At 44.4% G+C, this 63,218-nt stretch overlaps 1 protein-coding gene across 1 annotated transcript; it reads right to left on the reverse strand.

Moving 5' to 3' along the window:
* Window positions 1–6,606: 6,606 nt before the first annotated feature.
* Window positions 6,607–59,353, reverse strand: LOC134947862 (cytochrome P450 2G1-like). The gene is made up of 9 exons (XM_063935707.1): window positions 59,129–59,353; window positions 33,749–33,911; window positions 30,251–30,400; window positions 17,185–17,345; window positions 12,663–12,839; window positions 11,735–11,876; window positions 8,945–9,132; window positions 8,721–8,862; window positions 6,607–6,808 (listed from the first exon to the last, which is right to left on the reverse strand). The coding sequence occupies exons 1-9, from the start codon at window positions 59,297–59,299 to the stop codon at window positions 6,627–6,629; spliced, it is 1,476 nt and encodes a 491-aa protein (XP_063791777.1). The 5' UTR covers window positions 59,300–59,353; the 3' UTR covers window positions 6,607–6,626.
* Between the last annotated feature and the right edge of the window lie 3,865 nt (window positions 59,354–63,218).

Consider the following 63,218-nt stretch of genomic DNA (forward strand, 5'->3'; position numbering starts at 1 on the left):
ATCCGTTCTCTGCTATATCCGTTCTCTGCCTGAAAAAAACGATACACAGCAGTCACACAGTGTGACTCAGTCTGTGTGCACTCAGCTCAGCCCAGTGTGCTGCACATCAATGTATAAAAGCTTATAATAATTGTGGGGGAGACTGGGGAGCACTGCAGGTTGTTATAGCAGGAGCCAGGAGTACATAATATTATATTAATTTAAAATTAAACAGTGCATACTTTTGCTGCAGGAGTGCCACTGCCAGTGTGACTAGTGGTGACCAGTGCCTGACCACCAGTATAGTAGTATATTGTTGTATACTATCTCTTTATCAACCAGTCTATATTAGCAGCAGACACAGTACAGTGCGGTAGTTCACGGCTGTGGCTACCTCTGTGTCGGCAGTCGGCACTCGGCAGGCAGTCCGTCCATCCATAATTGTATAATTATATACCACCTAACCGTGGTATTTTTTTTTCTTTCTTTATACCGTCGTCATAGTCATACTAGTTGTTACGAGTATACTACTATCTCTTTATCAACCAGTGTACAGTGCGGTAGTTCACGGCTGTGGCTACCTCTGTGTCGGCAGTCGGCAGGCAGTCCGTCCATCCATAATTGTATTATTATAATATATACCACCTAACCGTGGTTTTTTTTTCATTCTTTATACCGTCATAGTGTCATACTAGTTGTTACGAGTATACTACTATCTCTTTATCAACCAGTGTACAGTGCGGTAGTTCACGGCTGTGGCTACCTCTGTGTCGGCAGTCGGCAGGCAGTCCGTCCATCCATAATTGTATTATAATATATACCACCTAACCGTGGTTTTTTTTTCATTCTTTATACCGTCATAGTGTCATACTAGTTGTTACGAGTATACTACTATCTCTTTATCAACCAGTGTACAGTGCGGTAGTTCACGGCTGTGGCTACCTCTGTGTCGGCAGTCGGCAGGCAGTCCGTCCATCCATAATTGTATTATAATATATACCACCTAACCGTGGTTTTTTTTTCATTCTTTATACCGTCATAGTCAGTCATACTAGTTGTTACGAGTATACTACTATCTCTTTATCAACCAGTGTACAGTGCGGTAGTTCACGGCTGTGGCTACCTCTGTGTCGGCACTCGGCAGGCAGTCCGTCCATCCATAATTGTATTATAATATATACCACCTAACCGTGGTTTTTTTTTCATTCTTTATACCGTCATAGTGTCATACTAGTTGTTACGAGTATACTACTATCTCTTTATCAACCAGTGTACAGTGCGGTAGTTCACGGCTGTGGCTACCTCTGTGTCGGCAGTCGGCAGGCAGTCCGTCCATCCATAATTGTATTATAATATATACCACCTAACCGTGGTTTTTTTTTCATTCTTTATACCGTCATAGTGTCATACTAGTTGTTACGAGTATACTACTATCTCTTTATCAACCAGTGTACAGTGCGGTAGTTCACGGCTGTGGCTACCTCTGTGTCGGCAGTCGGCAGGCAGTCCGTCCATCCATAATTGTATTATAATATATACCACCTAACCGTGGTTTTTTTTTCATTCTTTATACCGTCATAGTCAGTCATACTAGTTGTTACGAGTATACTACTATCTCTTTATCAACCAGTGTACAGTGCGGTAGTTCACGGCTGTGGCTACCTCTGTGTCGGAACTCGGCAGGCAGTCCGTCCATCCATAATAGTATTACAATATATACCACCTAACCGTGGTTTTTTTTTTCATTCTTTATACCGTCATAGTCAGTCATACTAGTTGTTACGAGTATACTACTATCTCTTTATCAACCAGTGTACAGTGCGGTAGTTCACGGCTGTGGCTACCTCTGTGTCGGAACTCGGCAGGCAGTCCGTCCATCCATAATTGTATTACAATATATACCACCTAACCGTGGTTTTTTTTTCATTCTTTATACCGTCATAGTGTCATACTAGTTGTTACGAGTATACTACTATCTCTTTATCAACCAGTGTACAGTGCGGTAGTTCACGGCTGTGGCTACCTCTGTGTCGGCACTCGGCAGGCAGTCCGTCCATCCATAATTGTATTACAATATATACCACCTAACCGTGGTTTTTTTATACCACCTAACCGTGGCAGTCCGTCCATAATTGTATACTAGTATCCAATCCATCCATCTCCATTGTTTACCTGAGGTGCCTTTTAGTTCTGCCTATAAAATATGGAGAACAAAAAAGTTGAGGTTCCAAAATTAGGGAAAGATCAAGATCCACTTCCACCTCGTGCTGAAGCTGCTGCCACTAGTCATGGCCGAGACGATGAAATGCCAGCAACGTCGTCTGCCAAGGCCGATGCCCAATGTCATAGTACAGAGCATGTCAAATCCAAAACACCAAATATCAGAAAAAAAAGGACTCCAAAACCTAAAATAAAATTGTCGGAGGAGAAGCGTAAACTTGCCAATATGCCATTTACCACACGGAGTGGCAAGGAACGGCTGAGGCCCTGGCCTATGTTCATGGCTAGTGGTTCAGCTTCACATGAGGATGGAAGCACTCAGCCTCTCGCTAGAAAACTGAAAAGACTCAAGCTGGCAAAAGCACCGCAAAGAACTGTGCGTTCTTTGAAATCCCAAATCCACAAGGAGAGTCCAATTGTGTCGTTTGCGATGCCTGACCTTCCCAACACTGGACGTGAAGAGCATGCGCCTTCCACTATTTGCATGCCCCCTGCAAGTGCTGGAAGGAGCACCCGCAGTCCAGTTCCTGATAGTCAGATTGAAGATGTCAGTGTTGAAGTACACCAGGATGAGGAGGATATGGGTGTTGCTGGCGCTGGGGAGGAAATTGACCAGAAGGATTCTGATGGTGAGGTGGTTTGTTTAAGTCAGGCACCCGGGGAGACACCTGTTGTCCGTGGGAGGAATATGGCCGTTGACATGCCAGGTGAAAATACCAAAAAAATCAGCTCTTCGGTGTGGAGGTATTTCACCAGAAATGCGGACAACAGGTGTCAAGCCGTGTGTTCCCTTTGTCAAGCTGTAATAAGTAGGGGTAAGGACGTTAACCACCTCGGAACATCCTCCCTTATACGTCACCTGCAGCGCATTCATAATAAGTCAGTGACAAGTTCAAAAACTTTGGGTGACAGCGGAAGCAGTCCACTGACCAGTAAATCCCTTCCTCTTGTAACCAAGCTCACGCAAACCACCCCACCAACTCCCTCAGTGTCAATTTCCTCCTTCCCCAGGAATGCCAATAGTCCTGCAGGCCATGTCACTGGCAAGTCTGACGAGTCCTCTCCTGCCTGGGATTCCTCCGATGCATCCTTGCGTGTAACGCCTACTGCTGCTGGCGCTGCTGTTGTTGCCGCTGGGAGTCGATGGTCATCCCAGAGGGGAAGTCGTAAGCCCACTTGTACTACTTCCAGTAAGCAATTGACTGTTCAACAGTCCTTTGCGAGGAAGATGAAATATCACAGCAGTCATCCTACTGCAAAGCGGATAACTGAGTCCTTGACAACTATGTTGGTGTTAGACGTGCGTCCGGTATCCGCCGTTAGTTCACAGGGAACTAGACAATTTATTGAGGCAGTGTGCCCCCGTTACCAAATACCATCTAGGTTCCACTTCTCTAGGCAGGCGATACCGAGAATGTACACGGACGTCAGAAAAAGACTCACCAGTGTCCTAAAAAATGCAGTTGTACCCAATGTCCACTTAACCACGGACATGTGGACAAGTGGAGCAGGGCAGGGTCAGGACTATATGACTGTGACAGCCCACTGGGTAGATGTATGGACTCCCGCAGCAAGAACAGCAGCGGCGGCACCAGTAGCAGCATCTCGCAAACGCCAACTCTTTCCTAGGCAGGCTACGCTTTGTATCACCGCTTTCCAGAATACGCACACAGCTGAAAACCTCTTACGGCAACTGAGGAAGATCATCGCGGAATGGCTTACCCCAATTGGACTCTCCTGTGGATTTGTGGCATCGGACAACGCCAGCAATATTGTGTGTGCATTAAATATGGGCAAATTCCAGCACGTCCCATGTTTTGCACATACCTTGAATTTGGTGGTGCAGAATTTTTTAAAAAACGACAGGGGTGTGCAAGAGATGCTGTCGGTGGCCAGAAGAATTGCGGGACACTTTCGGCGTACAGGCACCACGTACAGAAGACTGGAGCACCACCAAAAACTACTGAACCTGCCCTGCCATCATCTGAAGCAAGAAGTGGTAACGAGGTGGAATTCAACCCTCTATATGCTTCAGAGGTTGGAGGAGCAGCAAAAGGCCATTCAAGCCTATACAATTGAGCACGATATAGGAGATGGAATGCACCTGTCTCAAGTGCAGTGGAGAATGATTTCAACGTTGTGCAAGGTTCTGATGCCCTTTGAACTTGCCACACGTGAAGTCAGTTCAGACACTGCCAGCCTGAGTCAGGTCATTCCCCTCATCAGGCTTTTGCAGAAGAAGCTGGAGGCATTGAAGAAGGAGCTAACACGGAGCGATTCCGCTAGGCATGTGGGACTTGTGGATGCAGCCCTTAATTCGCTTAACAAGGATTCACGGGTGGTCAATCTGTTGAAATCAGAGCACTACATTTTGGCCACCGTGCTCGATCCTAGATTTAAAGCCTACCTTGGATCTCTCTTTCCGGCAGACACAGGTCTGCTGGGGTTGAAAGACCTGCTGGTGACAAAATTGTCAAGTCAAGCGGAACGCGACCTGTCAACATCTCCTCCTTCACATTCTCCCGCAACTGGGGGTGCGAGGAAAAGGCTCAGAATTCCGAGCCCACCCGCTGGCGGTGATGCAGGGCAGTCTGGAGCGACTGCTGATGCTGACATCTGGTCCGGACTGAAGGACCTGACAACGATTACGGACATGTCGTCTACTGTCACTGCATATGATTCTCTCAACATTGATAGAATGGTGGAGGATTATATGAGTGACCGCATCCAAGTAGGCACGTCACACAGTCCGTACTTATACTGGCAGGAAAAAGAGGCAATTTGGAGGCCCTTGCACAAACTGGCTTTATTCTACCTAAGTTGCCCTCCCACAAGTGTGTACTCCGAAAGAGTGTTTAGTGCCGCCGCTCACCTTGTCAGCAATCGGCGTACGAGGTTACATCCAGAAAATGTGGAGAAGATGATGTTCATTAAAATGAATTATAATCAATTCCTCCGCGGAGACATTGACCAGCAGCAATTGCCTCCACAAAGTACACAGGGAGCTGAGATGGTGGATTCCAGTGGGGACGAATTGATAATCTGTGAGGAGGGGGATGTACACGGTGATATATCGGAGGGTGAAGATGAGGTGGACATCTTGCCTCTGTAGAGCCAGTTTGTGCAAGGAGAGATTAATTGCTTCTTTTTTGGGGGGGGTCCAAACCAACCCGTCATATCAGTCACAGTCGTGTGGCAGACCCTGTCACTGAAATGATGGGTTGGTTAAAGTGTGCATGTCCTGTTTTGTTTATACAACATAAGGGTGGGTGGGAGGGCCCAAGGATAATTCCATCTTGCACCTCTTTTTTCTTTTCTTTTTCTTTGCATCATGTGCTGATTGGGGAGGGTTTTTTGGAAGGGACATCCTGCGTGACACTGCAGTGCCACTCCTAGATGGGCCCGGTGTTTGTGTCGGCCACTAGGGTCGCTAATCTTACTCACACAGCTACCTCATTGCGCCTCTTTTTTTCTTTGCGCCATGTGCTGTTTGGGGAGGGTTTTTTGGAAGGGACATCCTGCGTGACACTGCAGTGCCACTCCTAGATGTGCCCGGTGTTTGTGTCGGCCACTAGGGTCGCTAATCTTACTCACACAGTCAGCTACCTCATTGCGCCTCTTTTTTTCTTTGCGTCATGTGCTGTTTGGGGAGGGTTTTTTGGAAGGGCCATCCTGCGTGACACTGCAGTGCCACTCCTAGATGGGCCCGGTGTTTGTGTCGGCCACTAGGGTCGCTAATCTTACTCACACAGCTACCTCATTGCGCCTCTTTTTTTCTTTGCGTCATGTGCTGTTTGGGGAGGGTTTTTTGGAAGGGACATCCTGCGTGACACTGCAGTGCCACTCCTAGATGGGCCCGGTGTTTGTGTCGGCCACTAGGGTCGCTTATCTTACTCACACAGCGACCTCGGTGCAAATTTTAGGACTAAAAATAATATTGTGAGGTGTGAGGTATTCAGAATAGACTGAAAATGAGTGTAAATTATGGTTTTTGAGGTTAATAATACTTTGGGATCAAAATGACCCCCAAATTCTATGATTTAAGCTGTTTTTTAGTGTTTTTGGAAAAAAACACCCGAATCCAAAACACACCCGAATCCGACAAAAATAATTCGGTGAGGTTTTGCCAAAACGCGTTCGAACCCAAAACACGGCCGCGGAACCGAACCCAAAACCAAAACACAAAACCCGAAAAATTTCAGGCGCTCATCTCTAGTAAAAAGTCTATGACAGGTGAGGCACTCTCTAGGATTGCAGAAAAGAGGTCCCGAATCAAATGGCAGACCTAATCTATGTCAAAAGAAGAAAAGTGATATTTTTAGAAATATCATTTAGGAAGCGAGTTTAATATTGTCTGCACAATTACTCTGGATTAAACCTTTATTAAAAATCATTGATTTAGGAAGACATGGAACAGAGTGCAATATCTAATAAGGAATAAATCTAATTTCATAGGAAGGAGCCATTTTTCCCAAACCGCTGTATTCCGGGGAAAGGTCAATGTCACTTGGAGGTGTATCAGAGCGAATATCAAATTTCTGAAGGATGGAGGTGAGGTACAGGAAAAGCTCCATGCGTGCCAGACTTTCCCCTGGGCATGCTCTCTTTCCTGGAGGGAGATACAGTAGGAACATATGAGAGAGGGTATCCAGATGATAGGTTGACCTTAAGTCAACAGTCAATAGGTCAACCACGAATGGTCGACATGTATGGTCATTAGGTCAACAGTGCTTATGGTCGACAGGTACAAAAGGTCGACAGGTGGAAATGGTCGACACACATATGGTTGACACAGCTTTATTGTCTTTGGGTTGTTTTTTTTAAACTTCTTCCTACCATCCATGTGGACTACGATTGGGAATAGTAACCTGCCCGAAGCATGTCGAGTGAAGCGAGCCATGCGAGGGGACGCGGTACACTAATTGTGGTTCCATGTGCTGTGACAGCAAAAACGACACCAACATTTTTTTTAAAATATTTTTTTGTGTCGACCATTTGTCATGTCAACCTTTTCCAGTGTCGACCTTTTGTCCCTGTCGACCCTATGACCTTTCACATGTCATTTTTTTTAAATCATGTCGACCTTTGGCATGTCGACCAATAGTGGTCGACCTATAGACTGTTGACCTAATTAGAGTTGACCCTGTGAGCCATATCCATGAGAGAGGAGGTCTAGAAATATGTAAGAGAACTAGAAGCTTAAAAATTCTGTATACAGACCTGTGTATAATGCAAAGTGCTACAGTATATTAAATAAGAAATAATGTCTACTTGAAATAACATCACTGGTAGGCTTTTCATCCAATGCAGACCTCTATTAGACATGGTTTACTCACTAAGGACCTTATATAATGTAAGGCATATATACAATTTTGCAGTGTACATAGACAAATACAAAACACACACCAATTTCCGTAGTGTACATGCTCATCAAAATGCATCCATATCTAGAGTTTTGTGTATTTTAGGGATAAACTTACTAAGGTGGGAGTTGTTTAGAACTGGTGATGTTGCCCATAGCAACCAATCAGATTCTACTTAAGATTTATCTAGCTGCTTCTAGAAGATAGTAGATAGAACCTAATTGGTTGCTATGGGCAACATCACCAGTTCTAAAAAAACTCCCACCTTAGTAAATTGGACAAGCATAAGTAGGTAGAGTAAGTAGTTGCAACATGATTCCACTTGGACAAAGCCACAGATCCCCTGCTTACAGTATGAGATATATCTTTAGCCTGTACTAGAGGCCTGGTGTAATGATATGCAATGGCGATGATGGTAGCAGCGGAACTATCTGTTACCGATTGGTTGTGTAATATTGACCCTTCTATCTGATAGTACTTCATCCATCAGGACAAGTCACAGCCATCCATACACATTACCTATTTATCCTGTCAGTCTGAACTACTGCAGAAAAGATGACTCCCATTGGATTCGCAAAGTAGTAAGAGCAGTGTCTGCCTTTCCTTACATTTAATATGGAATATGTGATTTTCACATTAATAACACTACTAAGACACTTTTCTCTCTTGTGTATTATAGAGAACACTCCATTACATTATGCTATAAAGAACCAGGTAATGTAAATTTATTTACTACTAACAGCGGCATGCCTGACTTCCGTCTGATGCTGAAATGTTGGATGAAGAGATTGAAGGGGGGGGGCATATTATATTCTATACTATGGAATCTTCATCACCTATTGTGTTCTAACATTTCTAATATACTGGCAGAAGTTAATACATGGGAGAGAGGACCGTTTGTGCTTGTTTAGGTGTTGTCATCTATTCTCCAATGCTGGTAATCAATGGCCTGCCTTTATTAGGAAATGCACAACTGATTTATACAGCAATGAGTGCTATCATTGATTTACCATGAGAATCAGCAAGGAACCTGAGGAAACCTTTTTCAATCTCCTATGTAACTGGCCTATCATCTTTTCACCTTTAGGACCACAACTCAATCTCTCAACATAGAAAGCTGAACACTGAGAAATATGATAAAGGGGAAGGGTCACGTACCTGCAGAGAATGCCATGAAGCCTTCGCTTTTCTTAAACAAACCATCTTTATCTAGAAAATGTTCTGGATCAAACTCATGCGGCCTTTTGAACAGCGAGGGGTCATATAGCACAGAATGCAGAACTGGAAAGATAACTGTACCCTAGACAAAGGAGAGCTGGCATCAATTAAATGCTGCAAATATACTTAGCAACATGTCCTTTTTGCTGGGAGTACATTAATACCTTGGGTAGGGAATAGCCCCTAAAAACAGTGTCCTCTGTCACAGAATGAGGAGCGCCCAGAGGTAGGAAGTCAATAAACCGCATAACCTCATGGAGAACAGCTTCGGTGTATGGCATTTTGGCGCGGTCCTCCATGCACGGCCTACGGGTTCGTCCAATTACATTCTCTATCTCAGCCTGGACCTTTTCTGGCAACATGTAGAAATATTACTGTACACAATATATTTTAACTGTAACAGTATATATTTTGAATTAAAAATATGATCTAATGTCAGCAAGCTTAAGCAAGGGTAAGAGTCTACGCTATTTAGGAGTGCAGAATAAAAGGGCAGCAAAGCTGGAGGGACAATGCTGTGTGCAGAGCCGGCCCTAACCTATATGATGCCCTAGGCAAGATTTTGGCTGGTGCCCCCTAGCACCACCGCTAATTTTGCCTCTGACAGTGCACCACTTTCCCTGCACCATCACCCCTCACCCATAGCAGTCCTTATTTTAAGTTTTCCTACCCCCTATATTTTAAATAGGAACAGTGTGCACATTCAGCGCACAGCCCAAAAAGGGTGTGTTTTTGCTGGCAAGGGGCATAGCCACACAATAGTACCCCCAATTCAAATTACGCCACACAGTACTGCAACTTTATTCACATTATATCATGCGATAGTGTCCCTAATTCACGTTACATCACACAGTAGTGTCACAATACCTTATATACATTACTCCTCACAGTAGTGCCCCTTATTCACATTACACCACACTTAATTGCTCCTTATTTACATTATACCACACCATATTGCTCTTTATTCACATTATACCACACAGTAGTGCCCATTCTATACATTATGCCACACAGTAGAGCACCTTATACATATAATGCCACACATTAGTAATGCATTTATACACATACTACCACACAGCTATGCCCCTTGCACATATGACACACATTATTAATGTCCTTATAAACATAACGCACCTTACAGATTATGACAACCTTTATTAATGCCCTTATACACATAATGTCCCTTACACATATGCTGCAATTTATTAAGGCCCTTATACACATAATGACACACAGTGCCCCTTACACATTTGCTGTACATTATTAATGCATTTTTACACATGACACACATAATGCCCCTTACACATATGCTGAACACTATTGCACAACCAACCCACCCGCACACAGCACTCACGTGGCCTCTAACACTGTGACCTCTGCCTCTGCTTGGATCTAGATGTGTCCTCATAAATCTTGCCTCAATGTTAACGTCGGGTGCCTTTTTGTTAAGAAAATGCATCTTATTTGCATTGCTATGTGGCTAGGATGTACAAGCATGATTAAAGTTATATGCAGCATGCCTTTATACTGTGTGAGACTGTGGCTGTATCTGCATATGAAATGCTACACACAAAATATAGGCATGCTGCATATCATTTTAATCAGCAGAAGCTGCTGATGCCCCTAGGCATACCAAATGCCCTAGGCATTTGCCTAGTTTGCCTAAGCCTAGGGCCAGCTCTGGCTATGTGTATGTGGGATTCTGGGGAGAAAAAAAAGTGGTACTGCAAAAAAAGTTTTCATATGTTCATAAGACAAAATAATGTGCTGCATTTGTGTGGAGACAAATTTGCTCTATGCCAGCAGCATGTCTTTGAGTGCTGGAGCAGGGGCAGATTAAGAAAGGAGGGAGCCCATGTACTTGTGGGCCCACTCCTCTCTGTCAATAGACTCTGTCGATTTTGACGCTTTTTACCAGAGTCTACTGCACATGTACAGGTCTGCGCATGAGCAAATCACCACGAAAATGGCCACAGTGACATTTACCCAGTGATTCAATTCACCAGCACCACCCGCCCTGCAACTCTATAATTCTGGTTGTGTTTTCCTCAGACTACTGGTAACCTTGATAAAACGTAAACAGTCCTTGAACCTTATACAAAGTCGAGTCACATTATTAATACCACCTCCTACATATGACATCGGCAGCCTTGTGACACCATTTGCGAGACTGGACAAATGGCACCATTGCTAATAACGGACGTGGAAACTGCGGAACACCACTTGCCATTGATGTGTGAGGTGAACGTCGGCTACTAAGGTGCATGTGGGCCAACCAATACGCTACAGTTGAGCAGCCCACTGTCAAAATAAACCTGGGGGCAACCAGATGTGTGTCTAAAATGACAGATCAGCCTGTCTTGCTGCTGTCCGTGCTGCACACGGCGGTTACTCTGGCTATTAGCTGGTGGTCATAACAATGTGACTTGACTGTGTACTGTCTCAATATGAGGATTCTATATCACCCCTATGTTAATGAACTTTCAAAGATCATTTAACTAAATGTACATAAGAGGCAATGGGGTCTATTCATGAAGCAGTGAAAAGAGTGGACAAGTGAGCCTGTGGAGAAGTTGCCCATGGCAATCAATCAGCTGCCCCGTACAATTGTATAGTATGCAAATTTTAAATGTTACGTCAATGCTGATTGGTTGCCATGGGCAACTTCTCCACACTTTAGTGCTTCATGAATAGACCCCTATGTTAGCAAAAGGTTATTGCACCAATCTGATGCTTGTTTGTAGTACAATGGTGAGATTAGAATCTGACCAGTTTGTATTTTCTATTTGTACTGTAGCAGTTCATAACATCCCCGGATGTAAGAGGTGTACAGCTCTGCATACTATATGTGCGGAAAGATGCTATTTTTCCATGCTCATTTTCCTGATTAATATACATCCACTCTACTAACCACACTGAATCAGCCCATAATTCCTTTTTTCCAGACTATTTACCTTTAATATGTGGATACTTCATTAAGATCAGAAGCCCATATCCCAATGTGCTGCTGGTGGATTCCTGTCCTGCAAAAAATATATCCAGTGCGGACGAAAGCAGGTTTGGCAAAATATATTCCGTGTTCGGGTTCTTGCTTTCCTAAAGTCATGCAACAAGAAGCACAGCAAATAATTTTTATTAGTACATCTATACACAGTGGGGATAGGAATGTTATAGACTAAACCAGGGGTGGAGAACCTTTTTTCTACCGAGGGCCATTTGGATATTTATAAAATCCTTCGGGGGCCATACAAAAATTCTCAACTTAAAAAATTACCCTGCCCCCCAGTAGGTCTGCCCCTTAGAGGTACTGAGTATGCACGCCGGAGGCGCGCGCACCAAAAAAATGGGTGTGGCCAGTTAAAATGGGACGTGATACACATATGCCCCCAGTAGTACAGTGCCAGATACACAATTGCCCCCACAGTGCCAGGTATACAAATGCCCCTCACAGTGCCAGGTATACAGATGCCCCTCACAGTGCCAGGAATACAGATGCCCCCACAGTGCCAGGTATACAGATGCCCCTCACAGTGCCAGGTATACAGATGCCCCTCACAGTGCCAGGTATACAGATGCCCCTCACAGTGCCAGATGCCCCCACAGTGCCAGGTATACAGATGCCCCCACAGTGCCAGGTATACAGATGTCCCCACAGTGCCAGGTCTGAGTAATCTCACCCCACATGACATGTGCTAACTACGGTTTGGAATTTGGCATACAGTATGGACGTGAAAGATGTTTAAACCCCTGATGGCAATATACCCAACCGAGTGGTCACTTCTTGATTTATTCTACAGTAAATGGTGTATTCTTACACTTGTTTTCCCCCTGTAGACTGTTGGCACATCCTGGGTAATGCATATTACACTTTTGAACTCTAACCTGTTGCATCTTTAAGAGGAAGGCATCAACGTAATCCCGTGGTGAGGAGGGGTCAAACGTTGCCTCATGTTCCCGTACTATGGCTTCTGCGTAGTCCAGCTGTGCTTGGTAATTTTCAGACAGTCTGTGGTGAGGCCCTGGCAGGAGGCTCAGGACTGATGGTATGAAATTATACAGCTAAGAGAATGAAGGACATCACAGTGGTCTTAAACACAAGGGTGTAAGTGTAAAGGATCATAAAAGTGGCTTTTATAACCACCTTGGAATCTTTTTAAACTTTACCACAAAGACAGCTATAGTACCTACCTCATACACACATTTTAAAAGCATCAAACTGTCTTCAGCCATAGGGAGAGATGTATCAAGCCTTGGAGAGAGATAAAGTAAAGACTTTGCCCAAAGCACCAATCAGCTACTAACTGTAATTTCAAAGACTGTGCTAGATAAATGACAGAAGCTTATTGACTGATGTGGGCCACTTCATCTCTCTCCAAGGCTTGATTCGTCTCCCCCGGCGGCACATAAGCAATACAGCCATAGTAGTCATAGACCCCTTTGGGAAACAAACGTCCACTTCTCTGTTGGACAAATGGATCCTCAGGGTAGACCATTATATTGAAATGGATGAGATCACATCATCAACACAATGATCAGATTGCTAACAAGAATTTATTAACGTATGGTAGCCGTGGCATAAATGTAATGATCCATAGCCCCTCCAACCCCAGTCAGATATGGAAAGGGAAAGACTGTGGCTGAATATATGGGGGCTTATGTAACAGTCTGGGAGATGAAGGCTGTGCGGGAATTCCAGCGGGTATGCCCGTAGTTTTAAAGCGCCAATCATTTGCAAGGCAAATACCAACCTGGTCTTGCCTTGTAAATGATTGCCACTTTAAAAATACAGGCACACTTTCCAGAATTCACGCACAGTCTGCATCTCACAGGCTATAACTTAAGCTCCTAGGGGCCGGATGTAATGGCTTGCGAGACGACCGTAGCTCCAACCAGGTTTTGCCTTGTAAATGTTTGCTGCTTTAAAAAAGTATGAGTTCGGCCAGTGTCTCGGAGCTCCAGCCGTCTCACAGGCATGTAATCATGTGATCAGCGGTCGGGATCCCGCAGGTCAGTATACCAACGGCTGAATCCCAACCGCTAGAAATCCTGACAGTCGTGCCGCCCACTCGTGGGTGTCCACGACACCCATGGAGTGGGAATAGAACCTGTGATGAGCACAGCGAGCCACCAACCCTGCTGCGTGGCGAGTGCAGGGAGCCCGCAAGGGGCTTCATCGCGCTCGCCCCCCCCGCCGGCAATCTGGCGCACGGGAACCCGGTGATGGTATGCTGTCTGCCAGGATCGCCACCGCAGGTCACCCGATCCCAACCCGCCTCGCAAGCCATTACATCCAGCCCATGGTGTTTATACCACTTATAATATATTTGTATTATTCTTTTTCTATTTAAGGTGCATCATCCCATACTTGTCCCTTCTGCTCTTCCATTGTTTCTCCCCTCATGTCACTGTCTCCCCTGTTATTTTTGTTAATATAAACTTGATATTACAGACTAATTTTGATTATAGATGGTCGAGTCACATTATTATGACCACCAGCTAGATGCAGTGGCCGTTCATTTGCTTCGGGCCCCATACACAGCAAGGTTGGCTGAACTGTCATTGTAGACACACGTGTGGTGGCCCCCAGGTTCATTTTGATGGTGAGCTGCCCCACTGCAGTGTCAGTCGGCCCTCACGCACCTTTGTAGCCGACGTTCACCTCTCACATCAATGACATGTGGTGCTTTACAGTTTCTATGTTGGTTATTAGCAATGGTGCCATTTGTCCAGTCACGATACACCTTCACCGCGGCAGTGCGCGAACAGTTCACAAACTGCGCTGTGTCAGAAATACTGCCACCCTTGGCCTGAAAGCAACTCGGAAAAAATTGCCCCTTTTGCCCATAACAGTAACAAGTGATATGAGTGATATGTGTGCAAACGGCCTATCAAACACCTTTTATACCTACCAAGCCAGCGCATGACACGTGATGTACTTCATGGGCTACACGATGACGACGTCAAATGTAGGAGGTGGTCATAAGAATATGACTCAACCGTGTATATCAAAACATGGTTATATAAAATGTTCTTTCAAATATTAAATACAAAGACATTTTGATTTAATAAATGTCAATGTAATTATAGTTTTAGAATTATGAATAAATTTAAAAACATAAACACTAATGTACAGTATTGTACTGTTGTAATACCATTTACTTTTAGTAAAGTAGGCTCTCATGTGAGCACACAGAGCCGGCCATTGGCATAGGCAAACTAGGAAATTGCCTAGGGCATTTGATATGCCTAGGGGCATCAGCCGCTTCTGCTGATTAAAATGATATGCGACATGTCTATATTCTGTGTGTAGCATTTCATATGCAGATACAGCCACAGTCTCACACAGTATACAGCCATGCTGCATATCATTTTAATCACAAGAAGCTGCTTGTGCATCCTAGCAACATAGCAATGCAAATAAGATGCATTTTCATAAAAAAAAGTGCCCAACGTTAGCATTGAGGCAAGATTTATGAGGACACATCTGTATCCAAGCAGAGGCAGAGGTCACAGTGTTAGTGGCAGTGAGTGCTGTGTGCATGTGAGTGGGTTGGTTGTGCAGTAGTGTTCGAAATATGTGGAAGGAGCATTATGTGTGTCATATAAAAATGCATTAATAATGTGCAACATATGTCTAAGGGGCGCTATGTGTGTCATTATGTGTATAAGGGCATTAATAATGTGCAGCATATGTGTAACAGGGTACTAATGTATGTGTGTCATTATGTGTATAGGGGCACTAATAATGTGCAGCAAATGTGTAGGGGGCACTATGTGTGTCATTATGTGTATAAGGGCATTAATAATGTGCAGCATATGTGTAAGGGACATTATGTGTAAAAAGGCATTAATAAAGGTTGTCATAATGTGTAAGGCGCATTATGTTTATAAGGACATTAATAATGTGTCTCATATGTGTAAGGGGCATTACTGTGTGGCATTATGTGTATAAGGTGCTCTACTATGTGGCGTTGCGTATAGAAAGGGCACTACTGTGTCGTCTAATGTTTATAAAGAGCAATAGGGTGTGGTGTAATGTGAAAAAGGAACAATTCAGTGTGACGTAATGTGAATAAGGGGCTCTACTGTGAGGAGTAACATTTTTAAGGTAAAGTGATACTACTGTGTGATGTAATATGAATTATGTACACTATCGCATGATCAAATGTGAATAAAGTTGCAGTACTGTGAGGCGTAATTGGAATTGGGGTTACTATTGTGTGGCCATGCCCCTTGCCTGCAAAAACACACCCCTTTTTGGGCTCTCCGCCAAATATGCGAACTGTTCCTATTTAAAATATTGGGGGTACAAACACCAAAATAAGGACTGCTATGGATGAGGAGTGATGGTGCTGGGAAAGAGGTGCAAGGTCAGAGGCGGAACCAGCGGTGGTGCTAGGGGGCACCAGCGAAAATCTTGCCTAGGGCATAATATTGGTTAGGGCCAGCTCTGTGAGCACATAGATTGATTGAAACATCACAGGGTAACCCACTATCAATAAAAGACACACACAGATTTATTAAGCTCGGTGAAGTGATAAATTGGAAGGTGATAAAGGAGCAGCCAGCCAGCTGCTAACTGTCATTTTTCAAACCCAGCCTGTGACATGGAAGTTAGGATCTGATTGGCTGGTACTTTATCACCTTCCACGTTATCACTTCACCAAGCTTAATAAATCTGCCCCACAGACCCATATTACAAAGAGGGGAAGGAACTCCCAATACTTACCCACTATGGGGGTCATTCCGAGTTGATCGCACCAAGCAACGTTTTGCTGCTGGTGCGATCAACTAATCTCCGCCTATGGGGGAGTGTATTTTAGCTTAGCAGGGCTGCGAACGCTTGTGCAGCCCTCATATGCTAAAAAAGTTTCACTCAAAACTAGAACAGCCCTGCAGCTACTTACCCTATGCGACGGATCCAGCGATGGAGGTCCCGGCTGGGACGTCAGACATCCGCCCTCCGTTCTCCTGGACACGCCTACGTTATCAAAACTCACAAAATTTCCAGGAGTTTATTCTGCTGCACCTGTGTATAATGCCTAGATGTACCCTTGGACTCATATATTGTCTGTTTTGTTAATCTGGCTCTGGTGCTAGCCAGTGCCTCCTGATCCATTTAGCTCACCACACGTCCCTGCTCTATATGGATTTTATGTTTATTTTTGTTTTTCATATGTATACCTTGGAGAGAAAGCCGGGATTGGTTAAAAGGAAAAGGATTGTGGACGTTATTTGGAGAAACTTTTGAAGATGCATCATATTCCATAATAAGGTTTTGTATGGTTCCCAACAGCTGAGCGCTTGGTTCTGCTAACAATAAACAAGCCTTTAAGTAAAACATTGTCAAATTGTATGTACTCTTGGTCGTTAGTTAGAGGTCGGTCACATGACTATTTATTACCTGAACCCAGATGTTGTCCACCCTCCTAAGATTCTCGGCAACAAGGTCCAGCAGAGTTTGTAATTTAGGATCAGTGTACTCGAACCGCTTCCCAAAGATGACTGAACAAATGACGTTTGAGACTGAGCGACGGATGAAGAAAGCCGGTTTATACAAAGAGCCTAGAAAGCAAAACAGTTGGCTTACTAACTCCGCTGGGCGATGACAGTCACCGTACTCCCTGCAGCAGGGATGACATCAGAAAAAATACTCTTTATTACTAACCTCTATCCCCAGTGCTGGCTACATACATGCTTATACGTTTTTGTCCCAATCATTGAAGCACAGCAAAAAATAGCCACTTTGATCACACATCTATTGACTTAACTGCAGCAGTCTATTTATTTGCCAGTCTATTAGAAGAATGGAACATGTGTAATGCCATTCAGTGTGGTCAGACAGTAATCACAGACATAGTTCTCTGCAGATGGAATTTACGAATACTCAAACATCCAATTAATCAGACTCCGTACCATAACAGGGCAGCAGAGCGCCCTATGCTGGCTCCAGCCCCTAAAACCATGATGTCATTCACACCTAGGGGCACTGCAAGGAGCGTACTTAGGCTACTGCGGGCAGCTTCACGGCATCAAGGGTATGTAGGGACTTGCAGAGAATTGGCTGCAAGCTTAAATGTTTTGCGCAAAATATGAACAAAATCCACTGCTCTTATTTGCTAGATATATATATATATATATATATATATATATATATATATATAGCAAATTCTGGCAGCGCTCCCAGGTTCAAATACTCGGTCCCGGTGCCCTCCTAGACCCGTATAGCCATGGGTCAATAATACCAATAATACAAACCACTGTAGGTGGCACACTGGTAATAAAGATGCAAACCTGCTGTTTTGCATCTTTATTACCAGTCTGCCGCCTACAGTGGATTATATATACAGGTTGAGTCTTCCTTATCCAAAATGCTTGGGACCAGAGGTATTTTGGATATCGGATTTTTCCGTATTTTGGAATAATTGCATACCATAATGAGATATCATGGTGATGGGAACTAAATATAAGCACAGAATGCATTTATGTTACATATACACCTTATACACACAGCCTGAAGGTCATTTTAGCCAATATTTTTTATAACTTTGTGCATTAAACAAAGTGTGTCTACATTCACACAATTCATTTATGTTTCATATACACCTTATTCACACAGCCTGAAGGTCATTTAATACAATATTCTTAATAACTTTGTGTATTAAACAAAGTTTGTGTACATTGAGCCATCAGAAAACAAAGGTTTCAATATCTCACTCTCACTCAGAAAAGTCCGTATTTCGGAATATTCCGTATTTCGGAATATTTGGATATAGGATACTCAACCTGTATATATATATATATATATATATATATATATATATATATATAGTTAGTGTTGAAGACCCGGCACTCCTCTCGCTCCCCAGCGTAACGGCAAAGTGCTCCCGTGCCCTCACCTCCTAGGACCTAGGTCCCATGTACAGCAATGGAAATAAGTGCGGCACTGGGAGTCTTGTAATAGAAGTGAAGCAAAGCCGTGTCTTTATTAGATCTACGTTTCGGGGACGCAGCCCCTTCGTCAGGATAACCACTCAGTGCAAATAACAGTGTTTAAATAGCAAATACATGAAGAGGTACTCACCGCCGCCCCCAGCCGCGCTGCCCGGGTCCCGGTCCTGACGTCACTACGTCCACCGGAAGTGACGCGGCTCCGGTCCGTGCGGCTAGCGCACTGGGGCTGGAGAACAAGTAACCATAGGAACAGGTTATAAACAACAACAAATGTTGGGAAAGTGCATCGTGCTGATCATATAGATAGAATCTGGTAGTGAGCAAATAATACTTAATATTTATCTTGCGGCTTAACCACTGACAGGATAAAACATGGGGAACAATACAATATGTGAAGCAAAAAACAAATGTTTAGAAAGTGCATCGTGCTAATCATATAGATGGAATCAGATAGTGAGCAAATAATACTTAATATTTATCTTGCGGCATAACCACAGACTGGATGAAACATGTGAAACAATACGATATGTGAAAGCGTTAAAAACGAGTGATACATTCACAACATGAAATCAGTCCTGCTAAACGCAAGCTACTATAGGAGCATTTTTAAATATATAAACCCGTGTGGGTGTAAGTTAAATAAATCTATCTTGGATTGCTCAATCAAGTATTGTAGCAGCATAATGAGGGGGGACTCTATTCAGTGCATATCTGGATACATAATGCTGAACCAATGACCATGTACACACTATATTAGATACACTGAGGCTTAGAGTTACGGATCCCAAAACACTTCAGAATTTAATAGAAGGGATATTAAGGAGAGGTCAAGGGGTAATGGTATCAATACAATGAGCTGCATCAACCTCCACTAATGCCCACTAATCTAATGCTCTCATAGAAAACATTTAAAACTAAGAGCCTCATTTAGGCCCCGAGGGGACTGGGTATTGAGTGTGTGGATCCATTTTGCTTCGGCCTGTAACAATTTCCTCGAACGGTCACCACCTCGTAGTGATGGCGGGACTTGATCGATGATCTTATACCGTAGTGTGGCCATACCGTGTTTAGCTGACGCGAAATGGCGTGCCACGGGTTGGTCACTGTCACCTTTTTTAATGGCCTCACGTATGGCATACCTATGTTGTGCCATCCTTGTCTTGAAGGCACAATCGGTCTTGCCTACGTAGGCCAACCCACAGGGACAGGTAAGGAGATAGACAACGAATTTTGAATCACAGGATAGGGGGTATCTGATGTTATATTTCCTCCCAGTATGTGGATGCTGAAAACTGTCACCCTGTAACATATAACCACAGGTGGTGCATCCACTGCATTTAAAGCATCCATTTCTACGTCTGAGAAAGTTTTTTGAATTGTTCCTATCGAACGTAGAGATGTCTGTTTTGACAACGAAATCTCTTATACTACGCCCCCTGGAGAAACTGGGCAGTAATCTCGACTGGTAAACTTCACCCAGTTCCCTATCCGAAGCTAAAATCGGCCACAATTGTCTTGTATGTTTAATTAGCTGCGGGCTTTCAGAGTTAAATCTTGTAACCCATGGGAACCTTCCTTTGAGTTGTTTATGTGGCTTGGATTTCAATAGTTGTTGCCGTGTAACCTTCAATGCTTTATGTTTGGCTTGCTCAAGCAGCCTTGTTGGGTACCCCCTCTCCCTAAATTTTAAGAACATCTCGTCCAGTTGTACATCTCTGATTGCCTGTTGGCTATTGATCCTGCATACCCTTAGAAATTGTGAATATGGAAGCCCTGTGATGGTGGATTTGGGGTGGAAACTGTCAAATCTTAAAAGGTTGTTCCTGTCAGTGGCCTTTGTGAATAATTCTGTGTTGATGGCTCCATCACTCAGTGAGATGCGCACATCAAGGAAATGAATCACCTTTTCATTACACTCCATGGTGAACTTGATGGGACTGGCTGTGACATTCTGCTGTTCTATGATCTCATGTAAATGACTTTCCTCACCCGTCCAAAAGATGAGTACATCGTCAATGTACCTCTGATAGAGGCATAACTTAGATGAGATATCTAGATCCTGTAAGAACAACTCCCTTTCTACTTCCCACATAAACGCATTGGCGAATGCCGGGGCTACAGCACTCCCCATGGCACAGCCAGTGCGCTGTATGTAGAAGTGATTGTCATGTAGAAAGTAGTTGTGTGTTAGTGTGAATTCCAGCAGTGACAAGAAGAATTTAATATCAGGACCTGCATATTTAGGATTATTGATTAGAAGATGTTCTACCGCTAGTAAACCTGCCCCATGAGGGATACAGGTGTAGAGACTGGTCACATCAACAGATGCCAAAACTATGTTCTTGGGTAAAACGCCCAATCCCTCAAGGATACGCAGAAGTGATGATGTATCCTTCAAATGCGTGGGTGTATCTTGTATGCAGGGTTGTAAATAACTGTCACAGTAAATAGAAATAGCCTCACATAATGAGCCCCTGGCAGATATAATAGGTCTGCCAGGGGGATTCACAGCATCTTTGTGAATCTTGGGAATCACATAAAAAATGGGAACTACAGGGAAATCAACAGAAAGTGCCTTAGCTACAGTAGGGGTGATAATAGCTATTTCCACCGCCTGTCTTAACATGTCGTCCAATTCCTTTTTAAACTGACAGCTGGGGTCTCTAGACAACCTGGTATATGTAGAACAATCTGCCAGTAACCTTGAGCATTCTGCCCTATACTTACTGGTATCAAGCACCACAATGCCTCCTCCCTTATCTGCCTGACGAATTATGATGTCCTCCCTTTTACCAAGGTCGATCAGGGCATCAAATTCGTCTTTGGCTAGATTTGGGTAAAATTTAGCACTGTTACTTGGCTCAGGTGTATCAATCATCCTGCTAAACGTTCTAATGGATGGATTCAAGGAATGTGGGTCAAACGAAGATTTGGTGAGTTTCCTCACCTGCGGTGGAAGAGAGGACGTCCCTGCAACTGGGATGCCCACATTGTCCTTCGCAAAATGTTCTTTAAGCTTCAAAGATCTGATCAATTTGTATTGTTCGACTTTCTGTAGAAACGGATCTGGTCGGGATGTCGGGATAAAAGAAAGTCCTCTGCTTAACACTTTAAACTCCATCTCAGTGATACGCTTTGAGGAGAGGTCAAAAACTAGTTGCGCCTCTCCTCAAAGCGTATCACTGAGATGGAGTCTAAAGTGTTAAGCAGAGGACTTTCTTTTATCCCGACATCCCGACCAGATCCGTTTCTACAGAAAGTCGAACAATACAAATTGATCAGATCTTTGAAGCTTAAAGAACATTTTGCGAAGGACAATGTGGGCATCCCAGTTGCAGGGACGTCCTCTCTTCCACCGCAGGTGAGGAAACTCACCAAATCTTCGTTTGACCCACATTCCTTGAATCCATCCATTAGAACGTTTAGCAGGATGATTGATACACCTGAGCCAAGTAACAGTGCTAAATTTTACCCAAATCTAGCCAAAGACGAATTTGATGCCCTGATCGACCTTGGTAAAAGGGAGGACATCATAATTCGTCAGGCAGATAAGGGAGGAGGCATTGTGGTGCTTGATACCAGTAAGTATAGGGCAGAATGCTCAAGGTTACTGGCAGATTGTTCTACATATACCAGGTTGTCTAGAGACCCCAGCTGTCAGTTTAAAAAGGAATTGGACGACATGTTAAGACAGGCGGTGGAAATAGCTATTATCACCCCTACTGTAGCTAAGGCACTTTCTGTTGATTTCCCTGTAGTTCCCATTTTTTATGTGATTCCCAAGATTCACAAAGATGCTGTGAATCCCCCTGGCAGACCTATTATATCTGCCAGGGGCTCATTATGTGAGGCTATTTCTATTTACTGTGACAGTTATTTACAACCCTGCATACAAGATACACCCACGCATTTGAAGGATACATCATCACTTCTGCGTATCCTTGAGGGATTGGGCGTTTTACCCAAGAACATAGTTTTGGCATCTGTTGATGTGACCAGTCTCTACACCTGTATCTCTCATGGGGCAGGTTTACTAGCGGTAGAACATCTTCTAATCAATAATCCTAAATATGCAGGTCCTGATATTAAATTCTTCTTGTCACTGCTGGAATTCCCACTAACACACAACTACTTTCTACATGACAATCACTTCTACATACAGCGCACTGGCTGTGCCATGGGGAGTGCTGTAGCCCCGGCATTCGCCAATGCGTTTATGTGGGAAGTAGAAAGGGAGTTGTTCTTACAGGATCTAGATATCTCATCTAAGTTATGCCTCTATCAGAGGTACATTGACGATGTACTCATCTTTTGGACGGGTGAGGAAAGTCATTTACATGAGATCATAGAACAGCAGAATGTCACAGCCAGTCCCATCAAGTTCACCATGGAGTGTAATGAAAAGGTGATTAATTTCCTTGATGTGCGCATCTCACTGAGTGATGGAGCCATCAACACAGAATTATTCACAAAGGCCACTGACAGGAACAACCTTTTAAGATTTGACAGTTTCCACTCCAAATCCACCATCACAGGGCTTCCATATTCACAATTTCTAAGGGTATGCAGGATCAATAGCCAACAGGCAATCAGAGATGTACAACTGGACGAGATGTTCTTAAAATTTAGGGAGAGGGGGTACCCAACAAGGCTGCTTGAGCAAGCCAAACATAAAGCATTGAAGGTTACACGGCAACAACTATTGAAATCCAAGCCACATAAACAACTCAAAGGAAGGTTCCCATGGGTTACAAGATTTAACTCTGAAAGCCCACAGCTAATTAAACATACCAGACAATTGTGGCCGATTTTAGCTTCGGATAGGGAACTGGGTGAAGTTTACCAGTCGAGATTACTGCCCAGTTTCTCCAGGGGGTGTAGTATAAGAGATTTCGTTGTCAAAACAGACATCTCTACGTTCGATAGGAACAATTCAAAAAACTTTCTCAGACGTAGAAATGGATGCTTTAAATGCAGTGGATGCACCACCTGTGGTTATATGTTACAGGGTGACAGTTTTCAGCATCCACATACTGGGAGGAAATATAACATCAGATACCCCCTATCCTGTGATTCAAAATTCGTTGTCTATCTCCTTACCTGTCCCTGTGGGTTGGCCTACGTAGGCAAGACCGATTGTGCCTTCAAGACAAGGATGGCACAACATAGGTAAGCCATACGTGAGGCCATTAAAAAAGGTGACAGTGACCAACCCGTGGCACGCCATTTCGCGTCAGCTAAACACGGTATGGCCACACTACGGTATAAGATCATCGATCAAGTCCCGCCATCACTACGAGGTGGTGACCGTTCGAGGAAATTGTTACAGGCCGAAGCAAAATGGATCCACACACTCAATACCCAGTCCCCTCGGAGCCTAAATGAGGCTCTTAGTTTTAAATGTTTTCTATGAGAGCATTAGATTAGTGGGCATTAGTGGAGGTTGATGCAGCTCATTGTATTTATACCATTACCCCTTGACCTCTCCTTAATATCCCTTCTATTAAATTCTGAAGTGTTTTGGGATCCGTAACTCTAAGCCTCAGTGTATCTAATATAGTGTGTACATGGTCATTGGTTCAGCATTATGTATCCAGATATGCACTGAATAGAGTCCCCCCTCATTATGCTGCTACAATACTTGATTGAGCAATCCAAGATAGATTTATTTAACTTACACCCACACGGGTTTATATATTTAAAAATGCTCCTGTAGTAGCTTGCGTTTAGCAGGACTGATTTCATGTTGTGAATGTATCACTCGTTTTTAACGCTTTCACATATCGTATTGTTTCACATGTTTCATCCTGTCTGTGGTTATGCCGCAAGATAAATATTAAGTATTATTTGCTCACTATCTGATTCCATCTATATGATTAGCACGATGCACTTTCTAAACATTTGTTTTTTGCTTCACATATTGTATTGTTCCCCATGTTTTATCCTGTCAGTGGTTAAGCCGCAAGATAAATATTAAGTATTATTTGCTCACTACCAGATTCTATCTATATGATCAGCACGATGCACTTTCCCAACATTTGTTGTTGTTTATAACCTGTTCCTATGGTTACTTGTTCTCCAGCCCCAGTGCGCTAGCCGCACGGACCGGAGCCGCGTCACTTCCGGTGGACGTAGTGACGTCAGGACCGGGACCCGGGCAGCGCGGCTGGGGGCGGCGGTGAGTACCTCTTCATGTATTTGCTATTTAAACACTGTTATTTGCACTGAGTGGTTATCCTGACGAAGGGGCTGCGTCCCCGAAACGTAGATCTAATAAAGACACGGCTTTGCTTCACTTCTATTACAAGACTCCCAGTGCCGCACTTATTTCCATTGCTATATATATATATATATATATATATATATATACATATCAAAAAGGAATTTCCGGCACTCAAGCCCTGAGGACGGGGAGATTCCCCGAAACATGTCGGCAATAAAGAGAAACTTTTCTATTTGAGTCAGCCTGCGTGAGTGCCGCCACACACCCTTCTGTATAATATATATATATATATATATATATCCAATGTATGATTGCACTCACATCTTCCAGTTATGCATATGCTGGGGTGTCCACCCGGATACCAAGGCATCCAAATGTAGAGAAAAGATTCAGAGGGGGCACTCTCCAGACTTTTTGTATTTTAACAACTGTTCATTTATTGAAGATTATACTTTACATGATCAGCAATTCCTCAAGCGCTTTCGGCCCAAAGCAAGGGCCTTCCTCAGGAGGTACTGTACATAAATCACCAAATCCACCAACCGTGAACAACGAATCCAAACATCCAGTAGCGATATATATATATATATAATCCACTGTAGGCGGCACACTGGTAATAAAGATGCAAACCTGCTGTGTTGCATCTTTATTACCAGTGTGCCGCTTACAGTGGATTATATATATATATATATATATATATATACACACACACACACACACACACACACACACACACATTACATACACATGCAGAATTCAGGCATTTACATTTACAGATTGTGTTAATACATTTTATATAAGTAATATAATGCTGCTGTTTTTTCAGTTAGAAATCTCATATTATTAATCTGGGCAGGTGATGCAGTTTTTTTTTTGCTTTATTTTTAAAGAAAAAAAAGAAGGCTTTTTTTTATGTAATTACTATATTGCAGTGGTGTCCAAACTTTTTTGAATCACGGCGCCCTAGAATATCAGAATTTTTTTTTCACGGCACCCCTAGGCCAAAAATTTCTTATTGAGAAATTTAGAAAGAAATATTACATTAAGTAGATTGCCTTTATATGTCATCCTTAGGGTCAGTTGTGTGGTGAGGGACAAGATTTGCTTCTGTTTGGCCACAAATTTTATGACTGGCAACCACCAGCACTGGTTTTGCCAATTATATTGACCATGAATAATTTGAATTGGCCCTTGACCACCAACCCAGGGCACCCCTGCAAGTGTCCCGAGGCACCCCAGGGAGCCACGGCACACAGTTTGGGAACCTCTGCTATATTGTATGAAAGATTTGACCACCAGGTGGCAATGTTCTACAGAAATCATTCTACAAAAGGCAGACTGTACTTATATTGAATGGTGTCAAATTTTAAAACATGACTTAAAGAAGGTAAAACTCTATGCAGTGAGAGAATAACAACATTATCGTTTTTTTTTTTAACAAAACCACTTTTTCTCTATCAATGAGGTGGAGAGAGAGGGGCTGAACAGTGCTGGTAGCACTTACTAACTTTTACACACTGGTGGTCATTCCGAGTTGATCGCTCGCTAGCAGTTTTTAGCAGCCGTACAAACGCATAGTCACCGCCCACTGGGGAGTGTATTTTCGGTTTGTAGAAGTGCGAGCGCCTGTGCAGCAGAGCGCCTGCAAAAACATTTTGTGCAAAACAAGACCAGCCCTAAACTTACTCTTCATGTGCGTCGATTCTAACGTTGGTGGGACGGCTTTCGACGTCATACACCCGCCCAGTGTTCGCCCAGCCATGCCTGCTTTTTCCCTGGCACGCCTGCATTTTTCCAAACACTCCCTGAAAATGGTAAGATGCCACCCAGTAACGCCCCTTTCCTGTCAATCTTCTTGCGGTCGCCAGTGCGACTGAAAACGTTGCTAGGACCTGTGCAGAACCACAAAGGCCTTAGTACCCGTACGTCGCGCATGCGCATTGCAGTGCATACGCAGTAGCGGATCTTGCCACGGGCAAGCAGGACTTTTGCCCAGGGTGCCGCCGCCATCCGGAGGGCGCCGCACCATGGCAAGATCTGCTACTGTGCTACTGTTCCCCCCGCTGGTCCCCCGCTGTGAAGGGAACTAGACGCTACCTACGGACCTTTGCTGTACGGTGCGCGATGATGTCATCACGCACCGCACAGCATTGTGGAACTGACACAGACGCTAGGGGTCATAATTGACCTCTAGTGTCTGTCTATGCTGTGCTATGGGGTCTGCAGCGGTCGGGAATCAGGAGCGGGGATAGTAAGTATTATTTTATTTTTTTTATTTTTCTTTCAGCGGCGCTACAGGGGGCACAAATGGGGGCGTAACTAACCACGCCCCGTATGAAGCCACGCCCCTATTTTTCCACGGGGCGTCACAAGGGCTTGAACCGGCCCTGTGCATACGCATGTGCAGAAATGCTGTTTTTTTTTTTTGCCTGATTGCTAACTGCCGTTGTTTGCAGCGCAGCAATCAACTCGGAATGACCCCCACTGTCCTCTAAGGTATCCAGTGCCCAAAGCATGGTGAGTGAAGCGAGTCATGTGAGGGGAAGCGGTACACTAATGTGTCTTGTTTGTGGCAGAAAAGTGACAAAACACCCCCCCCAAAAAAGAGTGTGTCTACTTTTTTGTGTGTCGACCTTTTGACCTTGTCGACCTTGTTTACTGTCTACCTACTCCATGTCGACATTTTGACACCATCTACCTTTTCTACTGTCTACCTATTCCAAGTTCACATTTTGACCTTGTTGACCATTAGTAACATACATAGTAACATAGTAACATAGTATCTGAGGTTGAAAAAAGACAATTGTCCATCGAGTTCAACCTATTTGTGGTCTCCTATGCATGATGATTTTACTAAAATTTCTGACTCATGCTGATGTCAGCCGTTGCATTTTATCCCTATTTATAGTAATTATAATGCATGACTATGCACCATACCCCTGGATATCCTTATCCATTAGGAATTTATCTAACCCATTCTTAAAGGTGTTGACAGATTCCACCATTACAACTCCCTCAGGCAGGGAATTCCAAACACGTATTGTCCTTACCGTGAAAAAGCCTTTACGCCGTATTGTGCGGAATCTCCTCTCCTCTAACCTGAGCGAGTGTCCACGAGTCCTCTGTGTTGATCTAACCAAAAACAGGTCCCGCGCAAGCTCTGTGTATTGTCCCCTTATATATTTGTAGATGTTGATCATATCCCCTCTTAGTCTCCGCTTTTCCAATGTAAACATGCCTAGCCTTTCAAGCCTTTCTTTGTATTCCATCGTCTCCATGCCCTTAATTAGTTTGGTCGCCCTCCTCTGAACCTTTTCTAGCTCCAGGATATCCTTTTTGTAGTACGGTGCCCAGAATTGTACACAGTAATCAAGGTGTGGCCTCACTAGTGATTTATATAATGGGAGTATAATACTCTCGTCCCTAGCATCAATACCCCGTTTTATGCATGCTAATATCTTATTAGCCTTCTTTGCTGCAGTCCTACTTTGGGTACTACTGCTTAGTTTGCTATCTATGAGGACACCTAAGTCCTTTTCCAGTACAGAATCCCCTAATTTTACCCCATTTAGTAGGTAGGTGTAATTTTTGTTCTTGTTACCACAGTGCATTACCTTACACTTGTCTGTGTTGAAGCGCATTCTCCATTTGGCTGCCCATGCTTCTAATTTAACTAAGTCGTTCTGTAGAGACTCAGCATTTTCCTCTGTATTTTTAGCCTTACACAATTTGGTATCATCTGCAAAAATTGACACCATGCTCTCTAGACCTTCTGTTAGGTCGTTAATGAAAATATTGAACAATAGCGGTCCTAATACTGAGCCTTGCGGCACACCACTTAGCACTTCAGTCCAAGTTGAAAAAGATCCATTAACCACAACGCGCTGCTCCCTATTATCTAACCAGTTTTTGACCCAAGTGCATATTGTGCTTCCTAGCCCTGATTCTTGTAGCTTGTAGATAAGTCTCATGTGTGGTACAGTATCGAACGCTTTGGCAAAGTCTAAAAAGATTACGTCCACGTCTTTACCAATTGATTGTAGACCTTTTTGTTGTAGATCTAATAATCCACACCTGTCCTCCAAGAGGTCCTTGGAGAGTCAGGTCAAGGTAAGAGGTGTATGAGTGTGGCACTACAAATCATGTAATTGCAGCCCCTCCCACTGCAAAGCAATGTCACAAATCACAGCAACGTATTGCACTAGAGAGGCCGAAATCAAATGATTCATAGTGGATCACATCATCAAGCCCCCTTCTCTGCCCAGTTCATGAGCAACATGGGTGGCTTGCAGTAGAGTTGCCTTCTTACTTAATAGGGCCAAAAAGGAAGTAATAATGTTGAGATGTACAGATTCTGTATAACTTCTCAGCTCCCGGAGCGCGGGAGAGGAACCTCTCCCCTCCAGTGTTCTGTGCAAGACCCGTCTTACTTCCTTGCCGACCCCACTGTGCATGCGCAATATCTGGCAAATATCACAAGATCCTGTGCCCAGGTGGACCACCACAAACACCACCGCTGCACAACACACATATTGGCAGATAATCCTGCTGAGTGATAATGTGAAAAAAAGATGAATCACAAAAGTGTGCTAATAGTTTTTTCTCCAAAATGAGATCCGGTCTGAAGATCGACAGTGTCTAGGTCGACAATGTTTGGGTCGACCACTATTGGTCGACATGTTTTCTAGGTCGACATGTTCTAGGTCAACAGGTCAAAAGGTCGACGTGAGGTTTTTTTTTTTAATAATATTTTTTTGAACTTTTTCATACTTAGCAATCCACGTGGACTACGATTGGAACGGTAACCTTGCCCGAAGCATGGCGAGCAAAGTGAGCCATGCGAGGGGACACGGCGCACTAATTGGGCTTCCCGGTCCCTGTACGGAGAAAACGTCACAAAAAAACAACATGAAAAACTCATGTCGACCTTTTGACCTGTCGACCTAGAAACCCTGTCGACCTTTAAACCCTGTCGACCTTCAAACCCTGTCGACCTATAGTGGTCGACCCAAACATTGTCGACCTAGACACTGTCGATGCAATGATCCACACCCCTCCAAAACATCTGAATGATTTTCCAATAAAATTATGGCAACGGCAACATCAATAGATGTTTGCAGATACCGTAGACGAGAATTTCTCTGTTATCTCCTAGTGTAGGCTACATGCCGATGTAAGTGTCACATAGCACTGGTTATAGCACATTTGACACTTCTTCATACTTCTGAGTGTTTTGCAGGAACAGTACAAATAAAATGAATACTTGAACTATACAAATCATCTCTGCCCTTACCTCTTGTTTCCTGAAATATCTCCAACAGACACTGGATCTCCTCATGAATCCGTTCCTCAATGCTCCTTTTCCCCATCCCAAAATTACGTAGAGTGGTCAGTGAGAACCGCCTCAGCTCCTTCCAACGATCCCCATTACTAAATGCAATGCCTGGCACACAAAGAGAACATACGACTTAGGGGGTCTATGTACTAAACCATGGAGAGAAATAAAGTGGACGGAGATAAAGTACCAGCCAATCAGCTCCCAACTGTCATTTTTCAAACACAGCCTGTAACATGGCAGTTAGGAACTGATTGGCTGGTACTTTGTCTCCATCCACTTTACCAGTCTCCATGGCTGAGTACATACACCCCTCAGTCTAACAAATTTCTGCATTGGAGACGTACTGTAGAGACTGCAGTTTGAGAGTAAACAGGGCGGTATCCAATTGGCCGTGGTAATTTAGTGGCTAAATTGACTTGCTCGGTAGCCCGACGCCGGCACTTATCGGGTATTATGTTTCACTTCAGGCAGTTGAAACCAAATCCCTAGCAAGTGACCATTTCTTTCCCGAGATAGGTGCCATAAAAGTACATATTGTAGGCTTTCCAGACCCTATGTGTTTTTGTGCGATACAGGGTAATTTGGCGCACAAAACAAACGGGTTCTAATTGGATAGCAGAGTTGACCATCAGGCTTTTAGCACGATAAAACCCTGTTTTTCTTTTGTGCAGCAAATGACTGCATCCGACAGGATGCCCCTCCGTAAAATTACATTCTCAATATGAAAGATTTAAAATGTTTCTTTGGGCTATAAAACAAATGTATAGTTGCAGATAGTGATGCGAGGACAAACAATAAAATGAATATTTTCAAAAGAAAAAAGAAAACTGGCAGCTTCATTCTCAGGATATCATTTCCAGCACATCGTGCAGAAAGAGAACTGCACATAATATACAGAGAAAGAAAAGTGCTACAGAGAATTACAGGGTCTATGTACGAAGCCTTGGAGAGAGATAAAGCCAATCAGCTCCTAATTGCCATGTTACAGGCTGTGGGGATGATTCAGACCTGGTCGCTAGGCTGCTTAAAATGTAGCCCTGCGATCAGACAGTCGCCGCCCAAGGGGAGTGTATATTCGCCATGCAAGTGTGTGACCGCATGTGTACGCCGAGCTGTTAAAAATCCCTCAGTCAGCTGCAAATCTGTTCACAGCTCACTCACCAGTGAATGCTTTTTACCAGTGTGTGCAGTCTGTGCGCAGCCCAGGACTTACTCCTACAGTGTGATCAGAACAGGTTGATCGGGGCCGGAGCCGACGTCTCACACGCTCCGTGAAAACGCTTGGGAACGCCTGTGTTTTCCCTGACACTCCCAGAAAACGGTCAGTTGCCCCCTCACAAATGGCTTCCTCCTGTCAATCAGCATGCAAATGGCTGTGTGATTAGAATTTTTGCACCAGCCTGTTGCCGACTGGCGATGCCTGTTGTTGTTTGCCGACGCGCATGCGCATTGCGGTGCATACGCAGTTAATCGCTGATCGCCCGCTGGGCAAAAACACATAGCAGCATACTTACCTCCTTTGCTGCGTCCTCCTCCGGGAGGAGGCAGCGTTGTAGGTGAATGGAGGCGTGGCCGGCAGCAGGATGGGTGGTTCGGGGGCGTGGCCGGCAGCAGGATGGGCGGTCCGGGGGCGTTGCATCAGGGTCACGTCATCGTGACTTCACCCCCCGCTGTGCTGTGCCGAGCAACAAGGCGCTGCATAGCGGGGGGCGGAGCTACGATGACGCGATTCAGCGCGAATCGCGTCATCGGACCCCCTCGGCCCGCCTACTTGTTCACTGCTGCGGGCAGCCGAGGGGGAAAGCGGGAGGCTTGCCCACCTTTCCGGGGGGCCGGGAGGGTCACCCGATTTTCGGGAGCCTCCCGGCCAATCCGGGAGGGTAGGCAAGTATGCATAGCAGCGATCAGGTCTGAATTAGGCCCTGTGTTTGAAGAATGACTGTTAGGAGCTGGTTGGTTGTAACTTTATCTCTGTTCACTTTATCTCTCTACAAGGCTCAGTACCATAGACCCCATCCTGTTAGCAGAGCAAGAAAAATGGTATGCCGCATGTAAAGCTGTGGATGAGGTTCCGCAGCCTCCAGTGATTGTGGTAACACACCTTGGTGGAGCAAATCTCTGGTCAAGTCTCCATTGCTTACCATAACCAGCCTATGTGATTTACAAGCTTCCAATTTATTGAATGGAAGATATAATTAATGTGAAGTTGTTATTGCATTATTGTGGGAATTCCTTTTCTCCACATGTGGAGGTGAAACCGCATTAAGAAGTGTCTATCGTTGGAAGAGGACTGCTATGTATGAGTGTTCATGGGACATATTTTTCAGTCATACTGTATGTGTGTTTTTTTTTACTCATATGAATGGTAACCATTTTAATTGGTTATGTTCATTCATTATAGTATAAGCCAGTGCCAGGACCACCTCTACATTATTTTATTGATCTTACATCTGTAATCTCGTTGACAGAAAACATGGTGCTAGCGTCTCGGTTCCTATGGCCATTCTTCATGACTGTAGGGTTACAGAGATGGATGTTTATTGAAGGATCTGCGACCACCACTGAGCATTTGTGTGCAGATGCTGATAGGAGGAATTCCGCCATTGGGCGTCTCAATCCACTTCCAGGTATCTACAGCATTCATTTATATTCATATATATCCACTGCATATAGGATTGCAGGTACAAATACATTAGCATCCATCTCTAAACCAGGCCCTACTGTATATCCAGTATGTAAAGCAAGCGAAGTGGTACTGAAAATGACATTGATTATATAGAGCAAGAGAAGAGGCACTGGGAAGTACATATAGGGGGTAATTCCAAGTTGATCGCAGCAGGAAATTTTTTAGCAGTTGGGCAAAACCATGTGCACTGCAGAGGAGGCAGATATAACATGTGCAGAGAGAGATAGATTTGGGTGTGGTGAGTTCAATCTGTAATCTAAATTGCAGTGTAAAAATAAAGCAGACAGTATTTACCCTGCACAGAAACAAAATAACCCACCCAAATCTAACTCTCTCTGCAAATGTTATATCTGCCCCCCTGCAGTGCACATGGTTTTGCCCAACTGCTAAAAAATATCCTGCTGCGATCAACTTGGAATTACCCCCATAGTGTAGAAAGCAAGATAAGTGGTACTGAGAAGTATATCCAGTATCAGTGCAAGAGAAGTGCTACTGAGCTGTATATCCAATATACTGGGCGAGAGAAGTGACACTAAGTAGAGTATATCCAGTATATAGAGCAAGAGTAGTGGTGCTGATAATTACATCTGGTATACAGGGCAAGAGAAGTGGTACTGAGAAGTATATCCAATATACAGAAAAGGAAAAGTGATACTGTGCAGTTTCTCATACAGTATATAGAGAATGAGAACAAATATAATTCATTACATACAGTGTGAAATTTTATACGGGAACATTCTAAATAATTGATTTGAACAGCAACTGACCGTATCCCTTGCTGGTCAGCTCTACTATCGGGAACTCTGCTCGGCCACTGAATTTCTCTGCATTGTCCACTAGAGCTTCCTTCACAGCCTTATACCCACATAGCACCACAGCAGGCTGTGGACCAATGTATAAGGTATACACAGGTCCATACTTCTTACTGAGCTGTAAAAAGAAAGATACTTGTTTCATACAGTGTATAAGCAGAGCCGGTCTTAGGCATAGGCAAACTAGGCAGTTGCCTATGGCATTTGGTATGCTTTGGGGCACCAGCAGCTTCTGCTGATTAAAATGATATGCGGCATGCCTATATTGTGTGTGTGACTGCGGCTGTATCTGCATACAAAATGCTACGTTGCAGTGTAGTCCTGGAAACCATTGTAATATAGCATTTCATATGCAGATACAGCCGCAGTCACACACATAATATAGGCATGCTGCATATCATTTTAATCAGCAGAAGCTGCATGTGCATCCTAGCCACATAGTAATGCAAATAAGATGCATTTTTATAAACAAAAGGCGCCCGACATTAGCAGAGCTACCAGCTGACTCATGCCATTGTCTCCTGCAGAACTAGCGGCGGTGCTAGGGGGCACCAGCCAAAATCTTGCCTAGGGCATCATATTGGTTAGGGCCGGCTCTGTGTATAAGTAAAGATGAGTAATCTGGAGTCTGGACCTGTAAAAGCATAAAAACATTACATTTGCAGTAGTGAGATTTAGGTGCTGCCAGCTCAGGCTTATATCAGAAGTGCAACTACAAGCCCATGTGAGGGTCACATAGTATTATTGGACCAATCAGTGAGCAGAAACTGCTATACACCTTGCGCTGATTAGGAAGTACTCCCTATGGAGCATATTTCATAGCTGCATCCTGTGTGAGACTCCTGGTTCAGTGAGGACTGGAGTCTCCCATTGCCCTGGAATGTAAATTAAAAACCGCAGATTCTTCAGCTTCTTCACTGCAGCTCATCTTAGCCGGCCCTGCCGGAGGACCAGTAAGGAGATTCTGGAAGTTCTGGACAACAGTGATTTGCTGCAGTCACTATGACTGTGCTCGATGCTCAAAAGTCCCTGATGTCGAGAGTACGGGGTGGAGAGTATTTTTTATGTGGCTGGATAATACAGCAAACTATTTAAAAATAAATAGTTTAGCCTATTAATTAATGTGAGAGAAAACAGAAAAAGAAAATGGAGAAAGTGCAAGGGAGCAGGTATTTTATTCTCAAAATACAAACACATTACCTATACACCGGCTACCGGCTGGTATAGAAAATTAAAACACTCATAAAATCAATTAGACATACTGTACATAAGGTATAATGCTGTGAGCTAGCCCAATGTTAATTTCCAGTCTGCCTAGCTGCAAACATGCGTTCCAAAGGTTAATAGCTGAAAGCTCACTTATCAAATTAACTTTGCACCTATAGCAGGACAGTCTCTTATAGCACAGATGTTGATAAAAGCAGTCCTTTATAGCAAGACAAGTTCAAATATCAATCCATAAATGCTTAACAGGATGTTAGTTTTTCAAAGGCTTTTTTCTTTTTTTCATTCTCTTTATTTAATGTGAGATAAGCCCATTCTGCAGTGAAAATGGAGGTTCAAGTTCAGAACATGGGCCCCCTGGGTATTCATAACTAACTGCTTCCAGACATCAGTAAACTTGTTCAGAACATTAATCAAACTACTGTAATCTAACACTTAGGGGGTAGTTCAATTGACGGCGGGAATTTTTTTTTCTTTTCTTTTTTTTAAAATACAGCATAGGGTTTTTCTCACAGCTGCAGGGTTTAGCTATTCAATTAGAGGACACAACATGGGAGAAATTACTGCGTCTTTTTTTCCACGCACCTCCAGAGCGAGTCTGACTTTTCCTAAAATTGTTAAATTTAGGAAAAATCATTGAGACTTGCACTGGGACTCCAGCAGCAAAGCCCCCCCCCCCCCTTCCCCGAGGACTAATTATGCAATTGGAACTTCCAAATTATCCTAGTCTGTAACTACTTACCTTCTGAAGCGGTGTCTTCTGCATCCAGTGTCGGAAATCAGGTCTTCAGCAGCAGGGTAAGTATGTGAGTGTTTGTAAGTAAGTGTGAGTGTGTGCGAGTGATTCCCAGTGTGGGTGACCCCCACATGTAGTGTATTACCACCCCCACCCCCCAACCCCCTCGGAAGCCGGCAGCTGGGAGAACCACATCTCCCAGCAGCCCTTGTGCCTCTCAGTATCCCCAGAGCCTCCCAGCAGCCCCCTACCCATGGAGGGGGACCATGGGAGCCACAGAGACCACTGGACTGGAGAGTATCTTTTAATTTTTTTTCACGCACCGTGGGGTTTTCAGCGCTAAAACCTTGCAACGTTATTTTTAAATTGTAAACCGTGGGTAACGGGAGCATGCATATTCACGCTAATCCACCATTGGGGGTGAGGTTTACACTGCCAATTAAATTCCATCCTTAAACTGCTTCTTCTTAGTAATGTAACCCTTTTCTGTATCTTCTCATTCCTTCCTAATGTAACACTTCTCAGTGTTCTCTCAGTCTGGATAGAGCCGTTTAGCAGGATGCTGGTGAATCTCTGTGTCCCGATGGACCATTAGTATCTAATTCTGTATTTTGCTGGATATCCTGTTTTGCTTTTAAGACTGAGAACATGTCTATGCATTCCAGGCAACGTCCAGCTTATTCCATGAACAGTCACATACTTAAAGGAGGGATTGGAATTCAGCTCTGTTTGAAAGACTGTAAATATTTACCCAACGGGGATATTTAAAGTGATATTTATAACGTTCTGCATTTCACATAGACAATGTTTATGGAGGATCAAAAACAAAAAATTCTTATGCTGAATGTTATACATCATCGATGGATTGCTCAAGTTCCCTGTTCTGCTAACGCAGAGAATCAGGGAAATACAACATCTTGGAAAACACAGATTCTGACCAAAACATGATCAGGATTGGTATGTCTGGAATTTTGACATTATGATTTTCTCTGATACCCCAACGAATCGCCAATCACCACTGATTGGATTTTCTAATCTCAGAAGCCATTAGTAGGGTATTTCCCAGGGTACTCTGCTTTTTCCCCCCCAACACCTGTGGCTCCCATCTACCCCATGGGTATGATTATCTTCCTGCTTTCAGTGTGATTTTACCTCATGTTTTTTATATTTGAAAATATATGTCTATGTACATGTTTAATTTTAAATTTTATTTTATCATACATATTATGTTACTATATTTGATATCCATCATCTATATTTGATAACAAGGAGTCACAGGATCTAGCGCCCATAAGGGAAAGGTTACATCCATTTGTATTCTTTAGGCCTGTCCTCTTGCTTTCACTTGACTCTTAGTTCTTCTGTGCCTCCTCTTTAGCCTTCTGTTTTCTTGTTACTTCTTTTTCCTTTCCTACAACCTCTTGCACGTCTGTTATTATCTCCACTTTTGTTGTTGGCTCTTGTTCTTATATTCCACCCACAACCCCCTTGCTTCCCTGCCACAGCCTAAAAAGCCAGTGACCATAAATGGTGCAAAGTGTGGTAGGGAGCACCCCTTCCAAGTACAGCTAAGGTGGGCATCACCTTTACAGGTGGTGGTGGGGGGTGGGGTGTTCTGAACACCACCCTTATGGGGAGGTACAGTAATGAGCCATGGTTGGGGATCTGCGAGTGCCACGTTCGCACAGTATGACCACCTCATTTGTTTATTGGTTCTCTTAGGGTGGAGCTAGTTACTTGCTAGTGCTTTTGTGGTCAGCACAATTATTGTTAATTAAAACCTATGTGAAAAGGCCATTTGTGAAAGTATTAGTGACAAGAGGCTCCTTAACTCATCAAGCATTAGCTGTATTAGCTGTATCACAGGGGAAGCCTGGGGAATAAGACACAGTCTTTATGGTCCAAGGCTATTAATGCAGCAAAAGATGGTTGACAGTGGCTGAGAATGCAAAAGGATCCCACTTATACTCTCATCCCAAGTGCTATACTCCAGACTGCTGTCCACTAACCTTGTCAGTACTTGGACATTACATATCATCAGATGGATTTTGTCCCATCTAGCAACACAGTGATGTTATATACATATCACAGTTAATACAATGTACAACCATATTTCAAATCAGCTTCAACTTGATATTCCCCATTGTAAAGTTGTAGATTATATCACTGATAGACACTATCATATTTAATTGCCTGGATATATGTACTATTGAGGGAGTATTCAGACCTGATCACTGTTTTGCTAAAAATGCAGACAGACATTTATTGGCCGTCTGCACATGCGCCATGCTCGCATTGCGCGTGCGCGTCCCTTTACAATGCAATCACATTGTGGAAGAATGTGATCGCATCGTGATGGACAGGAGGCGGGCAGTCGGGGGTGGTGGCACAGCATTGGGGGGGGGGGGGAGCAGAAAATGCATGCATGTCTTGGCCATTTTCGGGGCAGTCCTGGCTGTGTACAGTATGCAGGGGGTCTACCTCTAATTTCTGATTCTGCAATGCGATCGCAATTGAGTTGCGATTGCATCACTGGGTGGTACTACACAGGCTGGACGGCCTTGTCCTGTGCTGGGCCGCCCCCAGCATGCGATTTTACCCGTAGCAGTTTTTGCTAGATTAGCAAAAACTGCTACGGATCTCTGACCAACCCCTTATCTGCAAAACAGCTAAATATAGGACACTTATCTACTGTACAACTAGCTGTGCTATAATTAGAACTACAAAAACAGTACAGGTCATATTTTCAGATCACTGTTGGTCAAAGTCTCCTAGACTTCCTCTTTCTGAGTATACACATTGCACAATAACCTTTCATAACCATGTCCAAAACCGGACATATGCTGTTTGCATAAATACTGAACCTATGTGTTGAGTAAGCTGTACGTTTAGACTGGTGAAAAACAAATGCAAAAAGAGCACACATTTGCATCAAATAACTGCCACATGTACTTTATTAAGAGACCCGACTGGTAAGAGATCATTATTGAAATGATAAATCTGAAAATGTAGTTACAGTACATACAAATAATAATAAAAAAAAAATGTATATTAAGAAGAGGGTACAAATTAATGGTTTGGGTACGAAGTCCTTGTAGTCAGGATCCTGACAGTCCGAATCCCGGCAGATCGCTGTAAGTATTTTTACCCTACCCTTAATCCTACTCCTCCCGCAGCCGAACCCTAACCTCCCTCCCCCCGCAGCGTAACCCAAACCTCCCCCACCCAGCGCCTAACCCTCCACTTAGTGCCTAACCCTAAACCCATGGGCAGTACTTACCTTTTGGATCCATTGGTATTTTGACTATCAGGATCCCGCTGTCGGTATCCCGACTGCTGGGATCCTGATCGCATCCCCAAATCAATATGGGCAATGTTACTTATCAAAAGAGTGAAGGTTACACCAAACAATAAGATGAAGCCTACAAAAGGTGATCCCCAAAATGCTCATTGTAATCATTGAGGAACCTTGTGAGAAAATCCAACGACTGCTTTGAAGGAACTACAGAGTAGGTGGAGTAAAGTTGCACTAGCCGACCATATCAAGAGATGTGAATACAGTGGCCTGTATGGGAGAGAGGCCTAACAGACATAAAAGAAACCATTACTCAAAATGAACCATGTAAAATACATCTGGAGTTTGTGAGAAAAAAAAATTGAGCGTGTCCTAGTTATACAGAGGGATATAATTTTTGGTCAGTGGATATCAATTTCAGAGGAGACCAAGAAAGAACTTTTTGGTCAAAGTTGAAATGAGAACCTGAGGCATATTTGAATATTGGGGTACATAAGCTTTATCCTACTAACCAGTTCATTGTGGGCCTATTAAATGTTTTATGTAGCGAACCCATTCACTATTATACTTTGCATTAGAGATGAGCGGGTTCGGTTCGTCAAGATCCGAACCCCCCCCCCCCCCCTCCTTCCCGAACTTCACCTATTTTACATCAGTCCGAGGCAGCCTCAGATCTTCCAGCCTTGCTCGGTTAACCCGAACGCGGCCGAACGTCATCATCCCGCTGTCGGATTGTAGCGAGATTTGTATTCTATATAAAGAGCCGCGCGTCGCCGCCATTTTCCACTCGTGCATTGGAGATTGAACGGAGAGGACGTGGCTGCGTTCTCTCCCTGAAAAGCTCCATAATCTGTGCTCAGTGTGCTGCAAATATCTGTGCTCAGTGTGCTGCAAATATCTGTGCTCAGTGTGCTGCAAATATCTACGTTCTCTGCCTGAAAACGCTCCATATCTGTGATCAGTGTGCTGCAAATATCTGTGCTCAGTGTGCTGCATACTGGGGACCACCAGTATTATAGTAGTATAGTACAGTAGGCCATTGCTGTGTATCTTGCAGCTCTGTGTCAAGTATACTATCTCTGTGCTGCATTATTGTGAGCAGTATATAGTAGGACAGTGCAGCATTTTGGTGACCAGCAGTATACATATATAGTACAGTACAGTAGGCCATTGCTATTGATATATTACTGGCATATAATTCCACACATTAAAAAATGGAGAACAAAAATGTGGATGGTAAAATAGGGAAAGATCAAGATCCACTTCCACCTAGTGCTGAAGCTGCTGCCACTAGTCATGGCAGAGACAATGAAATGCCATCAACGTCGTCTGCAGTGGCGGAACTGTGGGAGGCAATGGAGTCGGCTGCCGCCGGGCTCCTGACCTGCAGGGTGCACTTCTCCATTGCCTCCCACTGCCCGACAATCCAGACGGAGGAGCTGTGTCACTATCGTGACATGGCAGCAGCAGCTGCCTCCTCGTACGCACAGACAGCTCAGTTGACAGCTGGCTGCAGCTAGCGGGAGCTCCAGCCCACAGCTGATCACAGGACTTTGAGCTGGCCGGCTGAAGCTCTCTCTTCCTCCATCATGAGGTTAGCAACAGGTAGGCACTGGCACCACCTGCCTCAAGCTGCTGCAGTGTGTGTGTGTGTGTGTGTGTGTGTGTGTGTGTGTGTGTGTGTGTGTGTGTGTGTGTGTGTGTGTGAATATTTATAAGTGAGCTGTGTATGTCTGTTTTTTTAAAAGAAAGCTGTGTGTTTAAGTGAAAGGCATGTGTGTGTGTGTAATTGTGTGTAAGTAAAAGTGGCACGTGTGTGTGTGTGTGTGTGTGTGTGTGTGTAATTGTGTGTGTAAGTGAAAGAGGCATGTGTGTGTTTGTGTAATTGTGTGTGTCTAAGTGAAAGTGACGTGTGTGTGTGTGTGTAATTGTGTGTAAGTGAAAGTGGCGTGTGTGTCAGTGAAAGAGGCATGTGTGTGAGTAATTGTGTGTATGTAAAAGTGGCATGTGTGTGTGTGTGTGTGTGTGTGTGTAAGTGAAAGAGGCATATGTGTGTTTGTGTAAATGTGTGTGTGTAAGTGAAAGTGACGTGTGAGTGTGTGTAATTGTGTGTAAGTGAAAAAGGCACGTGTAAGTGAAAAATGCATGTGTGTGTAAATGAAAAAGGTGTGTGTGTAAGTGAAAGAGGTGTGTGTAAGTGAAAGAGGCGTGTGAGTTAGTGAATGAGGTGTGTGTGTGTGTAAGTGAAAAAGGCGTGTGTGTAAGTGAAAGAGGCGTGTGAGTTAGTGAAAAAGGTGTGTGTGTGTGTGTGTAAGTGAAAGAGGTGTGTGTTTTAAGTGAAAAAGGCATATGTGTGTGTGCAAGGAAAAGAGGCATGTGTGTGTAAGTGAAAGAGGTGTGTGTGTGTGTGTGTGTGTGTGTATGTATATCTATACTATTGTGAAAGGTACCCGAGTACGCTGTTACTGTTCACCATGTGTTCCCGATATCTACATATGGCATGTATGTATGTATATATATATATATATATCCCTATATGCATAGGGGTGGGGCACCAACATTTTATCATGCCTCCGGGCGACTGGGGCAAACTTACGACACTGGTCGTCTGCCAAGGCCGATGCCCAGTGTCATAGTTGAGAGCATGTAAAATCCAAAAAACTAAAGTGCAGTAAAATGACCCAAACATCTAAATTAAAATCGTCTGAGGAGAAAAGTAAACTTGCCAATGTGCCATTTACGACACGGAGTGGCAAGGAACGGCTGAGGCCTTGGCCTATGTTCATGGCTAGTGGTTCAGCTTCACATGAGGATGGAAGCACTCAACCTCCCGCTAGAAAATCCCCAAGGAGAGTCCAATTGTGTCGGTTGCGATGCCTGACCTTCCCAACACTGGATGGGAAGAGGTGGCTCCTTCCACCATTTGCACGCCCCCTGCAAGTGCTGGAAGGAGCACCCACAGTCCAGTTCCTGATAGTCAAATTGAAGATGCCACTGTTGAAGTACACCAGGATGTGGATATGGGTGTTGCTGGCGCTGAGGAGGAAATTGACAAGGAGCATTCTGATGGTGAGGTGGTTTGTTTAAGTCAGGCACCCAGGGAGACACCTGTTGTCCGTGGGATGAATATGGCCATTGATATGCCTGGTCAAATTACAAAAAAAATCACCTCTTCGGTGTGGAATTATTTGAACAGAAATGCGGACAACAGGTGTCAAGCCGTGTGTTGCCTTTGTCAAGCTGTAATAAGTAGGGGTAAGGACGTTAACCACCTAGGAACATCCTCCCTTATACGTCACCTGGAGCGCATTCATCAGAAGTCATTGACAAGTTCAAAAACTTTGGGTGACAGCGGAAGCAGTCCACTGACAACTAAATCCCTTCCTCTTGTACCCAAGCTCCCAGTGCAAACCACACCACCAACTCCCTCAATGTCAATTTTCTCCTTAGACAGGAACACCAATAGTCCTGCAGGCCATGTCACTGGCAAGTCTGACGAGTCCTCTCCTGCCTGGGATTCCTCCGATGGATCCTTGAGTGGAACGCCTACTGCTGCTGGCGCTGCTGTTGTTGCTGCTGGGAGTCGATTGTTATCCCAGAGGGGAAGTCGGAAGGCCACTTGTACTACTTCCAGTAAGCAATTGACTGTCCAACAGTCCTTTGCGAGGAAGATGAAATATCACAGCAGTCATCCTGATGCAAAGCGGATAACTCAGGCCTTGGCAGCTGTGTTGGTGTTAGACATGTATCCGGTATCCACCGTTAATTCACAGGGAATTAGAGAATTTATTGAGGTACTGTGTCCCCAGTACCAAATACCATCTAGGTTCCACTTCTCTAGGCAGGCGATACCAAGAATGTACACAGACGTCAGAAAAAGAGTCACCAGTGTCCTAAAAAATGCAGTTGTACCCAATGTCCACTTAACCACGGACATGTGGACAAGTGGAGCAGGGCAGACTCACGACTATATGACTGACAGCCCACTGGGTAGATGTATTGCCTCCCGCAGCAAGAACAGCAGCGGCGGCACCAGTAGCAGCATCTCGCAAACTCCAACTCGTTCCTAGGCAGGCTACGCTTTGTATCACCGCTTTCCATAAGAGGCACACAGTTGACAACCTCTTACGGAAACTGAGGAACATCATCGCAGAATGGCTTACCCCAATTGGACTCTCCTGGGGATTTGTGACATCGGACCACGCCACCAATATTGTGCGTGCATTACATGTGGGCAAATTCCAGCACGTCCCACGTTTTGCACATTCATTGAATTTGGAGGTGCAGAATTTTTTTAAAAACGACAGGGGCGTGCGAGAGATGCTGTCGGTGTCCCGAAGAATTGCGGGCCACTTTCGGCATTCAGCCACTGCGTGCCGAAGACTGGAGCACCAGCAAACACACCTGAACCTGCCCCGCCATCATCTGAAGCAAGAGGTGGTAACGAGGTGGAATTCAACCCTCTATATGCTTCAGAGGATGGAGGAGCAGCAAAAGGCCATTCAAGCCTATACAGCTACCTACGATATAGGCAAAGGGGGGGGAATGCACCTGAATCAAGCGCAGTGGAGAATGATTTCAATGTTGTGCAAGGTTCTGCAACCCTTTGAACTTGCCACACGTGAAGTCACTTCAGACACTGCCAGCCTGAGTCAGGTCATTCCCCTCATCAGGCTTTTGCAGAAGCAGCTGGAGAGATTGAAGGAGGAGCTAAAACGGAGCGATTCCGCTAGGCATGTGGGACTTGTGGATGGAGCCCTTCATTCGCTTAACCAGGATTCACGGGTGGTCAATCTGTTGAAATCAGAGCACTACATTTTGGCCACCGTGCTCGATACTAGGTTTAAATCATACGTTGTATCTCTCTTTCCGGCAGACACAAGTTTGCAGAGGTGCAAAGACCTGCTGGTGAGACACTTGTCAAGTCAAGTGGAACGTGACCTGTCAACAGCTCCTCCTTCACATTCTCCCACAACTGTGGCTGTGAGGAAAAGGCTAAGAATTCCGAGCCCATCCGCTGGCGGTGATGCAGGGCAGTCTGGAGCGAGTGCTGACATCTGGTCCGGACTGAAGGACCTGCCAACGAATACTGACATGTCGTCTACTGTCACTGCATATGATTCTGTCATCATTGAAAGAATGGTGGAGGATTATATGAGTGACCGCTTCCAAGTAGGCACTTCAGACAGTCCGTACGTATACTGGCAGGAAAAAGAGGCAATTTGGAGGCCCTTGCACAAACTGGCTTTATTTTACCTAAGTTGCCCCCCCTCCAGTGTGTACTCTGAAAGAGTGTTTAGTGCAGCCGGTCACCTTGTCAGCAGTCGGCGTACGAGGTAGTTCCACAAAATGTGGAGAAGATGATGTTCATCAAAATGAATTATAATCAATTCCTCCGTGGAGACATTTACCAGCAATTGCCTCCAGAAAGTACACAGGGACCTGTGATGGTGGATTCCAGTGGGGACGAATTAATACTCTGTGAGGAGGATGTACACGGTGAAAGGGGTGAGGAATCGGAGGATGATGATGAGGTGGACATCTTGCCTCTGTAGAGCCAGTTTGTGCAAGGAGAGATTGATTGCTTCTTTTTTGGTGGGGGCCCAAACCAACCAGTCATTTCAGCCACAGTAGTGTGGCAGACACTGTGGCTGAAATGATGGGTTTGTTAAAGTGTGCATGTCCTGTTTATACATCATAAGGGTGGGTGGGAGGGCCCAAGGACAATTCCATCTTGCACCTCTTTTTTTTTTCTTTTTATCTCTGCATCATGTGATGTTTGGGGCAAATTTTTTTAAGTGCCATCCTGTCTGACACTGCAGTGCCACTCCTAGATGGGCCAGGCGTTTGTGCCGCCCACTTGGGTCGCTTAGCTTAATCATCCAGCGACCTCGGTGCAAATTTTAGGACTAAAAATAATATTGTGAGGTGTGAGGTGTTCAGAATAGACTGGAAATGAGTGGAAATTATGGTTATTGAGGTTAATAATACTATGGGATCAAAATTACCCCCAAATTCTATGATTTAAGCTGTTTTTGAAAAAAAAAACACCCGAATCCAAAACACACCCGAATCCGACAAAAAATTTTCAGGGAGGTTTTGCCAAAACGCGTCCGAATCCAAAACACGGCCGCGGAACCGAATCCAAAACACAAAACCCGAAAAATGTCCGGTGCACATCTCTACTTTGCATCCAATGGGAAGAAGGTACAGGGTTGTGTAGAGTCATCCGAGCAGATCGGATGCGCTCAGCAGGACCTTTGGCTGTGCGCATGCATGACTTCTAGTCACGCAAGCCCAGTTGGCCGGGCGGGCACTGATAAAGTGTCACTGCTACCCCTGTAGCAGTGATAATGATTGTGGGGAAAGCTGCTATTCAAAGCAACCGTCCCTACAACAACTCGCGGTCAGTTGGATACTTAAACATTGTATATATATATATAAAAAAATATATATTTGTAACCCTCCCTTCCCGCAGCCTAACCCTAACCCTCTCCCCACAGCCTAAACCTAACCTTCCCCCCCCCCTCCCCGCAGCTCACCTCTCTGCAGTCCCGGCAGTTCTTCATTTGGGGTCCTGCCGTTCGGGATTACGGCGCCATGTCGGCAGAGCCAGCCATAGGCATAGGCAAACTAGGCAATTGCCTAGGGCATTTGATATGTCTAGGGGCATCAGCAGCTTCTACTGATTAAAATGATATGTGGCATGCCTATATTCTGTGTGTAGCATTTCATAGGCAGATACAGCCACAGTCTCACACAGTATACAGCCATGCTGCATATCATTTTAATCAGCAGAAGTTGCTTGTGCATCCTAGCAACATAGGAATGCAAATAATCTGCATTTTCATAAAAAAAAGGTGCCTGACGTTAGCAATAAGCTGCATTTTCATAAAAATAGGTGCCCAACGTTCGTATTGAGGCAAGATTTATGAGGACACATCTGTATCCAAGCAGAGACAGGGGTCACAGTGTTAGTGGCAGTGTGAGTGCTGTGTGCATGTGAGTGGGTTGGTTGTGCAGTAGTGTTCGGAATATGTGTAAGGAGCATTATGTGTGTCATATAAAAATGCATTAATAATGTGCAACATATGTGTAAGGGGCACTATGTGTGTCATTATGTGTATAAGGGCATTAATAATGTGCAGCATATGTGTAAGGGACACTATGTGTAAAAGGGCATTAATTATTATTATTATTACTTTTATTTATAAGGCGCCACAAGTGTTTTGCAGCGCCGTACAAAGGACAGTACAGGGAGACAAAACATAGCATTACAGTAAATAAATAACAGAAATAGAGTACAGGTAACAGAGCGCACATTCTCATACATAATACAGCTAAGATGTAAGTATTGAGGGAGTGATCATCGTACTACTAGAGGCTGGTGGCCATAGATGGAGATGAGCCTTTACTAGCAGGGTGAAGATGGTCGTTGAGTAGGGGAGAGCTGTGAGTGAAATGTATCGAGAAGAGGGATTTGACAACAAGAGGAAAGAGGGCCCTGCTCTGAAGAGATAATAATCTAGTGGGGAGGGACGACAGACAGATGACAAGAGGTGCAGGCAAGCGGGAGATAGCCTGATGGCAGTATGCAAGCAAAGCTGAGTGTTCACGGCATAAGGCAGGGGGGTGGAAGCACGGCTTCAGGACTGGATTATGCATTCTTGAGGGTATGCTTTGATGAATCGGTGGGTTTTTAGTGCCCGTTTGAAGCTTTGCAAGGTCGGGGCTGTCACAATGTATAAGGCGCATTATGTTTATAAGGACATTAATAATGTGTCTTATATGTGTAAGGGGCATTATTGTGTGGCATTATGTGTATAAGGTGCTCTACTACTGTGGCGTTGCATATCATAAGGGCACTACTGTGTCGTCTAATGTGAATAAAGTGCAATAGGGTGTGGTGTAATGTGAATAAGGAGCAATTCAGTGTGATGTAATGTGAATAAGGGGCTCTACTGTGAGGAGTAACGTTTATAAGGTAAAGTGATATTACTGTGGGATGTAATATGAATTGTGGACACTATCACATGATCAAATGTGAATAAAGTTGCAGTACTGTGTGGCATAATTGGAATTGGGGTTACTATTGTGTGGCCATGTGCCTTGCCAGCAAAAACACACCTCTTTTTGGGCTGTGCGCCAAATGTGCGAACTGTTCCTATTTAAAATATAGGGGGTACAAACACCAAAATAAGCTATGGATAAGGGGTAATGGTGCTGGGAAAGAGGTGCAAGGTCAGAGGCGGAACCAGCGGTGGTGCTAGGGGGCACCAGCCAAAATCTTGCCTAGGGCATCATATTGGTTAGGGCCGGCTCTGCATGTCGGGATCCCAGCATCAGTATTCCGAGCAGTGTCGGGATTCCGACTGCTGGGATCCCGAATGCCGGGATCCTCACTGGATCCCCTAGAATTTATATAAATTATATATAGGTCTACTTTTCTTCCCAGAGGAAATAATATTTATTTTGGAGGTTTTAGGCTGTTTTAATAATCACCAGCCTGATTAGACAAATTTATTGCATAATGCCAAGCTATTCGTTTCTTGAGATGACGTTAGCAGAACAGGTTCTCCGACTGTACCTGATAATTAGTTTTGCTAGAGACTTTTCCTTTCAGGGGCTGGAGATACTTACTGTCAGCGATAGGCTGGATGATGCAAAATGAAGCAAAGGGCCTAATTCATGTTTGTACGCAATGTAGATGTTCACGCAACTGCGCGATTATCAGTAGACTGCGCGCGCGCTGAGGCACCTTTGGGAAACCGCTTGCAGAATTGACAGGAAGCCACTGCTTCAGGGAAGTAACGGAGAGTGGTGGCAAAAATGCAGGCGTGTCATGGCGTGTTTATGCCTTCAGCTCCAATCATGTATGTAGAGAAACACGGCACCAGCATCGCTACTGACATGGCCAGTGTGCTTGACCATAGACTCATGCGGCGAGAGCAAAATATATTGTGAGATAAGGGGCATAACTGAGAGTTCGGAGCAAATAAAAAAATTAAAAAAAGAGCAAGCAAGGAACAATTTTCTTCTGGAACAAACCATGCTGTAATGCAAGTGAAAATATTGCCTGCTTTTTCATGTACTATATGGAGAGGGGTCTTTGGACTGCACAATACCCTAATTCTAAACATGGGCAGTGCTACCATGCTGAGACTTGTGGCGCTACACAGTAAAAAAAAAAAAGAGTTAAAATGCAGGCTCACACTTTAAGGCTGTGCACCTGCATTTTCTCTTTTTTTCTGCTTTGTATGCAATCAAGAAATGTTTGGCAATAAGCTAGAATACGCTCTTTCCCAAAGATAGAGGATACATCTGTAAACTCCTTAAAATATAGCTTATGCTTCTTACTTATTAACCCTTACTAACACTTTAGCTTTTCACTAGTGTGGTGCCTTGGGGCAACAGGCCTGTGCTGACTTGGTGGGGTCCCACACCCTGGAATTGAACCTTAGTGTTACGGACCCAACAGATGATGTCACCAGGACATTGTTTGGTGAGCCCATATTTTTGGGCCAAAACTTATGCCTTGCTCTATGTTACATTTCAGAGTTTATTATAATTTTTCTGATTAGCAGTACTTGGTACTATAGAACCTAACACTTTGATTTTTCACCTCTATCCTTTATTTGTGTGGTGCGCTGGCGTGGTTTGGCTGGGGTGGTTTGGGGGTGCCCAATAATGTTAAGGACCTGTGCAATGAGGACACCTCAACGGTTGGTGGGCAGGCTCATAGATTGGCTAATGCAGGCTGACCACTCATGAATTCATACCTCGCAACTGTCCCGATTTTAGCGGGACAGTCCCGTTTTTCACGGTCTGTCCCACCCGCGGGTCGCAGTGTCCCGCGGGTGGGGGGGCAGTTGGGAGATCCCCCCGTCACTCGCTGCTCTGAGCAGAGCAGCGGTGAATATATGCTGTGCGCATGCGCACAGCGTCTATTCCTGGCAGAGAGGGACAGGGGGCATGGCTAGCAGCTCTCAGCACTGTCCATGCCCCCATAATGACAAAATATGGGGGCGTGGCTTGCGAGCAAGGAAGTTGTCATGAGACCACGCCCCTTTTCATTAGGCCATGCCTCCTAAATTCAGGCGCGCGCCTTAGTCGCGCGATGATGTCCCTCCCTGGATGATGCTAAAGTTGGGAGGTATGTGAATTACACAGGTTCTGTGGCTGGCTGACTACAAGCCTGCATTTCACCTGGTTTTAAGTAGAGATGAGTGGGTTCGGTTCTCTGAGAACCGAACCCTACCGAACTTCACGTGTCAAACACGGGTCCGAGCCAGGCTCGGTTGTTCCCGCCTGACTCGGAAAATCCGAACGAGGCAAAACGTCATCATCCCGCTGCCAGAATCTCGCGAGATTCGGATTCCATATAAAGAGCCGCGCGTCGCCGCCATTTTCACTCGTGCATTGTAGAGGATACAGAGAGGACGTGGCTACGTTCTCTCAGTGTCAAATCTCAGTATCAGTGCTCAGTATCAGTGCTTATTGCTGCTCAGAAATACTAGTACAGTGTCTTGTGCTGCATCTTGCTGCTGTAGGGTGCTCTGGTAGTAGTGTCCTGTGACTGCATCGGTCATCATCATTCCAGTCACAGTGGTATCTGGGGGGGTGACAATTCCAGATTGCTTTTGTGCTGCTCAGTAATACTAGTACAGTGTCTCTCTTGTGCTGCATCTTGCTGTTGTAGTGTACTGTGGTAATAGTGTCCTGTGACTGTGTATCGTTCATCATCATTCCAGTCACAGTGGTATCTGGGGGGTGACAATTCCAGAGTGCTTTAGTGCAGCTCACTAATACTAGTACAGTGTCTTGTGCTGCATCGTGCTGCTCAGTGTCAGTTCTCCGTAGTATCATCAGTGCTCTGTATCATCAGTGCTCAGTATCACTGCTCATTGTCTTGTGGTGTTCAGTAATACTACATTACTAATACTAGTACAATGTCTTGTGCTAATCGTGCTGCTCAGTGTCAGTTCTCCGTAGTATCATCAGTGCTCAGTATCACTGCTCATTGTCTTGTGGTGCTCAGTAATACTACATTACTAATACTAGTACAGTGTCATGTGCTAATCGTGCTGCTCAGTATCAGTTCTCCATAGTATCATCAGTGCTCAGTATCACTGCTGATTGTCTTGTGGTGCTCAGTAATACTACATTACTAATACTAGTACAGAGTCTTGTGCTAATCGTGCTGCTCAGTGTCAGTTCTCCGTAGTATCATCAGTGCTCAGTATCATCAGTGCTCAGTATCACTGCTCATTGTCTTCTGGTCATCAGTAATACTACATTACTAATACTAGTACAGTGTCTTGTGCTAATCGTGCTGCTCAGTGTCAGTTCTCCGTAGTATCATCAATGCTCAGTATCATCAGTGCTCAGTATCACTGCTCATTGGTGGTCATTCTGAGTTGTTCGCTAGCTGTTTTCATTCGCAGCGCAGCGATTAGGCAAAAAAGCGGGACTTCTGCGCATGCGTATGCGGCGCAATGCGCATGCGCGATGTACTTTAACAACAGCCGATGCTTTTTCACACAAGGTCTAGCAAAGCTTTTCAGTCGCACTGCTGGCCGCAGAGTGATTGACAGGAAAGGGGCGTTTCTGGGAGGTAAATGACCGTTTTCAGGGAGTGTGCTGAAAAACGCAGGCGTGTCAGATACAAACGCAGGCGTGCCTGGGAAAACGCAGGCGTGGCTGGACGAACGCAGGGCGTGTTCGTGACGTCAAAACAGGAACTAAATAGTCTGAAGTGATCGCATGCTTGGAGTAGGTCTGAAGCTACTCTGAAGCTGCTCAAAAATGTTTTGGGGCCGCTGTGCGATCCTTTCGTTCGCACTTCTGCTAAGCTAAGATACACTTCCAAAGGACGGCGGCTTTGCGTTTGCACGGCTGCTAAAAGCAGCTAGCGAGCAACTCGGAATGAGGGCCATTGTCTTGTGGTGCTCAGTAATATTACATTACTAATACTAGTACAGTGTCTTGTGCTAATCGTGCTGCTCAGTGTCAGTTCTCCGTAGTATCATCAGTGCTCAGTATCATCAGTGCTCAGTATCACTGCTCACTGTCTTGTGGTGCTCAGTAATACTACATTACTACTAATACTAGTACAGTGTCTTGTGCTAATCGTGCTGCTCAGTGTCAGTTCTCCGTACTATCATCAGTGCTCAGTATCATCAGTATCACTGCTCATTGTCTTGTGGTGCTCAGTATTACTACATAACTAATACTAGTACAGTGTCTTGTGCTAATCGTGCTGCTTAGTGTCAGTTCTCCATAGTATCATCAGTGCTCAGTATCACTACTCATTGTCTTGTGGTGCTTAGTAATACTACATTACTAATACTAGTACAGAGTCTTGTGCTAATCGTGCTGCTCAGTGTCAGTTCTCCGTAGTATCATCAGTGCTCAGTATCACTACTCATTGTCTTGTGGTGCTTAGTAATACTACATTACTAATACTAGTACAGAGTCTTGTGCTAATCGTGATGCTCAGTGTCAGTTCTCCGTAGTATCATCAGTGCTCAGTATCATCAGTGCTCAGTATCACTGCTCATTGTCTTGTGGTGCTCAGTAATACTACATTACTAATACTAGTACAATGTCTTGTGCTAATCGTGCTGCTCAGTGTCAGTTCTCCGTAGTATCATCAGTGCTCAGTATCATCAGTGCTCAGTATCACTGCTCATTGTCTTTTGGTGCTCAGTAATACTACATTACTAATACTAGTACAGTGTCTAGTGCTAATCATGCTGCTCAGTGTCAGTTCTCCGTAGTATCATCAGTGCTCATTATCACTGCTCATTGTCTTGTGGTGCTCAGTAATACTACATTACTAATACTAGTACAGTGTCTTGTGCTGATCGTGCTGCTCAGTGTCAGTTCTCCATAGTATCATCAGTGCTCAGTATCACTACTCATTGTCTTGTGGTGCTTAGTAATACTACATTACTAATACTAGTACAGTGTCTTGTGCTAATCGTGCTGCTCAGTGTCAGTTCTCCGTAGTATCATCAGTGCTCAGTATCACTGCTCATTGTCTTGTGGTGCTCAGTAATACTACATTACTAATACTAGTACAATGTCTTGTGCTAATCGTGCTGCTCAGTGTCAGTTCTCCGTAGTATCATCAGTGCTCAGTATCACTGCTCATTGTCTTGTGGTGCTCAGTAATACTACATTACTAATACTAGTACAGTGTCTAGTGCTAATCGTGCTGCTCTGTGTCAGTTCTCCGTAGTATCATCAGTGCTCAGTATCACTGCTCATTGTCTTGTGATGCTCAGTAATACTACATTACTAATACTAGTACAGTGTCTTGTGCTAATCATGCTGCTCAGTGTCAGTACTCCGTAGTATCATCAGTGCTCATTATCACTGCTCATTGTCTTGTGGTGCTCAGTAATGCTACAGTACTAATACTAGTACAGTGTCTTGTGCTAATCGTGCTGCTCAGTGTCAGTTCTCCGTAGTATCATCAGTGCTCAGTATCATCAGTGCTCAGTATCACTGCTCATTGTCTTTTGGTGCTCAGTAATACTACATTACTAATACTAGTACAGTGTCTTTTGCTAATCATGCTGCTCAGTGTCAGTTCTCCGTAGTATCATCAGTGCTCAGTATCACTGCTCATTGGCCCTCATTCCGAGTTGATCGCTCGCAAGGCGATTTTAGCAGAGTTACACACGCTAAGCCGCCGCCTACTGGGAGTGAATCTTAGCTTCTTAAAATTGCGACCGATGTATTCGCAATATTGCGATTACAAACTACTTAGCAGTTTCAGAGTAGCTTCAGACTTACTCGGCATCTGCGATCAGTTCAGTGCTTGTCGTTCCTGGTTTGACGTCACAAACACACCCAGCGTTCGCCCAGACACTCCCCCGTTTCTCCAGCCACTCCCGCGTTTTTTCCGGAAACGGTAGCGTTTTTATCCACACGCCCATAAAACGCCGTGTTTCCGCCCAGTAACACCCACTTCCTGTCAATCACACTACGATCGCCGGAGCGAAGAAAAAACCGTGAGTAAAAATACTATCTTCATTGTAAAATTACTTGGCGCAGTCGCAGTGCGATTATTGCGCATGCGTACTAAGCGGAATTTCACTGCGATGCGATGAAAATTACCGAGCGAACGACTCGGAATGAGGGCCATTGTCTTGTGGTGCTCAGTAATACTACAGTACTAATACTAGTACAGTGTCTTGTGCTAATCGTGCTGCTCAGTGTCAGTTCTCCGTAGTATCATCAGTGCCCAGTATCACTGCTCATTGTCTTGTGATGCTCAGTAATACTACATTACTAATACTAGTACAGTGTCTTGTGCTAATCATGCTGCTCAGTGTCAGTACTCCGTAGTATCATCAGTGCTCCGTGTCATCAGTGCTCAGTGTCATCAGTGCTCAGTGTCTTGTGGTGCTCAGTAATACTACATTAATAATACTAGTACAGTGTCTTGTGCTAATCGTGCTGCTCAGTGTCAGTTCTTCGTAGTATCATCAATGCTCAGTATCATCAGTGCTCAGTATCACTGCTCATTGGTGGTCATTCTGAGTTGTTCGCTAGCTGTTTTTGTTCGCAGCACAGCGATTGGGCAAAAAAGCGGGATTTCTACGCATGCGTATGCGGCGCAAGGCGCATGTGTATGCGGCGCAATGCGCATGCGCGACGTACTTTAACAATAGCCGATGCTTTTTTACACAAGGTCTAGCAAAGCTTTTCAGTCGCACTGCTGGCCGCAGAGTGATTGACAGGAAAGGGGCGTTTCTGGGAGGTAACTGACCGTTTTCAGGGAGTGTGCTGAAAAACGCAGGCGTGTCAGATACAAACGCAGACATGCCTGGGAAAACGCAGGCGTGGCTGGACGAACGCAGGGCGTGTTCGTGACGTCAAAACAGGAACTAAATAGTCTGAAGTGATCGCTAGCTAGGAGTAGGTCTGAAGCTGCTCAAAAATATTTTGGGTCCGCTCTGCGATCCTTTCGTTCGCACTTCTGCTAAGCTAAGATACACTCCCAAAGGGCGGCAGCTTAGCGTTTGCACAGCTGCTAAAAGCAGCTAGCGAGCGAACAACTCGGAATGAGGGCCATTGTCTTGTGGTGCTCAGTAATACTACATTACTAATACTAGTACAGTGTCTTGTGCTAATCGTGCTGCTCAGTGTCAGTTCTCCGTAGTATCATCAGTGCTCAGTATCATCAGTGCTCAGTATCATCAGTGCTCATTCTCTTGTGGTGCTCAGTAATACTACATTACTAATACTAGTACAGTGTCTTGTGCTAATCGTGCTGCTCAGTGTCAGTTCTCCGTAGTATCATCAGTGCTCAGTATCATCAGTGCTCAGTATCATCAGTGCTCAGTATCATCAGTGCTCAGTATCACTGCTCATTGTCTTGTGGTGCGGAGTAATACTACATTACTAATACTAGTATAGTATCTTGTGCTGCATCTTGCTGCTGTAGGGTGCTGCTGTAGTATCCTGTCACTGTGCATAGGTCATCATCATTCCAGACACAGTGGTATCTGGTTTCTATCTAGTGGTATCTAATTCCAGACATTACTGCCGTCTAATTCCAGATATATTACTGGCATATAATTCCACACAAAATGGAGAACAACAATTTGGAGGGTAAAATAGGAAAGATCAAGATCCACTACCACCTAGTGCTGAAGCTGCTGCCACTAGTCATGGCAGAGACAATGAAATGCCATCATTGTCGTCTGCCAAGGCTGATGCCCAATGTCATAGTAGAGAGCATGTAAAATCCAAAAAGCAAAAGTCTTATTGTGTCGGCGGTTGCGATGCCTGACCTTCCCAACACTGGACGGGAAGAGGTGGCTCCTTCCACCATTTGCACGCCCCCTGCAAGTGCTGGAAGGAGCACCCACAGTCCAGTTCCTGATATTCAAATTGAAGATGTCACTGTTGAAGTACACCAGGATGAGGATTTAGGTGTTGCTGGCGCTGAGGAGGAAATTGATGAGGAGGATTCTGATGGTGAGGTGGTTTGTTTAAGTCAGGCACCCGGGGAGACACCTGTTGTCCGTGGGATGAATAAGGCCATGGACATGCCTGGTCAAAATACAAAAAAAAATCACTTCTTCGGTGTGGAATTATTTTAACAGAAATGCGGACAACAGGTGTCAAGCCGTGTGTTGCCTTTGTCAAGCTGTAATAAGTAGGGGTAAGGACGATAACCACCTAGGAACATCCTCCCTTACACGTCACCTGGAGTGCATTTATCAGAAGTCATTGACAAGTTCAAAAACTTTAGGTGACAGCGGAAGCAGTCCACTGACAAATAAATCCCTTCTTCCTCTTGTACCCAAGCTCCTGCAAACCACACCACCAACTCCCTCAATGTCAATTTCCTCCTTAGACAGGAACGCCAATAGTCCTGCAAGCCATGTCACTGGCAAGTCTGACGAGTCCTCTCCTAACTGGGATTCCTCAGATGGATCCTTGAGTGTAACGCCTACTGCTGCGGTTGCTGCTGGCGCTGCTGTTGTTGCTGCTGGGAGTAGATCATCATCCCAGAGGGTAAGTCGGTAGACCACTTGTACTACTTCCAGTAAGCAATTGACTGTCCAACAGTCCTTTGCGAGGAAGATGAATTATCACAGCAGTCATCCTGTTGCAAAGCGGATAACTCAGCCTTGACAACTATCCTGGTGTTAGACATGCGTCCGGTATCCATCGTTAGTTCACAGGGACTTAGAGAATTGCTTGAGGTAGTGTGTCCCCGGTACCAAATCCCATCAAGGTTCCACTTCTCTAGGCAGGCGATACCGAGAATGTACACAGACCTCAGAAAAAAAGTGTCCTCAGTGTCCTAAAAAATGCAGTTGTACCCAATGTCCACTTAACCATGGACATGTGGACAAGTGGAGCAGGGCAGACTAAGGACTATATGACTATGACAGCCCACTGAGTAGATGTATTGCCTCCCGCAGCAACAACAGCGGCGGCACCAGTAGCAGCATCTCGCAAACGCCAACTCTTTCCTAGGCAGGCTACGCTTTGTATCACCGCTTTCCATAAGAGGCACACAGCTGACAACCTCTTACGGAAACTGAGGAACATCATCGCAGATTGGCTTACCCCAATTGGACTCTCCTGGAGATTTGTGATATCGGACAATGCCAGCAATATTCTGCTTGCAATACACGTGGGCAAATTCCAGCACGTCCCATGTTTTGCACATACAATTAATTTGGTGGTGCATAATTTTTGGAAAAACGACAGGGGCGTGCTGGAGATGCTGTCGGTGGCCCGAAAAATTGCGGGCCACTTTCGGCATTCAGCCACAGCGTGCCGAAGACTGGAGCGCCAGCAAACACTCCTGAACATGCCCTGCCATCAGCTGAAGCAAGAGGTGGTAACGAGGTGGAATTCAACCCTTTATATGCTTCAGAGGATGGAGGAGCAGCAAAAGGCCATTCAAGCCTATACATCTGCCTACAATATAGGCAAAGGAGGGGGAATGCACCTGACTCAAGCGCAGTGGAGAATGACTTTCATGCTGTGAAAGGTTCTCCAACCCTTTGAACTTGCCACACGTGAAGTCAGTTCAGACACTGCCATCCTAAGTCAGATCATTCCCCTCATCAGGCTTTTGCAGAAGCAGCTGGAGAGATTGAAGGAGGAGCTAAAACGAAGCGATTCCGCTAGGCATGTGGGACTTGTGAATGGAGCCCTTTATTCGCTTAACCAGGATTCACGGGTGGTCAATCTGTTGAAATCAGAGCACTACATTTTGGCCACCGTGCTCGATCCTAGGTTTAAAGCCTTTGTTGTATCTCTCTTTCCATCAGACACAAGTCTGCAGATGTTCAAAGACCTGCTGGTGAGACAATTGTCAAGTCAAGCGGAACGTGACCCGCCAACAGCTCCTCCTTCATTTTCTACCACCACTGGAGCTGCCAGGAAAAGGATAAAATTTCCAAAACCACCCGCTGGCGGTGATGCAGGGCAGTCAGGAGCAAGTGCTGACATCTGGTCCGGACTGAAGGACCTGCCAACGATTACTGACATGTCGTCTACTGTCATTGCATATGATTCTGTCACCATTGAAAGAATGGTGGAGGATTATATAAATGACAGCATCCAAGTAGGCATGTCAGACAGTCCGTACGTATACTGGCAGGAAAAAGAGGCAATTTGGAGGCCCTTGCACAAACTGGTTTTATTTTACCTAAGTTGCCCCCCCTCCAGTGTGTACTCCGAAAGAGTGTTTAGTGCAGCCGGTCACCTTGTCAGCGATCGGCGTAGGAGGTTACTTCCACAAAATGTGGAGAAGATGATGTTCACAAAATGAATTATAAAATTCCTCCGTGGAGACATTTACCAGCAATTGCCTCCAGAAAGTACACAGGGACCTGTGATGGTGGATTCCAGTGGGGACGAATTAATACTCTGTGAGGAGGAGGATGTACACAGTGAAATGGGTGAGATATCGGACGATCAGGATGAGGTGGACATCTTGCCTCTGTAGAGCCAGTTTGTGCAAGGAGAGATTGATTGCTTCTTTTTTGGTGGGGGCCCAAACCAACCAGTCATTTCAGTCACAGTCGTGTGGCAGACCCTGTCGCTGAAATGATTGGTTTGTTAAAGTGTGCATGTCCTGTTTATACAACATAAGGGTGGTTGGGAGGGCCCAAGGACAATTCCATCTTGCACCTCTTTTTTTATTTATCTTTGCATCATGTGCTGTTTGGGGACTATTTTTTTAAGTGCCATCCTGTCTGACACTGCAGTGCCACTCCTAGATGGGCCAGGTGTTTGTGCTGCCCACTTGCGTCGCTTAGCTTAGTCATCCAGCGACCTTGGTGCAAATTTTAGGACTAAAAATACTATTGTGAGGTGTGAGGTGTTCAGAATAGACTGGAAATGAGTGGAAATTATAGTTATTGAGGTTAATAATACTATAGGATCAAAATTACCCCCAAATTCTATGATTTTAGCTGTTTTTGAGGGTTTTTTTAGAAAAAACACCCAAATCCAAAACACATCGGAATCCGACAAAAATCCGAAAGGGTGGTTTTGCCAAAACGCGTCCGAATCCAAAACACAACCGCGGAACCGAATCCAAAACACAAAATACGAAAAATGCCCGCTGCACATCTCTAGTTTTAAGCAGCCACAGAACCTGTGTAATTCATGAGTGTCTCAGGTTAAAGAGATATTATGATCAGCCTAGCTAATGTATGTCAAGAACCTCGATTATGATGTCTAATTTACTGCAATACTGAGTTCTAGCAAGGTAGCACATCCCATAGTTAGAAGCTAGGGCATGCAGTCCAGGCCCCCTCCCTCTGCATTTTTTCTTTCTGTGTGGAACTACAAGTCTCAGCATAACAGCACCTCTCATTATGTTGGGACTTAGGGTGTGCAGTCCAAGGTCCCCCCATATATTATATTAGAGAATAAGGAAACCAGATAAGGACTGACTAGTTAAATATGTAATTAACATTTCTTTGCTCTTAGGAAGTGTCTGTCATTGCTAGAAAAATTTGGGCCCAGATTTATCAAGCCTTGGAGAGTGATAAATAGCATGATGAGAAAGTACCAACCAATCAGCTACTAACTGCCATGTTACAGGCTGTGTTTGAAAAATGAGCTGATTGGTTGGTACTTTATCTCTGTGCTATTTATCACTCTTCATGGCTTGATAAATCTGCGCTAGGGATGGCCATCAGTGTGTTCGCCATCAATGTTTGCCATCGATGGTGAAACTGAGTGGCCATCGATGGTTGCCAACTATGCTATGGGAGACCATCGATGGTTTCACTCATCGATGGCCATCCCTGTTATGTCTGTGAATGACCCACGGGCCAATCACAGACCAGGGGCGGGGCTTCACGGGTGCTATGCTCCGTGTCCCAGCATTTAAAAAAAAAAAAAACTATTAGTTTAGGCTAAACTATCGATGGAGAGGAACCATCTGGTTCTCTCCCATCGATGGCAAATCTATTCAACATCGGCCACAAACCATCGTTGATTAGGAATCATGGATGGTCGATGGCCATACCTAATCTGCACCTTAATATTTATGGCTTCTTACACAGGCAGAGTAACTCACCTCCAGTATAGGTTTGTGTATCTCCCTGCTCTTTAGCTGCAGTAGATTTCCCAGGATAGGCAAAGGTCTGGGGCCTGGAGGAAGGTTTCCTCTCCTCCCAAACACCTTCCTGATCAGTTGAAGCAGGATGACCACAGCGATGAGAGAAAGCAGCCCCAGCGTGCAGTCCATGTCTGTGAGCTCAGCCTCAGACACATTAGAATGAGAGGCAGGATAAGGAAGAGAGCTGAGTACTCAATGTATACACAGCATACAAGAGCCAGAACTTATAGGAAATCTGGAGGGTTCAAAGGAGCATTTCCTACATGTTGTTACACCCTCTGTTAACCACTTAGTGCATGGAACAGAGCTGTAATTATATATGTCAGTATTGTCAGGCAAGTTACTTTATGACTCGGCTTGTTATTGTATACTGTGTGTTATCTGTGTCGTGAGAACACTTCTGCGTTTATTGTTCCTGCCTGTTTTCTATAACACTGCGAATGACTCTGATATAATATTTACTTCAGATTATTTCACATTTATAGTATTAGTAGCAGTAACTAATGATCACTATGCTGTTATTAGGGCGTGTTTCACTCATGTTATAGCACTTTTAGTTAACATTCTACAGTTCCTGGGTGTCACCAAATTTGAACTGGGTGGACGATTAAACACCCTGTTGCCAATCAGATCGTTCACAGCAATAGCATGTCCGTTTGTGTAATTATGTTATTGTGAACAAGGCTGCAAGTTAAAGGAACAGTGTTATAGACGACTGAGTGCGTGACAGTGTTACAGTATGTGTCCAGTGCTCAGCTGACCTATCTCTCCATCCACTCCAGTGCTCCTGAGCCAAACTTTCGGTCCATCCACTCCAGTGCTCCTGAGCCAAACTTTCTGTCCATCCACTCTAGTGCTGAGCTGACCTATCTCTCCATCCACTCCAGTGCTCCTGAGCCAAACTTTCTGTCCATCCACTCTAGTGCTGAGCTGACCTATCTCTCCATCCACTCCAGTGCTCCTGAGCCAAACTTTCTGTCCATCCACTCTAGTGCTGAGCTGACCTATCTCTCCATCCAGTCCAGTGCTCCTGAGCCAAACTTTCTGTCCATCCACTCTAGTGCTGAGCTGAACTTTCTGTCCCAAACAAACCAAGCATTTTAGCCACAAAAGAGGCAGCCCCTTTGCTGAAATGCTTGGTTGATTAAACTGTACATGTCATTTATAATTATTTTAAAATGACTGTTTTACAGCAACTGAGAAGAGAAAAGGCTATAAAAAGACACCAGAATGATTGATTGATTGATTGATTGATTGATTGATTGATTAAAATTAACATGTGTGGGTCTACATTCGAGAGCTGTGGCATTTTACAGCAACTGAGGAGAGAGAAGTCAATAAAAGTAGAATGTTCAATATCATCCCTAATGCCTCCATTCATTCAAATTTTCAGAATCAAAGAATTAAATTAAATTAACTTACAAATCAATCCTTTCTTCCTTCTGATCTAGTTCTTGATTAATGAAAACATTCTTGGTTACTTTGTATGGGGTTGTATAGTTTATTAAACTGCCACCCTGTCTGCCACTGCAGTGCCACTCTGTTTACCAGATGTGCCATGTTTGAGGTTGAACAGCCATTTGTTTGTGCCACCCACTGCTGTCACTTAGCTTAGTCAAACAGCTAGCTCAATGCAATCTTTTGGCCTAAACCTTTTGGCCTAAACTGGATCAAAACAATGGGGGTCATTCCGAGTTGTTCGCTCGCTAGCTGCTTTTAGTAGCTTTGCACACGCTAAGCCGCCGCCTACTGGGAGTGAATCTTAGCTTATCAAAATTGCGAACGAAAGATTAGCAAAATAGCGAATAGACACTTCTTAGCAGTTTCTGAGTAGCTCCAGACTTACTCGGCATCTGCGATCAGTTCAGTGCTTGTCGTTCCTGGTTTGACGTCACAAACACACCCAGCGTTCGCCCAGACACTCCTCCGTTTCTCCAGCCACTCCCGCGTTTTTCCCAGAAACGGTAGCGTTTTTTCGCACACACCCATAAAACGTCCTGTTTCCGCCCAGAAACACCAACTTCCTGTCAATCACATTACGATCACCAGAACGAAGAAAAAAACCTTGTAATGCCGTGAGTAAAATACCTAACTGCATAGCAAATTTACTTGGCGCAGTCGCACTGCGGACATTGCGCATGCGCATTAGCGACTAATCGCTCCGTTGCGAGAGAAAAATAACGAGCGAACAACTCGGAATGACCCCCAATATTGTGAGCTGTGAGGTGGTCAAAATTGACTGCAAATGAATGTTAGAGAGGTTAATTATACTATAGCAACAAGAAAAGGCCCCAATAATGTGATTTTAGCTGTGTTTAGCACTATTTGGAGAAAAAAAATACAGATCCAAAAACAAAACACGCAAGGGTGGTTTTGGCAAAACCAAAAAGCAAAGTTGATACAGAACCAAAACGCACATCTCTAATTGTCTGATATCAGTGTGACCTGTGTACAGAGATCAGTGAGTATTAGGTGTCTGGTATCAGTGTGGGCTATGTACAGAGATCAGTGAGTATTAGGTGCAGACCTTGGCCTCATCATTCCTGGAAACCGGGTGTGATAGTCCCCCAGTTTTGGGAACACTGCCCAGTCAGTGTGACGATGCAGAACCTGCCCTGTACATGTACAGGTTCTTTCACCATTGACGATGTGAGCAAACCACTGGGTTTGCATACACCTTTGAATTACGCTCTAGGATTAGTGTCTATCAGGTGCATGTAAGGTAAGTAACTACATTGGTGGATGTGTTGGAGGAGGGAGCCCAAATCAATGTTTTGCCTATGGAGCAGGACCCATAGAGTCTTATTTTGGCTCAATGCAAAACTAAGTCTAAAGCGAGTGTAGACAAAAGATGAAGAATGGGTAAATGTTGCACTACAAGAAGCATACAGTATATATCAGTTTGAAAAAGGGATTTTTACAGTAGATATCAGATATCCAGTAAATCACCATCAGTGAAGACATCACTGGAAGAGACCCTGGAAGAGCCAGTAAATAGACCTTAAAACAGCCAGTAAATAGACCTTAAAATAGTAACCAATGGTCTCCATAAAAAATAGCAGGAACCGGACTATTGGTCAACATACATTTGGTCAACAGTCACTAGGTTAACCCAAATGATTAACCCAGCGTAATATACGGCCTACAATGCCCCTGTAAGTATAAATATGTAGGCATGACAACCAGAGCACTGAAAGTACGGGTCCTTGAGCATGTCTCTAATATCAGGAATGCAAGGAGCGACTTTGGGAAAATGAAGAAGATAACATCCGTGGCAAAGCATTTCCTCCAGATACATGACAGTGACCCACACCACTTACAGGCCTTTGGCCTAGAAAGAGTGAAGATGGGGATCAGAGGAGGAGATCTGAATAATGCCCTACTTAGGAAGGAAACAGAGTGGATTTTTAAACTCGGAACAGTCATACCTAATGGCCTAAACGAATACAACAGCTATAACGCCTTCCTGGATACTTAGATGTATATTACAGATACACTTACAGTATAGATGTGTTACATCCAAACGTTTCAATATAAACAAAAATATCACATCCATAACCCACATTCCTGACCCCATCCCCTTCACTTTACATTTCACCATACACAACCAACGTCAGCGGTCCTTCACATCCCACCCATTCCTCTCCATCACGACTTACTAACATCGCTACATATCGTACACCACTTATACCTCCTCACTATCACTATTCACTACACTACACCACACCCCTTTCAAGGGTCTCCATATCACACTGCACCCCTTCATTTTTTCACTGATTGTAGTGCTTTGCATTTTACTTGATATATATTAATCTAATATTTAATATTTTATATAATCTTTTTATTTAGTATACATTATCATATATATATATATATATATATATATATATATATATATATTATAGTTCCACTCAATCTTGCACAACTTTTTCCCTTTTCCTTTTATTCCTTTGTCCAGCTGCACCTTCTCCACCACTATTTTGTTTTCACTTCTTCCATATGTTTCATTTTCATTTTTATTTTATTTTTTATTATTATTATTATTTTT

Source organism: Pseudophryne corroboree, chromosome 8 (assembly GCF_028390025.1).
Source record: "Pseudophryne corroboree isolate aPseCor3 chromosome 8, aPseCor3.hap2, whole genome shotgun sequence".
NCBI lineage: Eukaryota > Metazoa > Chordata > Amphibia > Anura > Myobatrachidae > Pseudophryne > Pseudophryne corroboree.

Excerpts from the sequence above, each read along its gene's own strand:
- LOC134947862 (XM_063935707.1), bottom strand. The coding sequence starts at position 59,299 with ATGGACTGCACGCTGGGGCTGCTTTCTCTCATCGCTGTGGTCATCCTG. Across the intron at positions 12,840-17,184 it reads TGGACAACATCTGGGTTCAG|CTGTATAATTTCATACCATC; the intron begins GTAATAAATAGT and ends TCATTCTCTTAG. Across the intron at positions 6,809-8,720 it reads CTTCATGGCATTCTCTGCAG|GAAAGAGAGCATGCCCAGGG; the intron begins GTACGTGACCCT and ends ATCTCCCTCCAG.